The sequence below is a fragment of the Chiloscyllium punctatum genome, chromosome 9, assembly GCF_047496795.1.
Source record: "Chiloscyllium punctatum isolate Juve2018m chromosome 9, sChiPun1.3, whole genome shotgun sequence".
Classification (NCBI taxonomy): Eukaryota; Metazoa; Chordata; class Chondrichthyes; order Orectolobiformes; family Hemiscylliidae; genus Chiloscyllium; species Chiloscyllium punctatum.
In genome coordinates this window covers 126,761,422-126,833,510 of record NC_092747.1, presented here as the reverse complement: position 1 = coordinate 126,833,510, position 72,089 = coordinate 126,761,422, and the positions used below count along the sequence as shown (strand labels likewise).

General features: G+C 42.1%; 2 protein-coding genes across 2 annotated transcripts in view; both read right to left on the bottom strand.

The window, feature by feature from the left end:
• The window catches only part of LOC140481671 (collagenase 3-like), a 7,703-nt gene extending 7,672 nt beyond the window's left edge, over positions 1-31 (bottom strand). The window contains exon 1 of the mRNA XM_072578225.1: positions 1-31. This exon is cut by the window's left edge and continues 169 nt beyond it. The gene's annotated coding sequence lies outside the window, so the exon portion shown is untranslated.
• A 21,552-nt stretch (positions 32-21,583) lies between these two features.
• On the bottom strand, positions 21,584-58,798 carry LOC140481673 (stromelysin-1-like). Its single transcript, XM_072578227.1, has 10 exons — positions 58,688-58,798; positions 49,065-49,219; positions 45,195-45,343; positions 40,727-40,852; positions 39,346-39,501; positions 34,288-34,405; positions 28,833-28,966; positions 26,155-26,311; positions 25,956-26,053; positions 21,584-21,769 (listed from the first exon to the last, which is right to left on the bottom strand). The coding sequence occupies exons 1-10, from the start codon at positions 58,796-58,798 to the stop codon at positions 21,672-21,674; spliced, it is 1,302 nt and encodes a 433-aa protein (XP_072434328.1). The 3' UTR covers positions 21,584-21,671.
• Between the last annotated feature and the right edge of the window lie 13,291 nt (positions 58,799-72,089).

The following is a 72,089-nucleotide window of genomic DNA, read 5'->3' as shown; positions in this document are numbered from 1 at the left end:
TTTTATAGGCAGTTGATCAGGGATCTTGCACAATCCTGGCGTGTCTGACAGGGGGAAAATGACCAACATTTCTCTCAACCGGTTGCAGTGATATCACCAACATGTCGGAGCTGGAGGCGTTACACACGTTCGTTTTGTTGTTTAAATAGTGCGCTTTATATTTAGACAAAGAAATAGCAGAAATATGAAACACGCGAAGGGAGAGTCTCCCACATATTACGTAATAAAACAGAACAGTTTCTTAAAGTTAGGGAAGATGACCTTTGACTATTCGAGCTGAGTGGGAAGTTTGGAAGGAAGATTTGCTTGTTAACGAAGTTGAATTTTAAAAACCACTTCCTCAGAATGATCTATTCCTGTGCCTATTTCTTATAATATTAATGCACAACTATTTTGTTAGAAAAAGCGACCAGCCAAACCTCCTGTTATATTCGCCAAACATCTAGTCATTGGAAGAAATCTTCTTCACTTCCATGGGAGGATCATCTTTGGTGTTTCCTGTAAACTTTGAACCAGATTTTCAGTCAAAGTTTGTCTCTTCCCATTTTTCAGAAAACAGTGCAGTGTCCAAAGGCTGTAAGCTGAAAGGGAAATAGATTTTGAATTATCAAGAAAATAAAAATCTAACTTGGCATAGCAGCACCATGTGTGTTCAGTTCAGCAACTCTGCACGAGCTTTAGTGGGTTGGCAATGAATAAAAGTGTCCATTATTTCATTAGTTTTTTAAAATCAAAATCGAATTCACAATAATCTTTCAGACTATGTAATGGCTCTATTCCCCAATGTGGAGCAGCTTCATCTCTTAACTAAATACAGGAAGTCTATTATTCTCTCTCTGATTATTAATGGCATGGCAAAAAAAAAGGCCCATATATCATCTGGCATGATATTTTTTGCCTGAAACTCTTCAGCCCTGTACTGTATTTATATATTACTAATGTATTGTTAATTTTTTTTCAACTACATTGATCTTCAGTAAACTAATTGGTTAAAAAAAAGGTCCAAATGGTATAGAGCATAGAACATAGAACAGTCCAGCATACAAACATGAGGTATGACTAAAAGTATAGGGCTTAATTCTCTTATTTTTTGCAAAGTGTTTTTTATCAAGATTCATGACACCTGATGCCTACAGCGTCTTCCAAATTAATCTTCCCCTCTTCAGCTCATAAATGTGCAACCAGCCCCTTTGCACGTGGATGAGAAAGGATTGCAGATGCTAGAAACCAGATTCCAGATTAGAGTGGTGCTGGAAAAGCACAGCAGTTCAGGCAGCATCCGAGGAGCAGGAAAATCAACGTTTTGGGCAAAAGTCCTTCTTCAGAAATATTCCTGATGAAGGACTTTTGCCTGAAACATCGATTTTCCTGCTTCTCAGATGCTGCCTGAACTGCTGTGCTCTTCCAGCACCACTCTAATCTGGAACGTGGGTACAAGAGCCAGGACTGCTTGTTGCAGCTGGGGCTTTGCAATGTTCATGTTGCTAGTGGCATAACAAGCTAAGAAATTACCTTCACACTGCGCTGCTGCACCATTATCCCTGAGGTAATGCTTTGATTTGGTTTGATTTAATTTATTATTGCACAAAATTGATGGCATGGTAGACAGTGAAGATGGTTTTCTAACATTACAAAGGGATCTTGATCAAATGGGTCAGCAAGTGGAAAAATGGTAGATGGGGTTCAATCTGGATAGATGTGAGATATTGCATTTTGGTACAGCAAACAAGGGTAGGGCTTATACAATTAATGGTAGGGCCTTGGGTCGTGTTGTAGAACAGAGGGACCTAGGGGTGCAGATAGATATTTCTTTGAAGTTTGTATTATATGTAGACAGGCTGGTTAAGAAGATGTTTAGCACACTTGCCTTCATTGCTCAGACTTCTGAGTATAGGAGTTGGGACACAGGTTGTACTGGTCATTGGTGAAGCCTCTTCTGGAATATTGTGTTTGGTTTTGGTCGCTGAGTTATAGGAAGGATATGATTAAACTGGAGAGGGTTCAGAAGAGATATACGAGGATGCTGCCAGGTATGGAAGGTTTGAGTTATAAAGAAAGGCCGAATAGCCTGGGGCATTTTTCACTGGAGCATAGGAGGTTGAGAGGTCACCTTTTAAGAGTCTATAAGATATAAGTAGAGTTAATCATAGTTGTCTTTTTCCTAGGATGGGGGATTTTAAGACCATGGGGCAATTTTTAAAGGTGAAAGGAGAGAAATTTAAAAACATGAGGGGCAATTATTTTACACAAAGGGTGGTTCATGTTTGGAATGAATCTCCTGAGGATGGAATGAGCATGGTTACAGTTACAATGTTTAAATACATGAATAGGAAAGGTTTGGAGGGATATGAACCAGGAGCAGGCAGGTGGGACTAGATTAGTGTGAGATTATGATTGAAATGGACTGGTTGGACTGAAGGATCTGTTTCTGTGCAGTATGAGTCTTTGACTCGATGTACCTAGATACAGTGAAAAGTTTTGTTTTGTGTGAGCTACAGGAAGATCATTACATACAAAGATCATAGAATGACTAAACAGAGTGAGGAATACAACATTACAGCTGCAAAGTAGTTTTACAAGAAGCAGATCAACATTAGATTTGACATTTTAGAGGTCCATTCAGAAGTGAAAAAGCATAGAACATAGAACAATACAACGCAGAACAGGCCCTTTGGCCCTCCATGTTGTGCCAATTTAGGAACTAATCTAAGCCCATCCCCCTACACTATCCCATCATCATCCAAGTGCTTATTCGAGGATTGTTTAAATCTCCCTAATGTGGCAGGGAGGGCATTCCACACCCTTACCACTCTCTGAGTAAAGAACCTGCCTCTGACATCTGTCTTAAATCTATCGCCCCTCAATTTGTAGTTATGCCCCCTTGTACAAGCTGACATCATTATCCTAGGAAAAAGACTTTCACTGTCTACCCTATCTAATCCTCTGATCATTTTGTATGTCTCTATCAAATCTCCTCTTAGCCTTCTTCTTTCCAATCAGAACAGACCCAAGTCTCTCAGCCTTTCCTCATAAGAGCTTCCCTCCAGACCATGCAACATCCTGGTAAATCTCCTCTGCACCTTTTCCAATGCTTCCACATCCTACCTGTAATGAGTGACCAGAACTGCATACAATAGCATTTTGTATAGTTGCAGCATGACATTACAGCTCTGGAACTCACACACACTGTATACCTTCTTAACAGCACTATCCACCTGGGTGGCAACTTTCAGGGATCTATGTACATGGACTCCAAGATCCCTCTGCACATCCACAATACCAAGAATTTTTCCATTGACCCAGTACTCTGCCTTCCTGTTATTCTTCCCAAAGTGAATCACCTCACGTTTATCTGTATTGAACTCCATTTGCCACCTCTCAGCCCAATTCTGCAGTTTATCCAAGTCCCCTGCAACCTGTAACATTCTTCCACACTGCACCGACTACTCCACCGACTTTAGTGTCATCTGCAAACTTACTAACCCATCCACCTATGACTGCGTCTAAGCCATTTATAAAAATGACAAACAGCAGTGGTCCCAAAACAGATCCTTGTGCCACACCGCTAGTAACTGGACTCCAGGCTGAATATTTTCCATTAAGCACCACTCACTGCCTTCTTTCAGAAAGCCAGTTTCTAATCCAAACTGCTAAATCGCCCTTAATCCCATGCCTCTGCATTTTCTCCAACATCCTACCATGTGGAACCTTATCAAAGGCTTTACTGATAAGGATTATGGGGAAGAAGCTACTATTGAACCTGTTTGTACATGTATTTAAGCTTTTGTGTCTCCTACCTTATGGAAGAGATTGGGAGGGATTACAACTGGGGTGGAAAGGGTCTCTGATAATGTTAGCTGCCTTCCTGAGGCAGTGTCAGTAATACTTGGGTCTGGGCATTTGTAGAATCTTCAGACTTGCAAGTAGGGTTAAGAAAACATTGTTAGTAATTTTAAAAGGCTTAGAATTCAGGTTTATAAGTGCAGAATGATCGTAAGAAATGTGAGAGTAAGATCTGCTTAGAGAGCTGACAATGAGTCACCCTGTGTTAGCACCATTGAATCCAATAGCCCAGAAGGTTTGGTTAGCTCTTCAGTTCACCAACATGGATCAGCTGTACAGGGTGGTGAAAATGAGGACAAAACTGTATTCTGCTGACTGGCAAAGGAGACCAAAGCAATAGATGTAGCCAGCCCAGATCGGTTAGAGGCCCACATCAGCACAGTAAGCTGACTGAAGCACTCAGCACTGCAGGAAGAGGGTTAATGATCTTTCATGCTGTGCAGAGGGCCACTATGTACTCGACCTCTGCCACTGCACATGCCTGTCACCAAGACTTATGCAGCATAACTCTTATTGCATGCATCATGTCCATTCAACTGCCTTTTACCACATCTTCCTCCCAAACTGTTAACTGTTTGTTCTGTCTTCTACATTACTTATTCACTCACTGGGAACACTTCACCATCTCACCTCCCCTGCATTATCATTAATGGCTTTTGTGCCCAAGCAATTACCACTCCATCAGTCCACCCTCTATCCTCAGTAAAGTGATAGAAGGTGTCATCAACAGTGCTATCAAGCAGCACCTGCTCAGCAATAGCCTGATGCCCAGTTTCGGTTCTGCCAAGGCCACCCAACTCCTGACCCCATTACAGCCTTGCTTCAAAAGAGCTGAATTCCAGAAGGAAGGTGCGATTGAATGCTGTCACTCTCAAGGCAATATTCAACTGAGTTGGGCATCATTGAAGCCTTGTAAAAACAGAATCATTAGGAATTAGGGACACACCCTCCCTGATTGGAGTCATACCTGGCACATAATAAAATGGTTATGGTCATTGGAGGTCAGACATCTCAGCCACAAGACATCTCTGTAAGAGTTCCTCAGGGTAGTGTGCTAGGCCAAAACATCTTCAGTTGCTTCATCAATGACCTTCCCTCCATCATAAAGCCAGAAATCAAGCTGTTCACTGATGATTGCACAGTGTTCAGCACCAATTGCAACTCCTCAGATATTGAAGCAGTCCCTGTTCAATTGCAACAAGACATGGAAAATATCCAGGCTTGGGCTGACATGTGGTCAGTAACATTAGTGCCACCAAAATACCAGGAAATTTCCATTTTCAATAAGAGACAATCTAATCACCACCCCTTGACATTCAATGAAAGTACCATTACTGAATTCCTTCACTATCAACATCCTGAGGGCTACTATGGACCAGAAACTCAACTGGACAGAGTATACAAACACAATGGCTATAAAAGCAGGTCAGTGGCTAGGAATACTGCAGCAAGTAACTCATCTCTTGACTCCCCAGAATTGTCTATTAAGCACAAGTCAGGAGTATGATGGAATACTTATCTGGATGGGTGCAGCTCCAACAACACTCAAGAAGTTTGACACCATCCAGGGAAAAGCAGCTGGTGTGGTACTGGAAAAGAACAGCTGGTCAGGCAGTAACCCAGGAGCAAGAGAGTCAATGTTTCGAGCATAAGCTCTTCATCAGGAATGAGGGAGTGGCCCAAGGGGGCTGACAAATAAATGGGAGGGGAGTGGGGCTGGGGGGCAGGGGGAAGATAGCTGGGAATGTGATATCTAGCTACCCAATACCTGGAGGAAGAACGCCTCATCTTCTGTCTTGGGATTCTCCACCCACACAGGATCAATGTGGATTTCACCAGTTTCCTGAACCCCCCCCCCCCGCCACTTTATCTCAGGTCCAACTTTCCAACTTGGCACCACCCTCTCGAACTGTCCTACCTGCCTATCTTCCTTGCCACCTATCTGCTCCACCCTCCTCTCTGACCTATCACCTTCATACCCCCCATCTTCATCTACCTAACACATTCCCAGCTACCTTCCCCCAGCCCCACCCCATCCCATTTATCTCTCAGCCCCCTTCGGCCAACTCTCAAATCCTGATGAAAAACTTATGCTTGAAACATCAATTTTCCTGCTCCTCAGATGTTGCCTGACCTGCTGTGCTTTTCCAGCACCACACTCTCGACTGATCTCCAGCATCTGCAGTCCTCACTTTCTCCACCATTCACAATGCTTACATTCACATTCACATGCATCCACTCCCTCCACCACCAATGCCCAGAAGCAGCAGTCTGTACTATCTACAAGATGCACTGCAGACATTCACCAAAGATTCTGGGAACATTTTAAACCCATGGCCACTTCCATCTGGAAGGACAAGGTCAGCATCTACAAGGGTAGATGGGAACACCAACTTCCCCTCTAAGCCATTCGCCATCTTGACTTGGAAATATATCATTGTTCCTTCATTGTCACTGGGTCAAAATCTTAGGATTCCCTTCCTAACAGCATTGTGAGTCAATCTACTGCATGTGGGCTGCAATGGTTCAGTTCATCGCCACCATTTCAGAGTAACAAGGAACTGGCACTAAATTCTGACCAGCCAGCAATGGCCACATCCAATAACTGAAGAAAAAGAAACTCATTCACATTTAGCAAATGTTTCACTGGCATGGTGAATTAGCCTATTTTGCATTTATATATATCATAACTAGGCCATAATTAAGTAAATATGCCTTTTTCTTGTTGTTATTATTTCTGTTTACAATTATTTTAGCTTCCTTTTACAGGTCATGGAAATCCCAAATGCCCTTTCATAAAGTTTTGATTCTCGGAAATCATGGAATTTATTTCACAACTGCATTCATGCATAAAACTTTAGTTCTTGAGCTATATTGCTGAAATCAGCTTATTTTTCCTTGCGCAAACCTCTGGAAAATATTTATTTTTCCAAGCCTTTTTTCTGAAGTTTCTGAGTCTTCTTTACTATTCACAAACACTATTATGGAGCTGTTTTGGTATAAATTCTATGTGGTCTTAACTTTTGCCATGTAGATGACGTCAAACATTTTTGTGTATGAGTAAGAGTGCTGAACCTGGCATTTCCTCTGACATACAGGTAGTTCTCTTGGTAGTTGCATTCCCATGTGACACTGTGTTATAGAACATTGGGCAATAGGAACAATGAGACCTATGAGTTAGAAATGAACCACCATAAATACCAGGAAAAATTGAAACAAAAATCGTAGTTAGCCAAACACAAATGATAGCTAAGTAAATTTTTAAATAATTTCGCAAATTTAACACTAACATTAAATCACTGACTACAGCACTGTACTTTTCATGAAGCTCTTCAGCAGAAAGCGCGAGCCAACTGACCACATGACACCGACATGGAGTCCAGTCCTCTGCGCTTCGTGACACCTAGTGCTGGGGATGGGAATCATGTAACAGCAAAGGGAGTTTGCCATTAAAAAAGAATAGTCCGCAATTCACAAATCGCATTACAGGCAACTCGCATTTATGAAGTGTGCGTTATCGGAGAACTACCTGTCCTGTCTGTTTGAGGCAGGTTGAGGCATAAACAAAGGAAAATACAATGTTCAAGCATCTCAAACTTATTATTGGAAAAAATTGGATTGAAATTGTTCTCCCTGCATTCACTATTTTTCCTTAAGGCTCATCATCAATCCATTCTGATGCAACAAGCGCTTGGAATTAATTTAGATTCCATTTTGAGATTATGGAATGACTTTCTGAACCTAATGTCAGTTTGTGGGATGGCAGAAATTGCACTGACTAGTTAGAGTCATAGAGTCAGAGATGTACAGCATGGAAACTGACCCTTCAGTCCAACTCGTCCATTCCGACCATATATCCTACACTAATCCTCGGATGCTGCCTGAACTGCTGTGCTCTTCCAGCACCACTAATCCAGAATCTGGTTTCCAGCATCTCCAGTGATTGTTTTTACCTCATATATCCTAACCTAATCTAGTCCCAATTGCCAGCATTTGACCATATCCCTCTAAACTCTTCCTATTCATGTACCTATCCAGATGCCTTTTAAATACTATAATTGTACCAGCCTCCACCACTTCCTCTGGCAGCTCATTCCATACACGTACAACCCTCTGTGACAAAGTTGCCCCATAGATCCCTTTTAAATTTTTCTCTTCTCACCGTAAACCTATGCCCTCCAGTTCTGAACTCCCCCACCTTAGGAAAAATATATTGTCCATTCACCCTATCCATGTCCCTCATGATTTTAGAAATATCTATAAGGGCACCCCATTATCTCTGATACTCGGGGGAAAACAGTCCCAGATTAGAGTGGTGCTGGAAAAGCACAGCAGGTCAGGTGCATTAGTCAGAGGAAAATGGGTCTGGGTGGGTTGCTCTTTGGAGGATTGGTGTGGACTTGTTGGGCTGAAGGGCCTGTTTCCACACTGTAAGTAATCTAATCTAATTACTAGGGTTGTTCCTACCCCCCTTCTTTAACAAGGGAACAACATTCGCTATCCTCCAGTCTTCTAGCATTGTTCCTGTAGACATTGGATGACAGAAAGATCAAAGCCAAAGCCTCTGCAATCTCCTCCCTGGCTTCCCAGAGAATCCTAAAATAAATCCCATCTGGCCCAGGGGACTTCTCCATTTTCACATTTTCCAGAATTGCTAACTCCTCCACCTTGTGAACCTCAATCCTGTCTATTCTAGGAGCCTGTATCTCAGTATTCTCCTCAACAGCATTATCTTTTTCCAGTGTGAATACTGACGAAAAATATTCATTTAGCGCTTCACCTATCTCCTCAGATTCCACGCACAACTTCCCACTACTATCCTTAATTGGCTTTAATCTTGCCCTAGTCATTCTTTTATTCCTGATATACCTATAGAAAGCTTTCGGGTTTTCCTTGATACTATCTGCCAACGACTTCTCATGTCCCCTCCTAGCACTTCCTAGCTCTCTTTTTAGGTCTTTCCTGGCTAACTTGTAACTCTCAAGCCTTCACTTCTCATCCTTACATAAGCTTCTTCTTCTCATAAGAAAAAGTTTCACTTAAGGCTCCCTCAGAAATTTTGAGGAATAATTCCATTCTGGCAGATCTTTTCACAGTTCTTTTGACCTTTTCACACTAATCAGAAAATTGAGTGCCAGGTGGTCCGGCAAAGTCTTCGGCTTAAATGGCAACATGTGAAGGGTAAAAACAATGACTATGAAGGGCTTTTGCCCGAAACGTCGATTTTGCTGCTCATTGGATGCTGCCTGAACTGCTGTGCTCTTCCAGCACCATTAATCCAACATGTGAAGGGTTCCTGGTGTGAAGGAATTGCCCAATGGAACATTTAATTTCTGAAACAATTCCTTCATTTTGCACTACAATGTGGATTCTGCAGCTTCCTCATGCATACCCAGCACTGGGTTAACAAATGTGTCCGATAGAATATCTGTATCATTATTTTAGTTCAGTCCTTACAGTTTGTGCAGCAGGATCCCTATATAAGAGTCTGTGACCTAGGAACAATCTTCCTGTGTGTCCTTTTCATTCCTCTAGGATAAATATGTCATTCAATCATTCCAACCCATGTTCAGAGCCTTGATCTAGAAATGATTTGGAGATGTCGGTGTTGGACTGGGGTGAACAAAGTTAAAAAATCACACAACACCAGGTTATTGTCCAACAGGTTTATTTGGAAGCACTAGCTTTCGGAGCACTGCTCCTTCAACAGGTGGTTGTGGAGTACATGATTGTAAGACACAGAATTTATAGCAAAAGTTTCCAGTGTGATGTCACTGAAATTATACATTGAAAAATACCTTAATTGTTTGTTAAGTCTCTCATCTGTTAGAATGACCATGATAGTTTCACTTCTTTCATATGTAAATCACAAAAGTTTTTTTTAAAATTACATTCTCAGGTTAACTGTAACAATTGGTGTCAGCCCAGATAAGATGTTGAAGGGGTTAGCCCCCTGTGTGCTGTTGTCTGTGCTATAATGTTTAGACTGATTCTAATCTAAAAATGAGTTAACAGACATGAAATCATGCGGTATTTGAGCAAAGTACAATATAACTCTGCAAGTATAAATTCACCCCACAAACGTGTGTGTGTGTGTGTGTGTGCGTGTCAGTATAACCCCCCACACCCACCCCAGACACACACACACACAACCTGAGAATGTAATTTTAAAAAAAACTTTTGTGATTTACATATGAAAGAAGTGAAACTATCATGGTCATTCTAACAGATGAGAGACTTAACAAACAATTAAGGTATTTTTCAATGTATAATTTCAGTGACATCACACTGGAAACTTTTGCTATAAATTCTGTGTCTTACAATCGTGTGCTCCACAACCACCTGTTGAAGGAGCAGTGCTCCGAAAGCTAGTGCTTCCAAATAAACCTGTTGGACAATAACCTGGTGTTGTGTGATTTTTAACTATGATCTAGAAATTCTTTTTTTGACAGACTTGCATTGTCCTCTCATTGTCCTTCTCTGATTAGCAATGTACATGAAAGCAGCAAGTGCTAATGCTATTTCCAAGTTAAAGGACTTTAGCAAAGTCTACTACTGCATTAAATGAGTTCATATCCTTCTAACAGCCTTCCCAATTTGGGCCAGTTGGGATAAAATACCATTATAATAATCTGTTTAATAACTCAGCCAATTCCTTAAAATTTTGCACTCTACAACTTCTCCTGTCTCTGCCTTTAAAAGATCCACATTTACTTTTGCTAATCTTTTCATTTTTATGTTTGATACAAATTTTTGCAATTTACCTGTTATGATTCTTGCTGGATTACTTTCATATATTTTCTCTCACTTTATCAATTCATTTGATACTCCTGGGTTGAATTTGAAAACCAACTGAATCTTCAAGATCACTATTCTTCTCAGTAATGAAATAAGCCTTTTATTTAGATTAGATTAGATTACTTACAGTGTGGAAACAGACCCTTCAGCCCAACAAGTCCACACCGACCCTCCGAAGAGCAACCCACCCAGACCCATTCCCCTACATTTACCCATTCCCCTACACTACGGGCAATTTAACATGGCCAATCCACCTAACCTGCACATTTTTGGATTGTGGGAGGAAACCGGAGCATCCGGAGGAAACCCACGCAGACACAGGGAGAATGTGCAAACTCCACACAGGCTCCTTTTTCTTTTATTCCAATGCTATCTTTCACATTTCCTTTTAGCCACACTTGTACCACTTTCCTGAGTGGTTTACATTCCTTAAGAAAATGCATGTTCAGTACATATTATGAATTAATTCTTTAAATGTCTGCTAATGCTTATTTACAATCATACTTCTCTTCAGGTTTCCAATGTTTAACAACTTCGCCCTTATACCAGTGCAGTTGGCATTTTCTTAGCCATAATACCTTACTTAATCTAAATAATTTTCACATTCAAAAAAAAATTATGATCGAGCAAATTTGTGGGCGGCACGGTGGCACAGTGGTTAGCACTGCTGCCTCACAGCGCCAGAGACCCGGGTTCAATTCCCGCCTCAGGCGACTGACTGTGTGGAGTTTGCACATTCTCCCCGTGTCTGCGTGGGTTTCCTCCGGGTGCTCCGGTTTCCTCCCACAGTCCAAAGATGTGCAGGGCAGGTGAATTGGCCATGCTAAATTGTCCGTAGTGTTAGGTAAGGGGTAGATGTAGGGGTATGGGTGGGTTGCGCTTCGGCGGGGCGGTGTGGACTTGTTGGGCCGAAGGGCCTGTTTCCACACTATAAGTAATCTAATCTAATCTAATCAAATTAGTGCAAATTCTGGAATCTGTCCTAAAGACAAAAAAAATGCTGGGTGGCATGGTGGCTCAGTGGTTAGCACTGCTGCCTCACAGCACCAGGGTCCTGGATTTGATTCCAGCTTCCGGTAACTGTCTGTGTGGAGTTTTCCCACATTCTCCCTGCGTCTGCGTGGGTTTCCTCCTGGTGCTTGGGTTTCCTCCCATGGTCCAAAGATGTGCAGGTCAGGTGAATTGACCATGCTAAATTGTCCATAGTATTCAGGGATATGTGGGTTAGGTGCATTAGTCAGGGATAAATGTAGAATAATAGGGTAGGGGAATGGGTCTGGGTGGGTTACTCTTCAAAGAGTCGATGTTGACTTGTTGAGCCAAATGGCCTGTTTTCCACACTGTAGGGATTTTATGATCACAGTGGTTCTGGCAGCATCCAGGGAGAGAGCAAGTTAACGTTTTGAGTTTAATGCCTCTTTATTAGAGCTCTGTCCTCAACATACTGATCTAGAAAATTAATTTGAATGTATCCCATGAGCTTTTCCTACACATTATTTCTACATATTTGATTTGCTCAGGCTACATAGAGATTGAATTCCTCTCTGGTCATTGCATCATCCTCGCACTTCTAACTGCCTGATTAATGCTTTGTCTGACACTGTGACTACTTTCAGAAATCCTATGTATGACTCCTCAAACAATATTTTGTCTCTGGCTATTGGATCAATCCTATTCATTTTGATCTTTACTCGTAAATGTGTTTAATTTACATTTTCCTCTGACTAACACGACAGGCAATTTAGCATGGCCAATTCACGTAACCTGCACATCTTTGGACTGTGGGAGGAAACTGGTGCACCTGGAGGAAACCCACACAGACACGGGGAGAATGTGCAAACTCCACACAGACAGTTGCCTGACGTGGGAATTGAACCCGGGTCTCTGGTGCCGTGAGGCAGCAGTGCTAACCACTGTGCCACCGTGCCACCCAGAAAGCAATTACCAACTCTGATACAGCACTGCAAACTTCGCAGGCTAGCCCACCACAGCTGTTCATTTGGTCACTGTAGGGATTGTACACCAGGGCTTATAGACCAGTGAGCTTTACTTTGGTTGTGGGTAAAATGTTGAAAAAGGTTATAAGACATATGGTTTATAATCATCTAGAAACGAATATGTTGATTAGGTATAGTCAACACAGTTTTGTGACGGGTAGGTCATGCCTCACAAACCTTACTGAGTTCTTTGAGAGGGTGACCAAACAGGAGGATGAGGGTAAAGTGGTTGATGTAGTGTATATGGATTTCAGTAAGGCGCTTGATAAGTTTCCCCACGGTAGGTTATTGAACAAAATACAGAGGCATGGGATTGAGGATGATTTAGCGGTTTGGATCAGTAATTGGCTTGCTGAAAGAAGACAGAGAGTGGTGGTTGATGGGAAATGTTCATCCTGGAGTTCAGTTACTAGTGGTGTACTGCAAGGATCTGTTTTGGGTCCACTGCTGTTTGTCATTTTTGTAAATGACCTGGATGAGGGCGTAGAAGGATGGGTTAGTAAATTTGTGGATGACAGTAAGGTCAGTTGAATTGTGGATAGTGCCAAAGGATGTTGCAGGTTACAGAGGGACATAGATAAGCTGCAGAGCTGGGCTGAGCGATGGCAAAGGAGTTTCATGCAGGAAAGTGTGAGGTGATTCACTTTGGAAGAAGCAACAGGAATAAAGAGTCCTGGGCTAATAGTAAGTTTCTTGATAGTGTAGATGAGCAAAGAGATCTTGGTGTCCATGTACATAGATCCCAGAAAATTGCCACCCAGGATGACAGGGTTGTTAATGGCATATGGTGTGTTGGCGTTTATTGGTAGAGGATTGAGTTTCGGAGCCACAAGATCATGCTACAGCTGTACAAAACTCTGGTATGGCTGCACTTGGAGTATTGTGTACAGTTCTGGTCATTGCATTATCGGAGGGATGTGGAAGCTTTGGAAAGGGTTCAGAGGAGATTTACTGGGATGTTGCCTGGTATGGAAGGAAGGTCTTATGAGGAAAGGCTGAGGGACTTGAGGCTGTTTTCTTTAGAGAGAAGAAGGTTGAGAGGTAACTTAATTGAGACATATAAGATAATCAGAGGGTCAGATAGGGTGGACAGTGAGAGCCTTTTTCCTTGGATGGTGATGGCTAGCACGAGGGGACATAGCTTTAAATTGAGGGGTCAGATATAGGTCAGATGTCAGAGGTAGTTTCTTTACTCAGAGAGTAATAGGAGCATGGATCGCATTGCCTGCAAAAGTAGTAGACTTGCCAATTTTAAGAGCATTTAAATGGTCATTGGATAAACATATGGACAAGAATGAAATAGTGTGGGTTAGATGGGCTTCAGATTGATTCCACAGGTCGGTACAGCATCGAGGGCTGAAGGGCCTGGACTATGCTGTAATGTTCTGTGTTCTATGTTCTTTTCAGAAATGCAAGGCTCTCTCTTTCATAAAAAAAGAAGGGCTGGAATGGTAACCTGCATGAGATCACCGTTCCTTAGAAAATCCAGCCCAGTATTTCCAAAGGACAGGAAGAAGAGACTGACCTCTCTAACAGTATAAGTGTTCATTTAAGTGGCTGAGGAAGTGGAAATAGCAAATTAGATTTGGATGGAAATCCCAGGGAAGTTTATGGATTTCAGGAGGTCTGGACAGATGTGTGGCATAACACTTCAAAATGCCAAGAATCACAATCTGACTTGCCCTGCACAGCATTGCTATGAGCAGTAGTCCTTGCAGCTCTACACGTTCCATCTCTCAGAGGATCTCCTCACGTCACATTGTGAACAGTTATACATCCTCATCTTTGTGTGATTTCACATCCATGCCTCATACTGTCCAATAATGTGTTCTCTCCTTCCACTTTACACACTGTATTTTTCATTCTCACAACTTTCTACATTTCTCTTCCTGCAGTAAAAGAGATCACAGAACTCCTGGGAAAAATAAAGAACAAGTCTAAGGTGGATGGCCTTCTGGTGACAGGTAAATTGTTGACAAAGCACGTGAGGAGAAGATGGAAAAAAATTACACTGAAGCATCAGCAAGATTAATTTTGAATCAAGAGACCAGAGGAATGTGTTAACATTGTGATGCAATACTGTAGACTACACATTATCGTTGTGGACAAAGATCAGGCAGGAATAACATCCGTTTTTCCACAAAAATTGTCTGATCTTATCAGTGTTATGTCTCAAGTATTGCACAATATTAGCTTGGCTCAGAGGCAGTGCAGATTTCTGATTCACATGCTCGTAGGTGTAAGTTTCAGTTCAGACCATGAGTATGTTGACAAAGCAGTATTTGTTCAACTGCTATGATTCAGTTGACATCCTAATAATAAGTCTTGTCTAAATAAAGTAAGTGATTTGTTGGCATGTTTAGAAATACATGAATGTTCTTACTGTCCCAGTTAATATGTATTTATCAATTAAGCTCAATCAAATAGATTAGCTCGTTATTTAGCTGTTTGCAGTTCATGGAAACCAGTTCTGAGTAAATTAATTTACATATTTACCTAAATCTGAGATACATAAACTTTACTTTTACAGTAAAAGGTAAAGGTGTCATTGTCCTAGAAGATGATAGGGCTGCTCTTTCATTAGCGAGAGAGAGACGACTAATGGTGGTTTAACCTGAGGGTCACCACACGTCAGGTAAGGGGAAAGGTTGAGAAGGAGGGACCATCAAGATAACCTCAGCTAGATGGAACTTGAACCTGTGATGTTGGCATCACTTCGCAAACCTGCCATCTAGCCAACAGAGTTAACCAACCTCCAAATTCTAAAGGGAACCTTTCCCGATCTACTAGCTGTCTGCATATCCTGACCAGAAAATAGGTTTAATGTGGCTTCCATTGCTTTCAGTGTAGAGGGAAGGTAGGAAGCTTGTCATGGTTGGGACTAATGGGATGAATACACTGCATATCCCTCAACCAAATGACCAAATCTAAAAATAATCTTAGCAGGGTCAATTGATTAGATTAGATTACTTACAGTGTGGCAACAGGCCCTTCAGCCCAACAAGTCCACACCAGCCCTCCGAAGAGCAACCCACCCAGACCCATTCTCTTACATTTACCCCTTCACCTAACACTATGGGCAATTTAGCATGGCCAATTCAAGTGGAATCTGTTTTGTATTCAAGCATTGATTAAAATGGACAAGTCATAATGAACATGCACAAATTAAGCAATGCCTTAATAGGATTTATTGTCATCAATGTGATGAATGAAGCTGGTTGCTTGAGGATAGTTGCACAGGACAGAAATTTTTCTCCCTTAAACAATGTGGGAAATGGCAAGATATGTGGGAAAATATGGTGACATTTTAAAATCAGAATCTCCATTTGAAGAAAAAGGAGTCTGATTCACTCCTTAAGCTTGAACAGTGACTTCAGAAACTCAGTAATGAGTGTCGACTCATAGTCATATAGTACAGAAAGAAGCCCTTTGGCCCAACTCATTCATGCCAGCCACGTTTCCGAAACTGAACTCATCCCATTTGCCTGCTTTTGGCCATGTCCCTCTAAATCTTTCCTGTCCATTTATCTAAATAAATTTCTTTTGAATATTGCATTTGTACACGTCTCTGCCAAATCCTCTGGCAGCTTATTTTGTATACGCACCACCCTCTGTGGGAAAACGTTGCTCCTCGGGTCCCATTTAAATCTTTCTCCTCTCACCTTAAACCTAAGCCCTCTAGTTTTGGACGACCCTAGCCTGGGGAAAAGACACCTTTATTTCCATGCATTAATAGATGAACTTGCTTTATTTTTATGCAGTTTCCGATTCTCCTTTCCTTCTCTGAGAAACTAGATGGTGCCAATCCCCAGTGTGCAAGTCAGAGTGGGTACCGGACAGTAACAGCTCATCGCCTGCTTCTCTGTGCCTTAATCCAACTCTGACTTTATCATAATATCTCTGCATGCGTCATGGACACTGCCCTCCTCCACCCTTCATCAGCCTCACCATATCATTATGCCTGCTCTCTGCCCTTTTTCACATCACCTCAGCCCTTCAGGACATTTACCATTCCATGCTTCTGGCAGGTCACTTTCCATACAGGATTATTATATGGCTTTTACCCTCACTTTATCACGTATTCACTTTTTTGGAGGCTGTGAAATTCTCTGGCTTGCATTTCCTTTCAGTGCACAGACTCTTCATTGCTCAGTTACAGGCTGTCAACTTCTGTGGCTTGCAGAGGGAACATAGGAAGCTTGTCATAGTTGGGAGCACTGAACCCGTCAAAGGATGAAAATGGTGCTATATGGCATGGTGCTATGTCAATGTCACGTCAACAGCATGTACCAATAGCTTATGGGGAGAATACACTGCATGTCCCTCAACCAAATGGCCATGTCTGAAAATGATCTTAGCAAGATCAAGTGGGACTACGGTCAGTTTGGAGGTATCTGACAGTCAGTCAAGGAGGTCTGACTGATTTCAGTCAAGGGGGAATGGCCATGTTCAATCCTGCACATAAAATGTAATCAGTCCGGGATTACAGCTACGTCAGTCAAGGGGTTGGTGAGACATTAATCCAGGAGCTGGGTCGATTTTTCCTGCAATGAGACAATGGTTGGGTGTTGAGGTGGGGTAGGACAGGGTGGGCAGAGAGGTGTAGGGCAATTTTATTTGGTGGATGAGAGAGTGGTTAGTGATGATTCAGGGAGGGGAGACATGACAAGGTGACCCCAGTGAGTGAGTATGAAGCACAGAAGACGGGGTGGGTTGGTAGGATGAGGTGGGCAAGAGACTGTTGAGTGGGCATGATATATACAATACTGAGAGTTGCCATCCATGAGTATTGGTGAGAGAAGTGTTCTGAAAGCTAAGACTTCCAAATAAATCTGTTGGAGTATAACCTAGTGTTGTGTGATTTTTAACTATTGGTGAGACGTATGTGCCAATGCAGAGTTAGACTGAGCGGGTGTCCTGTGTGTGTGAGTTACTGGAGAGAAGAGCTTGTCACATACACTTGCAGAGCTCAGAAGATCATTAACCTCCTTCCAGCACAGATGTGTACTGTGCTGCACCTCGGTCACTGTTCTGACATGGGCTGTGAACTCAATCGAGTCTGCTGACATCATCTCCTTAACTGGTTGGCAGGGTAGAGCAATGCCGGCCTCCACTAGCATCGTCACAACGAACTGAGGAACTATCTTGTGTTTTCCCTTTGGGTAATGGTACAGGACCAGTGTGAAGGGCAGGTGTGCAGTTGGGCTTTAAATTGTTAAAGGATGGCGGACAGTTTGTGTTTCCCCTCTGAGGGATAATGCTTATAATTGCTTTATCAATCTATTAAGATGCTACTAAGTGTCAACTTAACACTATCCTGCAACTGTAATTCAGTTATTGTCAGAAATTTATGGAGGCCCAGACTCTTTTATTTCTATTCATGGCATGATGTTTGTCTCAGACATTGAAGACATTTGCACTCAGCATCCTCAATTCTGCTCATTCCGGTGAGAGAATGGAGGATGAATTTTATGAGGGACACTTGGACTCTGAAGTTAGGGGAGAAATGTTGATCCCCAGCCTGAAGTTGCTGGCAGTGGAAACAACTCAGCTGGATTTTCTGAGGCATGACAATCTCATGCAGACTGCCATCCTGCTCCTTTTCTACACCGTGACACAGCTCCGCATTTCTGACTGGAGATTCCAATCAGTACTTCCTCAGAAATGCAGAGCTGTAAGTCCATTCTGGCCATTCCCTCACACTGTGGAACTGTCGAGGAGGACAAAGAGCAGTCTCTTTTCACAGCCGTCAGTTGCTGTCTTCTGAAATGCAAATGTCCAGAATCACAGACAGTCACTTTGATAGCTGCTGTCTAAAGGCAAGTAAATAAGGTAAGTGTGAGATTCAGATGATGGGAAATTGAGGTGGTAGGAGGTAGAGCACCAGGATGAAGGGTGCCATGTTAGCATGGTGCCAGTGTGTAGGGTTCCAGGGAATAAGGCATTCTGGGAAGTGGTGAAATATTTAAGGTAGTTTGTGATGGATAGGAGGTTTCAGGTCTGATCCTCGATGAGGAAGGGTGACATGTCAGGTCCTGGAGTGGGCATGATGGGGGAAAACATTGAGTGCTAGGGGCAGGAAGAGATGGGGGGTAATGAGATCTGGGGCAGGCAGGGGTCAGGTCAAGGGAATGAGGGAGACAAGTTTGAGTCTGGTAATGTTAGGTCCAGAGTGGGGCAAGGGAGGGGTTTGGGTCTGATGATAGAGTATAGATGTTAGGTCCAAAGTAATAAAGTCACATCCATCCATGACAAAACTGCACCATAATTCTGGAGATAAAGCCCCATCTTGTCAGAGAGTGTACTCTCCATTGTGTGGTGTGGTACTATCACTGTGCTAAGGTTTCAAATAGATCCAGCAATGCAAAACTGGGCTTCCAGGAGGTGCTGCAGCAGTTGAATTGTAATCAAATACAATCTGTAACCTCATGGCTTGACATATCCCCATTCTCCCATTACCATCAATTTGAGGAATTAACCTGGTTAATGAAGAGTGTAGGAAAGCATATTTGAAACAGCCCCAGATATATATAAAAATATAGTGTAAACCTGGTGAAATTACAACAGGGAACTACTTGCATGCCAAGCAGCAGAAGTCCCATGCCATAGATAATCATATGTCAATCCACAGCCGACAGATCACATTTAGAGTACACAAGTAGGAGGCTGGAAGAATGCAGCAAGTCAGGCAGCATCAGGAGGTGGAGAAGCCAAGGTTTCGGGTGTAACCTTTCTTCAGGATTCATCTTCTGCCTGGGCAGCCTACAGTCTGGAGGACTCAACATTGAGTTCTCCAATTTCAAATATCCTCCTTTCCCATCCCCTAACTTCATTTCTAGCCCCTCCCCTCTCCCATTTCTCTGACTGACCCTTCCTTCCAGTCAAGGCTGACAGATCATGTTTAAGTTCTGTCACATCCAGTTGTGATCGTGGTGGCCAATTAAAAATCTAACAGGCAGAGAAGACTCCACGAATATCTTCATCCTCAATAACGAGGAGTCCACTCTATTGATTGCAAAGAAACAGGGTTAAAACATTTCCTTCCATCTTCGATCAGAAATGCCTTCAACCAATTCAATTCTCTCCATGTGATATTGAGAATTTGCTGAAGACCCTGAAAACAGCAAAGGTGTTTGGAGCCTGACACCATTTTGGTGATAGTACTTGGTGTGTTTTTGGATTACATCTATGGTAACATGGTAACCATTGTGGTTGAGTTCTCTGGAGCCATTTAAGATATCTTGGGTAGTTTCACTGCCACCAATCCTTCTTCATGATATTAGTCTAAGTTACTGATGCCATTTGGGGAAGGATAAGCACATGTCTTGCAGAAGAGAGATTTGGTCTTCAGGATGTTTTATTATATGGTATTTAATACCTAGTTACATTACAATTGAGTAACACAAGAGTCCTTTGTAAGATTTCAAGCTAGATTTATAAGTAAGTATGCGTTATTGTCAGTTGCATAGACTTACAACTGGAATTGCGACAACTGAACTGGTAACACACACTAGTTAGCATCTCCCAGGAACAGTCCTTTATATTGTTCTCGGAGGTCAATCGTCTCAGTCCCAGGGCATAAATGCAGGAATACCTCTACAGTAGGAATTTTCTAATTCATCTGTTCAGAGATGTTATGACACACCTCAGGAACAAGTAAGACTTGAACCTGGTCCTCCTGGCTCAGCGGGAGGGACACCACCACTGTGTCACAAGACCCCTCAGTTCTTTATGAAACACCCTAAATCTAACCATCTTAAGCTGCTTTATCAATGATCTTCCCTTCACTAAAAGGTTAGGAGAGGAAATGTTCACTGATGATTGTACAATTTTCTTCACCATTCATGAACCCTCAGATACCGAATCAACCTGTATTTCAATAGGTGAAAGATCAGACAACATTCAGGCTTGGGCTGACAAGTGGCAAATTACACTCACACCACAGAACTGTCAGACAATCACTATCTCTAAGAAGAGGCATTCTAATCATCTTTCCTCAACGTATAATGCCATTAACATTTCTCATTATCAGCATCCTGGGAATTACCATTGACAGGAACCTGAACCAGATCAGTTATATAAACGACAGTGGCTACAAGAATGGGTAACTCTTCTCTTACTTTCACAATGCCTGTCCACCATCTACAATGGAGAAAGTGAGGTCTGCAAATGCTGGAGATCAGAGTCGAGTGTGTTGCTGGAAAAGCACAGCAGGTCAGGCAGCATCCGAGGAGCAGGAGAATCGACGTTTCGGGTCAGATGAAGGGCTCCGGCCCGAATCGTCAATTTTCCTCGGATGCTGCCTGACCTGCTGTGCTTTTCCAGCACCACTCTCGACAACGTCTACAATGCACAAGTTAAATGTCTTATGGAATTTTCTCCACCAGCTGAATGGGAGCAGCTCCAATAATACACAAGGAGCTTGAAACAATCCAGGACAAAGCAGTCCACTTGATTAGCACCACGTCCACCATGTTCATTATTCATTGCTTCCACCAGGGATGCATAATGCAGCAGTATCTACCACACATAAGATGCATGATAATAATGCAGCCAGCACCTTAAACAGCAGCTCAGCCATTTAGAAGGACAAGGACAGCAGATAAATGGGAACACCAACACCTGCAAATTCCCCTCCAAATCATTTACCACCCTGATTTGGAAATTTATTGCCGTTGCTTTAATGTCCCTGGATCAAAATCCTGGAACTATTCTAATCTGGTTTCATTGTAATTATGTGAAGATGACACACAAGCATTTGCTGCAAATTGAGGTGACAAAGACGACCATACACGTTGAGATATTTTAATGCTTAATTGTCGTATTGACATTCTCATTACAAGTTTGAACAATTAAATCAGCTGATTAATTAATTTCAAATTAAATGCAACAATTGTATTGTGAAAGAGTTAGTAATTAAGCTTCATTGAGCTAATTTTGCCTTATATCTATAATCATATATCCATCCTCTGTAAGTAACATTCTCCAGTGTTGGAGTGCACTACCCAGCAGTCTGGTAGAAAAGCATGTCAGTTATTCACAGTTTAGCCATGGTTGTGGTTCAAATTGCTCGATCAAGCGCCTTCCCCTGAACATGAACACAGAAGATCCACTTATGAGGTAAAATCTCCCTGTCAAATGGAAAAGAAATGTAAATATTATTTGCTTAAAACATGGGAACTACATTTCATTGTGAGGTTCATCATTGTTGTGTTATAACTCTGGCAGGTGACCAGGAGAACTCCCTTCCTAACAGGTTTATTTGGAAGCATGAGCTTTTGGAGTGCTGCTCCTTCAACAGGTGTTTGTGTGATCTTTAACTTTGTGCACCCCAATCCAACACCGGCACCTCCAAATCATCCCTCCCCAACAGTGTTGTGAATCTACCTACACCAAATGGACTGTAGCAATTCAAGAAATCAGATCCTCACCGTCACCTTCTCAAGGGCAGCTAGAGCTGGGCAATAAATGGTGGCCGAGCCAGTGACACCCACATTCATGAATGAATAAAACAGAGAAAACCTTCAAAATAAACAGATGCCAAATTCCAGCTGATCTGGGAGTTTACATTTGTTCTTGTAATTGGCACAACATCTTTCTGTAATGTTTCATATCATGTAATGATAGTGGAAGAGCTACAGCAGGAGACAGGAACATCAGTGTTGGGAGCTCCTGCATTCCTAGCCCAGAAGAGATTGGAGTAAGCCCTGATACTAATTTTCTAACAGATGACATGCATTCATGAACAAGATGGCGCAAATAGAGCCAATGATCATTGCCAGGCTAGGAAAGTAGTTTAAGACCAGAAGACAAAGTAGCTTGTTTCAAAGTTCTGGACGGGCTTTCTTGAGGACTAAAAATGGGAATCCATTGGTCATTGACCTGCATTCCTTTCCTCAATCCCAGTTGTGGTTAGATTCAGTGTCTTGACAAACTGGGGACAGACAACACTGGCGATGCTCGTGTAGGATGCCACCATGACCCATGTTAGTTTTTACTGTGACCCTGTAAAATACACTAAAGTAAAATACACCAAAGTCAGTGCTAGAGAGCACCAGTGACCACACTCTCACATTAAGGACCAGATTGTGCCAGTAGATATTTGGAGTCATATTTTCTTGAATTTACAAGTTGGACAGATAATATAACTGCTAATCAGCCAAGCTCATAAGCAAAGTAAAAAATATAGAGATTTTTGTCTTGGAACAATATTGTTTTTCGAATTTGAAATGAAAGTACAAGAAGTTACAAAAAAAATACAGTTAAGTATTTGTGTGGGAAGTTACAGCTTTGCCTTGGGCCTAGCACTCTCACTTGTGAATCACATGATTAATGTTTGCATTTCTGTTTCAGAGCACCATTGAGGGAATTCAACTCCCACCATGAATACAATGGGTTGGATTTTGCTGGGGAGAAAGTGGACCTGCCTACTAATTGGAAAACTAAGAACAACTCTGTTTCAGTCAATTGGTTAAACACAACACAATTATGTGGCATTCTAGCTGTTAATAAACTCTGTTTGGGGCTTCTATCCTATTAAGTGATGATATAGCACCTCCAAGAACCACTGGCAAATCAAATGGCTGAAAGTTTCACAGTCTTATGGCTGTGGGGAGGCACTGGCTTCACGATATTATTGTTAGCTATTACTCCAGCAACCCAGGCAATATTCTGGGGACTTGGGTTTGAATCCAACCATGGCAAATAGTGAAGTTTGCATTAACAAAAAAATCTGGAATAAAGAGTTTAATGATGGCCATCAATCCATTGGTGATTGTCAGAAATAGCTGCATGGTTCACTAATGCACTTTAGGGAAGGAAACTGCCATCCTTACCTGGTCTGGCATATCCAAGTTGACTTTTAACTGCCCTCTGGGCAATTAGGGATGGGTAATAAACGTTGGCCTAACGAGTGATGCACACATTCCTTGAGAATAAAAAAAATCAGCAGTGCAACAGTGAGCATTGCTGTGTTGAGGGCTGTACATCAAACACTCACTACATTAGGAGCATTTCAAATAGTAGCATTTGCCACCTTGAGCTAGCTGCTCCATTCAGTAAGATCATGGCCGAATCCACATTCCCATCTATCGCGCTAACATTTGACTCACTTATGTAACAAAAATCTATAAAGGTCTGCACTTAAAATATTGCAAAATCCCCTCCTCCACTATATTGTTGAGCAGAGTTCCAATGTTGCACAATACTCTGAGGGAAAAATAATTCTCCAAATCTCCGTCTTAAATGGGAACTTCTAATTTTAAATCTGTATTCCCAAGTTCTGGACTCACTTCTTTCTGCATTTAACTTGTCAGGACTATTCAATGTCTTACATACCTCAACCAAGATCCCCCACCCCCATAGTTTGAATCTCCAATGGAAACCAGCCCAGTTTGTCCAAACATGTCTTATAAGACAAGACACTCATCACAGATATTAAGCTAGTAAACGTCCTCTAAACCCCCAATACATTGACATCCTTCCTTAAATAAGGAGATTAAAACTGCACACAATATTGCAGACCAACTCAGAGAACACTGGAGAAATTCGGTAGGTTTGGCAACATCCATGGAGAGAGGAACAGAGTTAACATTTCAAATCCATTATGACTCTTCTACAGAGCTCAGTTACTGGTAACTTAGTTCTAAGATACAGTTAAATGGATTTCTCCACTGTGGAGTTCTGATTTGCTTTTTAAAAGAGAGATAGAGAATCATCTGGACCAGCAAGTTAAACCAGCCTTTCCAAGACGATATGTCACTGAAGTTAAATGACTAGCAAGCTACCTGGAGAGAAAGTTAGTGGAGTATTTAATAAATGAAACTTGTTTGACCACTAAAAAGAAGATGACCAGGAACCACAAGAAGATTGAGTTCAGAAGAACAAGACCCATTTCAGCGGTAGGACAGATTTGTTGAGTTTTAAGGAAGATTTTCAGATCATCAATGAGTAAAAGAAGTCTAAGGCTATTTTACCAGCCTCAAAGTGGTCAAAGCCAGTGAGGTGACCTCCTTGTCCATCTTGGAGAGATACAGTAATGGAATGAATACTGTATCCAATTCTCGTTTCCCTGTTATCAAAAGAATATTATTAAGTTGGAGAGGGTTCAGAAGAGGTTTACCAGGATGATGCCAGGAATGGAGGTTTGCACTGGTTACTCCAAAGGGTCTGTTTCCATGCTGTATGTCTCTATGACTATGAGGCTGGAAGTGTATGAGGTTTTCATTGGAGTGTAGGAGGTTGAAAAGTGCCTGGGTAGAGGTTTATAAAATCATCAGGTGTATAGATTAGATGAATATAAGGTGTCTTTTCCCTGGGGTGGGGGATTTCAAGACTAAGGGGTATATTTTTAAGGTGGGAGGAGTAAGATTAAAAAAAACATGTGGGGCAATTTTTTGACACAGACGGTGGTTTGAGTGAGGAATGAAGTTCCAGAGGAAGTGGTGGATGTGGGTACAACTATAACATTTAAAAGACATATAGATTAGTAAATGGATAAGGAATGTTTGAAGGGCTATGGGCCTAGTTAATTTTGGGATTATGGTCAGCATGGACTGGTTGTACTGTAGGGTTGTTTCTCTGCAGTATGACTCTATGTTTCTAATAAAGTTATGTCCTTTTATTAAAGTACATTACATGTTTGATTATGCGTGCTTTGCCTGACAACCAGAGTGACTGGGTTGTAAAAATTCAACGTATAGTCCAACAAACCAGGAGGACATCGTTCTTTACTTGTGTGGAAAGTTTTACTCTGGAATCTGGCTGGTCTTTGTTACCCATCTGTTGGAATTAATGACAATATGAGGTCATTCCCACACTAAAGGCTGCCTGCACAGGGATGGCTGAATAGATTAGCCTCTGAGTTGCTTCTGGAGTACCTGGCTCGAATGCTACAAGGTGCTGGAGTACACTGTATCTTGTACACTGCTGGAGTATGTACCAGTCTACTCAACAGTTTACGGCCCTAACAATATGATTTTGAATAAACCTGTTGGACGATAACCTGGTGTCATGTGACTTCTGACCCTAACAGTGTGAGTAGCGTTGTAAGGTTGACAGCCACACACAAGATTGGGTGTTAGACATCTCCTTCAGATACCTCATGTTCAATTAATATCTGTCACATCATTACACTTACCAATGAAGCACTACTTAAATTACAGGACTGCTGCCTCTCATATTCCGATTCAGCTTCAAAAGAAACTGCATTTTTTATCTCCTCCAATTGTGTTGCCCTACTTGCCCTTTCTAAAAAGTTCCAGGCATGCCCTGATGATTCTGCATTATTTTACTTTGCTCCATCATATGCACACTTACGATTATATAAAAAGGCTGCATTCACAGTAGAAATTTGAGGAAAGACATCATTTATTAATCCTGGCCTTCCTCTTATTTGGTTCATGATGGAATCATACCTAGAGAGAAAAGCATATGATACAATAAGTTATGAACTCCATGGCAAATGTAGAACAAACCATCAGATCAAAAATAAACAAACATTTACAGATACACTTACCTCCAGAATTGATTTCCCACAAAAAATACTATCCACCTCCGTCCAACTTGCATAGCAGCATCTATTTTGCTAACACTACTTGGAAAACCAAACGTAGAGATGGGCTTTGGGAACCCTGAATTCAGAACAGTCCCAGTGAACTGCCAGTATTGATCTCCTGCAAAGTGAATAGTATTTGTTTTTCTAAAATAAAACTCAAAAAAAAAGTTTGGACAAACCTATTACTCAATCAAAAATGAACATTCAATGTGACATATTCAAGCACCTGAATTAATTTTGTTTTAGCACTGGCACACAAATATAAGTTGTGTTAGCAATATTTAGGACAACCAATATAATGACCTATTAGGAGATTAATGTCTTGAGACAAAATATCTGCATGCTGGAATCCAAAATAGACAGGCAGGAGGCTGGAAGAACACAGCAAGCCAGGTAGCATCAGGAGGGGGAGAAGTTGACGTTTTGAGTGTAACCCTTATTCAGGACTGTCTCAGCTAGAACCAGAAAATAAAGCATCAGGATAATCTGTTCCATCTTTGGCTTCAGACTATTTTTAAAGAAATGATCATTTGTCATTGTTATCTGCAGCTTTTGCATTTCGATGTATATGTCAGCAAATGGTCAATCCATGGACCAAAATTTCTAGGAAGATGATGAATCAAATTAGTATTGATTCATACAAGTACAATTAGAGAGATTCCTTTAAGAAAATGACAACTTGGAATGCCTTGATTATATGGACTGTGTTAGTTTAGCATTTCAAGGAGGGAGAAGGTGACTGTGAACGAATGTACAATGAAATTGATTCACAAGTGCCTATGATACCAGCCCACTGAGAGCCAAAGTTGCAAAAATGTTAGTCAGACAATGCCATGCACTTCCACATGTAAACAGATCAAAACAGGTCTCAACTTTGAATTCCTGGTGCGATTCTGAATGGTGCAGGGAATATTTTATTGTACACGTTTGGCTCTGAAGGCACCACAAATCAGCGGGCAGATGCTCCATAACCACACCAGCTATCAATCCTTGACCCAGTTCCTGAGGTATGACCATGATCAGAAGCTCTGCTCAGTGAATGTTAGCTATCCTGACAGCAGCTGCGTCATTTCTATTCTGTAACAGTCAGACACATGCACCATGATTAGGCCACAATGCAAAGGAAGATGAAGAAGAGGCTATCTCCTCTATACGTATTTAATTCAAGAATTTACTTAAATTGAATACTTGACTGCGTGAGGACACTGCACTAAAATATGACTGAAGTGGCAACCAGCAACATCATAGGGCAGACCATTAGACTCCCATAATGGTTCGATTGTCAGGACTACTTGGTGAAACCCTTCAATACTCATTGTTGGCAACTTGGAGATGGCTTGCTACATTCTCGAATTGAAGTAACACTTAGCCATCAGGCTTTCACAGACAAGGCAGGAGCAGCAGAAAGAGGAGGAGCAAGAGGGGAGTTATCTGGCCATCCTCCAGATGAAGCAGGTAAGAAGATTTTGGTTCTGTTAATTACCTTTGCTTTATAAATCCCCACCTTTCAATCTACCCTTTATGGAACACTACAACATCTTTTGGCAAACCAGATGGGCTGTGGCACTTAGAGCCAGAGATGTACAGCACAGAAACAGACTCTTCAGTCCAACTCACTCATGTCAACGAGATATCTTAACCTGATCTAGTCCCATTTGCCAGTACTTTTCATATCCCTCCAAACCCTATTCATATACCCATCCAGATGCATTTTAATTGTTGTAATTGTACCAGCCTCCACCACTTCCTCTGTCAGCTCATTCCATACACGCACCACCCTCTGAGTGAAAACATTGCCCCTTAGGTCTCTTTTATATCTTTCCCCTCTCACCCTAAACCTATGCTCCTCTAGTTCTGGGTTCTCCCACCCCAAGGAAAAGACTTTGTCTATTTATCCGATCCATGGCCCTCATAATTTTGTAAACCTCTATAAGGTCACCCCTCAGCCTCCAATGCTCCAGGGAAAACAGCCCCAGCCTGTTCAGTCTCTCCCTGTAGCTCAAATCCTCCAACCCTGGCAACATCCTTGTAAATCTTTTCTGAATCCTTTCAATAGGAAAGAGACCAGAATTGCATGCAATATTCCAAAACTGGGCTAACCAATGTCCTGTACAGCCACAACAATACCTCCCAACTCCTATACTCAATGCTTGACCAGTAAAACAAAGCATACCAAACGCCTTCTTCACTATCCAATAAATGAAAAACAAAAGAAAAGGTCTGTTTCATGCTATGACTCTTAAGTTACAATTCAAATTATACTTGAATTGGACAGTGAAAGTGGAAGTCTAACTATACACTGCTCGAAGCTTTGACCCATGCGGTGAACTTGATTTCAAAAGAAATACTACAGAACAAATTAAATTAACCACGGATCTTGTATGCGCATTATGTCCCAAGCACATTTTCCCCTCTGGAGAAGTATTGGAAGGTTCAGCAGGTCAGTTGTTAATCTGCTGACCTATATGGTCTGTCCATGGCAAACAAAACCTGGAGCTTCTCATACAGGAGAGTTTCTAGCTCAAAGGCAGGAATGCTACCGATGAGTCACAAGATTTCCTTTTGCATCAGAATCAATACACTATTATTACTTACATGGAAATAGGTTTGGGACTAAAAGTAGGTAGGAAATGTGTAACCTGTAAAGAAGAGAATATTGTTTCTCCTTCGGCGACTCCTGCGGTACTCAACAGCAGCATCAATATTTGATGTGATACTTGGCCAAGTGTTGTTCACTGGAATTATTGTTGAAGACCTTGCAGTCCGATAGAACCTGTACAACAATGAACAAAATTGTATCAGTGGTCATCCTGACTGGATGAGATAATTTTCAACAAATCTGTTGAGAGCTGGAACAATTGGCCATTGGTACAAAATCAGAAATTCCCTCAATGGACTTTCATCCATAATTACAGGGAAGAAATTTGTTGTACTTACCATATAAAGCAAATTTAAGGAAGTTTTAGGAGTTTTCATGGTGTTGTCTTTTTTTTTCAGCATAATTTGCTTAGAGTTGACCAAACAAGTGTAAAACAGCAAGAGATTTTGCATGTAAATTTTATCCAAAGCAAATTTTAATGGTAATTTTAATGAGTTTTAAAACATCAAGCTGGTTTATGTTTCACCCATAAATTAGATTTTGCCACTCAATAGAATTGGCCACAAAGGTGAGTTATTGCTAATTGCCCTGTGGGACTGTTGGACTCAAAGAGGCTCTGAAGAATAAACTTGCTTTTCATGCAAGGACAACAATGAATAAGAAATTTAGAAACAGAGAAAATAGCAAGACTAGCCTTTTGGTTCTTCACGCCTGCTCCTTCATTCAGTATGATCATGGATAATCATCCAACTCAGTACTCTGTTCTGCTTTCATCCCATATCCTTTGATCCCTATTGCCTTAGTTTTTTCTTGAAAACATTCACAATTTTGGCCTCAACTTTTTTGGCAGAGAGTTCCAGGGGCTCTGGGTGAAGACATTTCACTTCATCACAGTCCTAAATGACCTATCCTTTATCTTTATACTGAGACCCTGGGTTCTGCACACCTCAGTCATCAGGAACACCCTTCCTGCATTTATCCTGTCTTGTCCTGTTAGCATTTTAGAAGTTTCTATGAGATGGTGAAGATGAGGTGTTGGGCGCTGGAGAATTGAAGGTTTTGGAGGGTGGGTTGAATTATTTCACCCTCTAACAACCCCTCCTCCGACCTCTGGCAAATTCCATCCACCGCTTCTTCCTCGCCCATTGGCCCAACCAGTCCCCATCTACTGACACACTCATCCGTTTGGCAGAACTGGTCCTCACCTTCAACAATTTCTTCTTTGGTTCCTCCTACTTCCTATACACCAAAGGAGTGGCTTTGGGCACCAGCATGGGCCTGAGCTATGCCTGCCTCTTCATAGGATTCATCCACAACTATACTGGCACCATCCCTCACCTCATTCTCTGCTATATTGATGACTGCATTGGTGTTGCCTTGTGCTTCCGCCAGGAGCTTGAGCAGTTCATCAACTTCACCAACACCTTCCATCGAACCGTCAAATGCACCTGGACCATTTCTGACACCTCCCTCCCCTCCCTGGACCATCTCCATCTCCAGAAATGAACTTACCACTAACATCCATTTCAAACCCAACAACTCCCACAACTACCTCCTCTTGCCCACTGTCCAGCAAAAATGTTATTCCATACTCTCAATTCCTCTGCCTCCACTGCAACTGCTCTCAGGATGAGGCATTCTACCTCACCAAATATCCTCCTACCTTAGGGACTGTAGTTTCTCCTCCTCGGTAATTAAGGATGCCCTCAACTGCATCTCTTCTATCTCCTGCGCATATGTCCTCAAAACCCCTCCCCACTACACCGAGTCTCCTTAGTCCTCATGTACCACCCCACCAACCTCTGATCCATCACATCATCCTCTGACATTTCTGCCACCTTCAATCAGACCCACCACCAGAAAAATATTTCCTTCCCTACCTTGTCCGCTTTCAGCAAGGACTGTTCACTCTGTGACTCCCACGCCAACTCTACATTCCCCACCAACTCTACATTCCTCACCAACTCTACATTCCTCACCAACTCTACATTCCTCACCAACTCTACGCTCCCCACCAACTCTACATTCCTCACCAACTCTACATTCCCCACCAACTCTACATTCCTCACCAACTCTACATTCCTCACCAACTCTACATTCCTCACCAACTCTACATTCCCCACCAACTCTACATTCCCCACCAACTCTACATTCCCCACCAACTCTACATTCCCCACCAACTCTACATTCCTCACCAACTCTACATTCCCCACCAACTCTACATTCCCCACCAACTCTACATTCCTCACCAACTCTACATTCCCCACCAACTCTACATTCCCCACCAACTCTACATTCCTCACCAACTCTACATTCCTCACCAACTCTACATTCCCCACCAACTCTACATTCCCCACCAACTCTACATTCCTCACCAACTCTACATTCCTCACCAACTCTACATTCCCCACCAACTCTACATTCCCCACCAACTCTACATTCCCCACCAACTCTACATTCCCCACCAACTCTACATTCCTCACCAACTCTACATTCCCCACCAACTCTACGCTCCTCACCAACTCTACATTCCTCACCAACTCTACATTCCTCACCAACTCTATGCTCCCCACCAACTCTACATTCCCCACCAACTCTACATTCCCCACCAATTTCTCCATCACAGCCGGTGCCTTTCCCTACAACTGCAAGAAGTGCAACACCTGACCTCTCACCTCTGTGCAAGGCTCCAGACAATTCTTCTAGATCTGACAGAGATTCACCTGCACTTCATCCAACCTGATCTAGTGTATCTGTTGCTCCTGATATGGTCTCCTCTATATTGGGGCGACCAAACGCAGCCTTGGAGACTGGTTCGCAGAGCATCTGAGCACTGCATACATCAACCAACCCAACCTTCCAGTTGCCATCCAATTTAATTCCCCCTCCCACTCCCTTGGCAACATGCCTATCCCTGGCCTCCATCACTATCAGAGTGAAGCCAAACACAAACTGGAGAAAATAACACCTGATATTTCATCTGAGGAGCTTACAGCCCGATGGCCTCAATATTGACTTCACCAGCCTCAAACTCCCTCCACCCCCAGCCTTATCCCACATCCAGCTCCCCTCCTTACCCCCCCATTCGCCTCCCTGACCTGACCTAACCTGTCCATCTTCCCACTCACAAATGCATGACTGCCTGCCACTGACCAATCACAATAACCCACTACCTGCATCCCCCTATCACCATCCCACCTACCCTTCCCCCAGCCCCACCCCACTCTCTCTATTTACTTCTGGGCTCCCTCTTCCTCCTCAGGCCTGATGAAGGGTTTCCTTTGTTGATTTTCCTGCTGCTTGGATGCTGTCTGACCTACTGTGCTTTTCCAGCTTCACATCTATTGAGTACTGGGACCTCAACTGATTACAATTCATTTAAATGACTTGGGCAAAGAGGTGGTATGGTTGTGGATGACATAAAGATAGGTAAGAAAGTAAATTTTGAAGAAAACATAAGGAAATTACAAAAAGATACAGAGCGGTTACACATGTGGGCAAAGATCCGGAAAATGGAGTACATTGTGGGAAAATGTGAAATTGTCTAGTTCAGCAGGAAGAATAAAAAGGAAACATTTCCAAATGGTGAGAAATTGCAAAGTCGAGAGAATGGTGCTGGAAAAGTACAGCGGGTCAGACAGCATCTGATGAGAAGGAAAATCAGGAATTCCTGATGAAGGGCTTATGCCCAAAACATTGATCCTCCTGCTCCTCGGATGCTGCCTGACCTGCTGTGCTTTTCCAGCCCCACACTCTCGACTCTGATCACCAGCATCTGCAGTCCTCACTTTCTTCCAGTACTATTACATGAATCTCAAAAGGATAATGTACAGGTATAGCAAGTAGTCGGGAAAAATAATAGAATGTTATCACTTATTGTGAAGGGAATTGAATACAAAAGTAAAGAGGTCATGCTTCAGTTATGCAGGATACTGTTGAATATTTTAAAAGCAGAGTTGAATAGTTTCTTCTTAAACAAGGGAGCAAAAGGCTATCAGAGGTAGGTGGTAATGTAGATTATCATCTGATCAGTCAGAATCACATGGAGTGGTGGAGCAGATAAGGGACTAAATGACCTACTGTTGCTCCTTATACACATGTTGCAAATTCTTTTATAATGAATTTATGATGCTGTATATAGAAATCTCACCCCATCAATGATTTTGATTAGATTCCCTACAGTGTGGAAACAGTCCCTTCAGCCCAACAAGTCCACACCAACCCAGCTCCCTCTTGACTAATGCACCTAACATTACGGGTAATTTAGCATGGCCAATTCACCTGACCTGCATATCTTTGGACTGTGGGAGGAAACCGGAGCACCCAGAGGAAACCCACGCAGACATGGGGAGATGTGCAAACTCCACATAGACATGTCACCCGAGGCTGGAATCGAACCTGGGACCCTAGTGCTGTGAAGCAGCAGTGCTAACCACTGAGACACTGTGCCACCCACAACATCAACTGTTAAATGTTATTTTAAATGATAGGCAAGTAAACAAATGACAAGTAACTGGCACCAAACGAAACCAAAACCGAATAATATCTGTTCTAGGAGAAAAAAAATGTCAGAATCAATAAATACAATAATCCAGTAGATGCCAACTTTATTGCGAATAAAAACATGATTAAATTCTCAATGACCTAATTCAAAGAAAGCTCGATCACAGAAAAGACAGGGAAAAAAATTAGGAAATGACAGCCTGAGCAAAATATTGAAATTACTGAAAATACACAAATCTGAAATGATTAAAAAAAAACATTCCCGGTTTTCACTCTTCATTAGTTTTAAATAATTCTGGCAACTACTGGATTATTGTATTTATTGATTCTGACAACTTTTTTTTTCCTAGAACAGATATTGTTCGGTTTTGGTTTCATTTGGTGCCAGTTACTTGTCATTGTTTACTTGCCTATCATTTAAAATGGAGGTCAGACATGTTAATAACATTTAACAGTAGAAATTTGGTCCAAAGACTGAAAAGAGAAAGGTAGCAATCCTGGAATCATATCATGTAATTCTCATCAGATTATGGCTCTGATTCCATCCATTGTCTGGTTCTTTACAAGAATGACCAACTCTGATCCTAACCCTGAGCCTAACCCTGACCCTAACTCTGACCTTAACCCTATTTATATGGCCAATAAATAGCAAAATAAACCATGCTATTTATTGTTATACTTTGGAAATTGTAGTTGTTCCACCTGCACTGTTTTAAGGTTTTTGGAGCAGTGAGTCGCCCATGTATCAAGTCTTGAAGGAACCACTAGTGGCAGGAAATACATGAATTAAAAGGAGAAAATACTGAAAATAATCACTTGATGTCAGTTTCTTCCTGGTGGAAAGAAAAAGCAGTTTGGGCCTGTAAATAGCTCAAACATTGTTCATGAGAAGGCAGTTATTGTTCTTAGTCTTGCCATTAATGTCAGCTCATTGATTCTTGTTACCTTTGCTCTATACAGTTTAAATACTGAGAGGCTAACAGGAAGTTTACCCATTCTTGAAGAAAAGAAAATTGCCATTGAATCTGACAGCAGCATCCATGAACACATCTGGATCACAGGGTAACGGTCCTTGTGTTGGATTTGTGCCTGGTGGTGTAACTGGGCGTCCTGAATTTAACAAAAAATATAGATAGTAAGATGAAAATAGGGACCAAGTAACACTCTGTGAATGAGTTCACATGCAGAATGATAGGTGGACTGATGGTTTAACAGGCTTTACATTTAATGTGTCAGGTGCTTTCACCAGCATTCTTGGGAATATCTGATCTCATTGGCATGACAGATCCACAGAAGTGGTGGCATTGTCATTTGGAATGAGGGAGTAACTCTGGGAGACCTTAACATTGACCGTGAATCCAATGAATTGGTGCAGGAAACGGTTCTTCAGACCAATGAGCCTGCTCTACCGGTCAGTAATTACATAGCTGATCTGATGTTTTAATTCCATTTTCCTGCCCATCTCCCAAAACCCTTAGCTCTCCTCTAAATCAAAGGTTTGTCTAACCCAGCCTTCAATATATTAAATGGCTTTGATTTCTGCTGCTCTCTTCAGAAAAGACTGTCAAAACTTAATGCAACTCTGAAAAAGAAATTCTTCCTCATTTATGTCATAAAAGAGGAAGTCCTTATTTTTAAACTGTTCCCCATTTCAAGATTCCACCACAATGGAAACTCCTAGCATTTACCCTGTGAAACCCTCTCAGAAGACATGTTTCAGAAAGATCACTTCTTATTCAGAAGCTGCAACTGGGCTAAATCTCATCAACCTTTACTCATAAGACAAGCTCTTCCTCCAGCCAAATGAACCTTCTCCGAGTTATGTTTAACAGGAGGGGAGGTGTAGTAGCCAATATCACTGGGCTGATAATCCAAAACAACAGAATCATCAGTACAAATTCCATGAAGGCAGATGGTGAAATTTGATTTCAATAAATTTCAATAAAAGATGTATTTTTCACAAATATAAAACTGATTTAATAACAATCATGTACAAACTGCCAATTATTGTTATAAACATATATATCTGGTACAATAATCCTCGATAGGGAAAGAAATCTACCATCCTTAGCAAGTCTGGCCTACATATGACTTCAGACTCACATCAATGCAATTGACTCTTAACTGCCCTGTGAAGTAGGCCAGAGAGCCATTCAGTTCAAGATTAATTTGGATGGGCAACAAATTGCTGAGCAACTAAAGAAATTGAGGATTTCGTTAAGAAAAAGAAAGAAGCATATGTCAGGTATAGACAGGATAGATCGAGTGAATCCTTAGAAGAGTACAAAGGCAGTAGGAGTATATTTAAGAGGTAAATAAGGAAGGCAAAAAGGGGACATGAGATAGCTTTGGCAAATAGAATTAAGGAGAATCCAAAGGGTTTTTACAAATACTTTAAGGACAAAAGGGTAACTAGGGAGAGAATAGGGCACCTTAAAGATCAGCAAGGCGGCCTTTGTGTGGAGCTGCAGAAAAGGGGGGAGATACTAAACAAGTATTTTGCATCAGTATTTACTGTGGAAAAGGATATGGAATATATAGACTATAGGGAAATAGATGGTGACACCTTGCAAAATGTCCACATTACAAAGGAGGAATGCTGGATGTCATGAAACACATAAAGGTGGATAAATCCCCATGACCTGATCAGGTGTACCCTAGAACTCTGTGGGAAGCTAGAGATGTGATTGCTGGGCCTCTTGCTGAGATATTTGAATCATCGATAGTCACAGGTCAGGTGGCGGAAGACTGGAGGTTGGCAAACGTGGTGCCACTGTTTAAGAATGGTGGTAAGGACAAGCCAGGGAACTACAGTCCAGTGAGCCTGATGTCTTAGGTCAAATTGTGGTGGGCAAGTTGTTGGAGGGAATCCTGAGGGACAGGATGTACATGTATTTGGAAAGGCAAGGACTGATTAGGGATAGTCAACATGGCTTTGTGCATGGGAAATCATGTCTCACAAACTTGATTGAGTTTTTTGAAGAAGTAACAAAGAGGATTGTTGAGGGCAGAATGGTAGATGTGATCTATATGGACTTCACTAAGGCGTTCAACAAGGTTCCCCATGGGAGACTGATTAGCAAGGTTAGATCTCATGGTATACTGGGAGAACTAGTCATTTCAATACAGAACTGGCTCAAAGGTAGAAGACAGAGGGTGGTGGTGGAGGGTTGTTTTTCAGACTGGAGGCCTGTGGCCAGTGGAGTGCCACAAGGATTGGTGCTGGGTCCTCTACTTTGTTTCATTTACGTAAATAATTTGGATGCGAGCAGAAGAGGTATAGTTAGTAAGTTTGCAGATGACACCAAAATTGGAGGTGTAGTGGATAGTGAAGAGGGTTACATCAGATCATAACAAGATCTTGACCAGATGGGCAAATGGGCTGAGAAGTGGCGGATGGAGTTTAATTCAGATAAATGCGAGGTGTTGCATTTTGGGAAAACAAATCTTAGCAGGACTTATACACTTAATGGTAAGGTCCTGTGGAGTGTTGCTGAACAAAGAGACCTTGGAGTGCAGGATCATAACTCCTTGAAAGTGGAGTCGCAGGTAGATAGGATAGTGAAGAAGGCGTTTGGTATGCTTTCCTTTATTGGTCAGAGTATTGAGTACAGGAGTTGGGAGGTCATATTGTGGCTGTACAGGACATTGGTTCGGCCACTGTTGGAATATTGCGTGCAATTCTGGTCTCCTTCCTATTGGAAAGATGTGAAACTTGAAAGGGTTCAGAAAAAAATTTACAAGGATGTTGCAAGGATTTGAGCTATAGGGAGAGGCTGAACAGGCTGGGGGCTGTTTTCCCTGGAGCGTCAAAGGCTGAGGCGTGACCTCATAGATGTTTACAAAATTATGAGGGGCATGGATAGGATAAGTAGGAAAAGTCCTTTCCATGGGGTTGGGGAGTCCAGAACTAGAGGGCATAGGTTTAGGGTGAGAGGGGAAAATATAAAAGAGACCTAAGGGGCAACTTTTTCACACAGAGGGTGGTGTGTGTATGGAATGAGCTGCCAGAGGAAGTGGTGGAGGTTGGTACAATTGCAACATTTAAGAGGCATTTGGATGGGTATATGAATAGGAAGGGTTTGGAGGGATATGGGCCAAGTGCTGGCAGGTGGGACTAGATTGGGTTGGGATATCTGGTCGGCATGGACAGGTTGGACCGAAGGGTCTGTTTCCATGCTGTACATCTCTATGACTATATGACTCAATGCCCTTATCCCATGTAAGAATAAAGAAAAATGAAAATGATCCCTCTTTAAGTAAAGAAACCAAGACTATACATTGTACAGGTTAAACATCACACAACACCAGGTTATAGTCCAGGTTGTGTGACTTTTAACTTTGCCCACCCCAGTCCAACATCAGCTCCTCCCCATCACTCTACCAGGTGCTGTCTTAACAATTCTGCTGCAGAATTGTATGAAGGTTTTTATATGTTTGGACTGCCCCTTGAAATGGAACCCAGCATTCGGTTCACCTGCTTTGCAGATGTTTGCTTTATCTGCAGGCTAACGTTTTTGATTCATGCAACAGGACAACAAAATTTCTCTGTGTCACTACGTGCTGCTCTCTGCCTGCGTTCAAATAATACTCTGCTTTTCTATTCTTCCAGTCAGAAGATTAATCTTACATTTTTCCATGTTCAATTCCAATTTTTTGCTTACTCACTTAACCCATCTTTAAATCATTTCCATCTCTATCTCTTTATCCTCACTTGCTTTCCTACATATACACTGTATTTGTATCATAAATAAATTTGGCTCCAATACAGTCTGTCCCTTCAGCCATGATATTGATATAGCTTATAAATAGTTGAACCCCACCAGTGGACACTTCAGCTGCCCACTGATCACAGTTTGGCAACCTGAAAACGGTGAAGATAACTCTATTTCTGCTCAGTTAGCCACTACCCAACCATGTTGAACTATCACCCCATACCATGAGCTCTTATCTTGTGCAATAACCATTTAAGTATTTCCTCATCAAATGCCTGTTGGAAATCAAACACACTACATCTATTGGTTACTTCGATGATGCATTTTAAAGGATTCTACTACATTTCAAGTATGATTCCCTTTTTTACAAAAGGATGTTGACTCTGTCTGATTGCCTTATGGGTTTTTTTTATGTCCTGTTATCACCTCATTAATAAAGGATTTTGGTATTTTTGCGATAACAGATTTTAGACTAACGAGTCTATTTTTTCCCGTTTTCTTTTTATCAGACCAAAATGGGGAAGGAAACAGCCTTATGATTGCTACTGACTTTTCTCTCCCCCAGTTAATTAATCAGTATTTCTTAAATGCAGCAGGTCAGGCAGCATCCAAGGAGCAGGAGAATTCTTCCTGAAGCTTATGCCTGAAACGTCGATTCTCCTTCTCCTTGGATACTGCCTGACCTGCTGCGCTTTTCCAGCAACATATTTTTCAGCTCTGATCTCCAGCATCTGCAGTCCTCACTTTCTCCCAATATTTCTTAAAGTCAAATATCATTTTGGTAAAACCATTGAAGTTAACCAAAGCACAGGATGCACTCTGGATAAGGAAGTTCAATGTCTATCAAGAAAAATAATTCAGCAGCACCATGATTGACTGAATCCTGAAGAACATTTCTACCAGATGAAACAGAATAGCAGGTATTGATAGTCCAGTATGAAGGAAAAACATTGAGAATCCCTGCTTTCGTGGCCTTATACTATTGCCTTCTGTGTCTTCAGCTGCTTAGGCTTTAAGCCAAGGAATTCTCTGTGAAAGCTAATCTGTGTGTTTATCTTTCTTTTCTGATTTTAGACAACACTTAAAGCCTAACCCTTTGTTCATTTGCCTTGATATTTCCTTAACTGATTAGGTTAAAATTTTGATTCGCTTACTTAATCTGCCTCTTTGTACATGGTATCCTGAGGTAGGTTTTGAAACCAGAATATCTAACCCATATGGAGAATTCTACCACACACCTCCAGATGCTAAAGCTAAATTCAGTTTGATTATTCCCTTGTGAAGCTTTTTAAATTTAAGTACACCCTAAATAAATAGAAGTTAATGCTGTATTACCGTATAAAAACTGGATTCCTTTAATATCATCAGGCATAAGCATAAATGGATCCCTAAAAGAGTAGGTGGCAAACATCACAGCGTTTTTATCATTCGAATGACCAAGTCCCAGAGAATGTCCAACTTCATGCGTGACAACTATCTCCAAGTTGATTCCTAGAAAAACAACATTAAAACATTGCATTCAAAGCTGATTATATTAACATTTATCAGAAATAAGTTATTTCATTATTTGTAAGAAAGATATCAGTTCATTTGAATTTCTGTTAGATAAGCACACAGTGAAGATGAGACAAACTCCTGCCTTTCCAATTGGTCACAGATTTATATTGTTTCAAAGTGGTCAATTCAAAAACCACCATATTTTAGCCAAGTACCAATTTTATCAAGTTTCTGGAAAGGTTTATTCCTGAAGCTTGGTGGGATTTCTCTTTGTATTATTCTGAACTTGCCTCATGAGCTACTACCATAGCCCTCATTGTGGTCCCACTGCTGGTCTGATTGTACCATCTTCCCACGGAACTTGCCGCTCACTGGAATTCATGAACGGACCAGAAAGTGAAAATAAGAAGGAACTAGTGTTTGCGTTGTGTACAGGTAGTTTGAGGTTCTGCGAGGTGGGGTGGTGGACAGCAATAAATTTCCTCTTCCCTGAGGATTAGTGGAAGACACCATGTTAGCAGATCCTGTCAGCCTGGACTGAGAATGCCAATCCATTAAGTATGATCTCTACTGTCTGGAGCAATGCTCAGCAATGAAGGAAGAAGGTCAATGACTTTCTCTGCATCTCCAGGATAAGTGCCACCATTCTCTCTCTGCCACCTCACACCCATTCCATCTCTGCTACTGCAACTATCTATTGTCAAGAAAAAAAACTAACAAGGCATCTCAGTAATCTAATGGAGTCAGGTGACCCGTGACCTTTCGGGTTGTAACAGTGTATGGATAAAAACTCCAACGTGGAGTCGGACCTGGCAGTCTGTACACTGCAGAACTGGTACAGGCAGTATTCATGCAGACCTGTTTAGATTTCCAAAGTATTTTGTGTCAAAATTATCCAAGCTTAAAGACTTTATGTTAAACAGCTTGGACCCCCTGTTTGACAATCTAAATATTTTGATCACGAATATGAAAAGAATTCACAGCACAGTTTCCAAGTTATGCAATCTTTGCATGTCAGGACCATTATTGCCAAAGAATAAATCAAAGTTAGGTAGCAATACCTCACTCTTTACTGCATTTATCATTTGATCTCATTCTTCAAAACCTTGCCTATACCAGTACCAACAAACAGCTTCCCTGCTACCTCAGGCTTTATTGTTTGACATCAGCAAGGACTCAAGTTATTTAACTTATTTAGTTAATTTTGAGAACTGTTTACCATCATTTCCTGTTGTCCAAATCTCATCGTCATCAAAATGAGCATCACCTCCAAGGGATGGTCCAGGAGCAAAGGCGTGAGCCAGAACCCCACCTGATCCATCAAAAGGAACTCCATCTCCATGATCTAGCAAAACATATTGAACAGACATATTAATTAATAATCTATAATAAGGAATGAAACATCATAAGTGTTTGTTTGCAAAATGCTGGAAATAGCACAGTTAAACAATCGGCTGCGGTAAATAATAATATTAGGCATGCACTGATAATTAGACCGAAGAACTATTTAATTCATTAGCCTTTGTTCCAAGGACAGATTTTTAAAAATCCTTCAATCATGGGGTGTAGATATCATTTGCAATGCCAGCATTAGCTAATGGTGAATCAGCACCTTGAGTACAATTGAAAGGCTTGCTCAGCCATTTCAGATGGCAGTTAAGAACAGCTCGAGATTTCTGGAGTCATATATAGGTTAGGCATAGGTAAGGCTGGTATATGTGCTTTACCAAAGCTTAAAAATCACACCGTGGGCGGCACGGTGGCACAGTGGTTAGCACTGCTGCCTCGCAGCGCCGGAGACCCGGGTTCAATTCCCGCCTCAGGCGACTGACTGTGTGGAGTTTGCACGTTCTCCCCGTGTCTGCGTGGGTTTCCTCCGGGTGCTCCGGTTTCCTCCCACACTCCAAAGATGTGCAGGCCAGGTGAATTGGCCATGCTAAATTGCCCATAGTGTTAGGTAAGGGGTAAATGTAGATGTAGGGGTATGGGTGGGTTACGCTTCGGCGGGGCGGTGTGGACTTCTTGGGCCGAAGGGCCTGTTTCCACACTGTAAGTAATCTAATCTAAAAAAAAACACCAGGTTATAGTCCAACAGGTTTAATTGGAAGCACACTAGCTTTCGGAGCGATGCTCCTTCATCAGGTGATAGTGGAGGGCTCGATCGTAACACAGAATTTATAGCAAAAATTTACAGTGTGATGTAACTGAAATTATACATTGAAAAATTGATTGTCTATTAAGCCTTTCATCTGTTAGAATACAGTGATAGTTTCACTTCTTTCATGTGCCAATCACAAAACCTTTTTTTTTAAAAGTTGCATTCTCGGGTTAGCTGTTAACAATGGTGATAGCTAGACAATATGTTGAAGGTTCTGGATTAGTGGTGCTGGAAGAGCACAGCAGTTCAGGCAGCATTCGAGGAGCAGTAAAATCGACGTTTCGGACAAAAGCCCTTCATCAGGAATAAAGGCAGAGAGCCTGAAGCATGGAGAGATAAGCTAGAGGAGGATGGGGGTGGGGAGAAAGTAGCATAGAGTACAATGGGTGAGTGGGGGAGGAGATGAAGGTGATAGGTCAGAGAGGAGAGGGTGGAGTGGATAGGTGGAAAAGGAGATAGGCAGGTCGGACAAGTCATGGGGACAGTGCTGAGCTGGAGGTTTGGAACTGGGGTGAGGTGGAGGAAGGGGAAATGAGGAAACTGTTGAAGTCCACATTGATGCCCTGGGGTTGAAGTGTTCCGAGGCAGAAGATGAGGCGTTCTTCCTCCAGGCGTCTGGTGGTGAGGGAGCGGCGGTGAAGGAGGCCCAGGACCTCCATGTCCTCGGCAGAGTGGGAGGGGGAGTTCAAATGTTGGGCCATGGGGCGGTTTGGTTGATTGGTGCGGGTGTCCCGGAGATGTTCCCTAAAGCGCTCTGCTAGGAGGCGTCCAGTCTCCCCAATGTAGAGGAGACCACATCGGGAGCAACGGATACAATAAATGATATTGGTGGATGTGCAGGTAAAACTTTGATGGATGTGGAAGGCTCCTTTAGGGCCTTGGATGGAGGTGAGGGAGGAGGTGTGGGCGCAGGTTTTGCAATTCCTGCAGTGGCAGGGGAAGGTACCAGGATGGGAGGGTGGGTTGTAGGGGGGTGTGGACCTGACCAGGTAGTCACGGAGGGAACGGTCTTTGCGGAAGGCGGAAAGGGGTGGGGAGGGAAATATATCCCTGGTGGTGGGGTCTGTTTGGAGGTGGCAGAAATGTCAGTGGATAATTTGGTTTATGGGAAGGTTGGTAGGGTGGAAGGTGAGCACCAGAGGCGTTCTGTCCTTGTTACGGTTGGAGGAGTGGGGTCTGAGGGCGGAGGTGCGGGATGTGGACGATATGCATTGGAGGGCATCTTTAACCATGTGGGAAGTGAAATTGCAGTCTCTAAAGAAGGAGGCCATCTGGTGTGTTCTGTGGTGGAACTGGTCCGCCTGGGAGCAGATACGGCGGAGGCGGAGGAATTGGGAATATGGGATGACATTTTTGCAGGAGGTAGGGTGGGAAGAGGTGTAATCCAGGTAGCTGTAGGAGTTGGTGGGTTTGTAAAAAATGTCGGTATCACGTTGGTCGTCATTAATGGAGATGGAGAGGTCTAGGAAGGGGAGGGAGGTGTCAGAGATAGTCCAGGTAAATTTAAGGTCAGGGTGGAATGTGTGGGTGAAGTTGATGAATTGCTCAATCTCCTCAAGGGAGCACGAAGTGGCGCCAATGCAGTCATCAATGTAGCGGAGGAAGAGGTGGGGAGTGGTGCCGGTATAATTACGGAAGATCGATTGTTCTATGTAGCCAACAAAGAGACAGGCATAGCTGGGGCCCATACATGTGCCCATGGCTACCCCTTTGGTCTGGAGTAAGTGGGAGAATTCGAAGGAGAAATTGCTAAGGGTGAGCACCAGTTCGGCCAAACGAATGAGAGTGTTGGTGGAAGGGTACTATTGGGGACATCGGGAGAGGAAAAAACGGAGGGCTTGGAGGCCCTGGTCATGGCGGATGGAGGTGTAGAGGGATTGGATATCCATGGTGAAGATGAGGCGTTGGGGGCCCCCCGTGTTCCCTGTCTATGACATGATGTTTAGATTGATTCTAATCTAAAAAGTGAGATAACGGAGTTTTACATGAATGTATGCAGTTTTTGAGCAAAGTACAATGTATCCCTGAAAGTACAAATTCACCCCACAAAATATATGTGTGCATGCAGGTCTTTGTCTGTCTGTGTGTGTGTGTCTGTCTGGGGTGGGAGTTGTGAGTGTGAGAAAGTGTGTGTGTGTAGTGAGTGCAGAGTGTCTTAAGTCTGTGAGGGGGTGCATGTGGGAGTGTGTGTGTCTGTAAGGGTGTGTGGGGGTGTCTGTGTACACGTCTGTGTATATGTGTGTCCGTGTGTATGTGTGTATAGGAGTGCCTGTGTGTGTGTGTGAGTGTGTGTGTGTGTGTGTGTGTAGGAGTATCTGTGTGTGTGTAGTCTGCCATTATATATTACCTCAGGTTAGCCACTAACAGTCCCCATTAACATCTATTCACTCTCCCTGCCAGATCATTATTGACTCCTCTACCGTCCAATGTTTTTCTCTGTCTTTGGGCTGTATCCCCACCTATTGTTTACTTCTTATCCATACCACCCCCCCCCCTCCTCACCTTGTCTTCTGCATATAATCCTAGCTACCATCAGTTCTGAGGAAGGGTCTCTGGAACTGAAACATTAATTCTGATTGCTTTTCACAGATGCTGCCAGATCTGCTAAGCTTTTCCAGCAACTTCTGTTTGAGTGTGTGTGTGTGTGTGTGTGATCGTGGAGTTTGAATACAATAAACAAAAGAAAAACTGGAATTACGTGTCTAATGATGACCATGAAAGCATTGTGTCAATTGAGAAAAAAACCATCTGGGTCACTAATTGTCCTTTAGGGAAGGAAACTGCCATCCTTATCTGGTCTGGCCTACATGTAACTCCAGACACACAGTGATGGGATCAGATTCTGGCCTCACCTTTATCCTGAAAAGTGAATTTAAAAAGTGTGGGGACTGCCTAGGCCTCAGGAAGGAGCCTGGAAAAATAAATCCTGAGGGTTTGGAGCACAGAGCTGAGTGCAGGATAAAGTGGGTGGGATTACAAGTTGGAATGGAATGACATCTTGAGAGGTGCCCCTGTTGAATACATGCTGTCTCTTCTATCCTGCCTTCTTTTCACATAGAACGAGATAAGATGCTGCCAACTGCCACTCACCTGCTTAAATAGCCATAGTTTGTATTGGACAGCATATTATTCAGGTCAGTAAACTTGTCAACAAGTCTATTTGTCCATTTAGTTATTTATTTTCATCTGATGATGCCAGCCCGATTGGTATATTATGATGGGGTCATCTTGGGGTTGGACAGGGTGATGGTCTTGCCACCCAATTATTTTACACTGCCTCCATCCCAACATTGATAACATGACTGGATTGAGCAGTAAAATCCAGTTGCATGGATTTGGATCATTGTCCAGGCTTCCAAATTCTGAATCCAAAAATTATAATCAACATGCTACTATGTTAAATGCAACTGAAAAATCACAACTGTGTTATTTGCTTACAAATGCACACTAACATCCAAATATTTGCAGAATTTTATGTTCTTATTTCAGGTTTCCAGTTTTGATTATTAACTTTATCATTTGAACATACCTCTCCTACCAAAGATAATTTCAATATCTGCCGTCGTAGTATCTGACTTTTGAAACGATAGCGGAGTAACATCACTCCAATGTTTGAAACCTCGTCTCAAAACTTCATCCACGGTGGCCTCTGACAAGTCTCTTGTATATTGCTGTACCCTGTGTTAAACACAAAATCAAATATATTGCAATTGTTTACAAATTTTGAAATGAAGGTGCTGTTTGTATATTTCTGAGATCAATGTCTGGTCTTCTGAAAACACCTCATGTAACCTGCTCCAGTCACTCCTGCTGTGACACACACTCGCATTAGAACATTAGCCGGGCTAAAGGGGAAGACACTGTATAAAAGCCACCGAGTAAGAATGCAAAAGAATTCTGAACTAGTTCCTGATTCAGAGAGTAAGTTGCCAACAATGCAACATGGTACTACCATTACAGGCCAACAAGATGATCCATCTGTGACCGGTGGTGTTTATTGCTTTGATAACTGCAATTGTATTTTCCTTTTAGAAGTGATAGTACCACTTTGTTTTGACCACTTTTTAAAAAGAGTTGTGTTGATAGTTGGCATCATAACATACTAGTGCACCTCCTCATCCCCCAGTTAGTTAGCACTGCTGCCTCACAACGCCAGAGACCCAGGTTCAATTCCTACCTCAGGCAACTGTCTGTGTGGAGTTTGCACATTCTCCCCGTGTCTGCGTGGGTTTCCTCCGGGTGCTCCGGTTTCCTCCCACAGCCGAAAAATATGCAGATTAGGTGAATTGGCCATGCTAAATTGTCTGTGGTGTTAGGTGTAGGGGAATGGGTCTGGGTGGGTTGCGCTTCGGCGGGTCAGTGTGGACTTGTTGGGCCGAAGGGCCTGTTTCCACACTGTAAGTAATCTAAACAGTTATGTGCAAATTGATGCACAGTGTAGTTACAGATAACTTTCTGATTGAATGTAGTTAATGGTATGGAGAGTTTATTGCCATTTAATAGGAGACCTGAAAATTTTGCATTTAACTCATTAAGTATCATCAACATGTCCATTACTCTGCCTTGTGGTAGCATTGGCCACAAATGCAGTCCTCTAATTCCTTCAATCATTAGTGGTTGACCCTAATGACTCATTCCTCGAGGGATCAATCCATACATGTGATCTGGAGGCTCAACAAAAGCACTTTAGAAATTCATTTCCAATGTGTGCCAATCAGCATGCCATATTTTGAGGCATCTATAAATGAAACTACACTGCACTTACTTATTGTTAGATAACTGTCTGATTAAGCTGATGAACGTGACGCAGACCAGTGCCTCCTGCAGCAAACTATCAGAGCCTAGTCTCTAAACTCAGGCAGAACTTACTAGGTGTTTGGAAGTCCAGTGATTTTACTATTTATGAACTCAATGTCGTCTGTTCAGAAATCTTCCATTATAGGTTGTATTATTGACTTCAATTAATCTGATCATTTATTAGTGGGTGGTATGGTGGCTCAGTGGTTAGCACTGCTACCTCGTAGGACCAGGCCGCTAGGTTCGATCCTGGCCTTGGACAACTGTCTGTGTGGAGATTGCACATTCTCTGGTTTCCTCCCACAATCCAAAGATGTGCAGGTCAGGTGAATTGGCCGTGCTAAATTGCTTATAGTGTTAGGTGCAATAATCAGAGGTTGGTGTGGACTGAAAGGCCTGTTTCCACACTGTATGGAATCTAATCTTATGGTCAAATTTAAGGAAATTATAGTCATAAAATTCCAACTGATTTCACTGATGATTCTTTCCCTGACCAAGTAGAGACTTAATGCAGGCATACACTCATCCTAATAATTTTGGAATATTCCTATCCTAGGAACAGGTCAGGATCATTGATTGCATTGACACTGGGAGATGTCTGCCATCTTTCACCATCTTATAAATTCAGCTGTGGAAAGGAAAACCTATAGTTAACCTTCACTATCCCCCACCAATTAATGGCTTAAATAACAATTAACAACCACTTAAATTAACAGTCACGTGATCCTCTCTGGGCTGAATTTTCTTTACATCAGACTGAAGGAGAAAGAGCTGACCTACTTGACTGGGCATGCTGGCAGTTTCGATTGGGGTAAAATCCCTAAATTAGTATTAAAACACCAAGGGATCCTCTTGCTTTCATGGATGGCCTCTGAGAGTTGGCTAGCTGCACTTGATAGCGACACTTCTACTACCCCTCTACCTGTGAACTCCAACTCTAGAAAATCCCAAACAATACTTACCTTCTTCAGTGGTCGTCCTCCACCTGGGCTTCCAGGTGGCAGTGTCCAAGGAGCACTGCTGCTGAGTTCTGGAATTTCTGGCCTCTGATTAACCTACTTACTTCAGACAGTTAGGATGTCCAAGTCTGATTGTGTAACTCCAGTAAAAATGCTGCCAGATATTTATCAGCAGCCGAACTGATTTGGCACACATTCTGAGCAAGAAAGGCTGCTGGTCAGGTTCATGTGGCACAATGGTAGTGTCCCTACCTCTGAGCCGTGATCCCTGGGTTCAAGTCTGATCTGCTTCAGAGGATTGTAATTACCAACTGTATTGATTAGAAAAATATCTAGGCTGTGTGTTTCCCTCTGGTAAACGTTCCCACTTTAGAATTTAGTACAAATTTGCAAAATTTCCAAAACTATGTGTGATTAATAAGATTTGGGTGAGGATGTCCATGAATCACAAAAAGCTAACAAGTCAGTTCGATGGGCAACAGGCAAGGCGAATGGAAGGCTGGCTTTTGTTTTGAAGGAAATGGATAGGAAAAGTAGGAAGGTTTGCTAAAATGAAGCAAGGTACTAGTCAGACCACAGCTGAGATACTGTAGACAGTTTAAAACCCCTTATCAAAGGAAAGATACACTGGCATTGGAGGCAGTCTGGAGAATGTTCACTAGGCTGATACCAGAAATGAAGGGACTGTCTAATCAGAAGATGAAACCTTATTGAAACATACAATATTCTTTGATAGCTTAAAAGGATACATGCAGCAAGTTCTGAGGAAGGGTCACCAGACCTGAAATGTTAACTCTGATTTCTCTTCACAGATGCTGCCAGACCTGCTGAGCTTTTCCAGCAACTTCTGTTTTGGTATTTGTAGAAAGATTGTTCCTCCTCGTGGGATAGTCTAGGACCAGGAAGCATAATCTTAGAACAAGGGGTTGTACTTTTAAGATGCGAATAAGGAGGAATTTCTTCTCTTTGTGGGTTGTGAATATGTGGAATTCTTTACCACATAGAGCTGTCAAGGTGAGGCTATGAGGCATAGTCATGGCTGAGATAGATAGATTTTTAATCAATAAGAGAGTCAAGGGTTGTGGGAAAAGGCAGGGAAGTGGAGTTAAAGATTGTTAGATCAGCCATGATCTCATTGGTTGTGGAGCAAACTCAATGGACCTATTTCTAGTCCAATGTCTTGTGGTTTTATGATGAGGTAAGTCATAACAGCAGCAAAATAATTCAAGGCAAACATCATCTTAACAGTCACCACCAGAACTATCATTGGTCCACAAAGCATTTTGAGGATGTGGATTCATGAACTTGCCCAGTTCTGTCACAGCCTCACTCAAAGATTATTGTCCTATCATACTGGTTTTGACATGTGCAAGGTATTATTATTTTGACTTGCATATTACACATCTGGGACAGTGAGGAAAGGATGGCTAAATCTTGAGCAAACAACATTCTCAATGTGCATGATCTTCCTGATTGGCCTTGCCCTCCTTATATTTAGTAGAGAGAGTGGTTTGCTGTTGAAATATAATGAATTCTGTGGTAGTTCTGGTCATTATGTGTGCATTTGTCTTGCTTAGTGTGAAAATTTTAACAAATTAATGCTACTAAATGAATAGGGCATATCACTTCAACAAGATCGATACCTGTAGGTGAGTTTCTTCTTGTTAAACGTAGGTTTGCCAGGAAAAAAAGAGAACGTCTTGAAGTCAGTTACTCCACAACGAGGGACTCCATTTGATTTCAATGTTCCATTGACAGGCTTCCTGGTTATCTGAAGTTGATATGCAGTCTGTTTTACCTAGATGCAAGAAACAGGTGTATTTTTCAGTGATACTCAATTTTTTATTATTGCATTCGCAACAGAATTTTTAAAAAATGCAATTTTTAAAGTCTATTATTAGCAAACCAATGCTAGGGATTATAAAGTACATGACTTTGAAAAGTGTGATTTTTGAGATGTAATTCTGTTACTGGGTGACTAATTAGTGGTAAACAGACATTCTCCCACATTTTGTTCAAATAATTATTTCATGTTTTCTTAAATGCCTCATTTGAACTTAACTGTACCATCCTTCAGGCAGTGTCTTCCAGACCCGAGTCACTTGTACGATAAAGGATTTTCTCACAACACATTTTCTCCTTTTGCATATCGCACTAAATTTTTGCCCGTTTGTTCTTAATCTTTGTATGAGTTGGAACAGTTTGCCCAATGTAGTCTAACGGACTCCCTTATGATTTTGAAAACTCCAATCACAGCTACTCTTAGCCTTCTCATCTCGAAAGAAACAAGTCCCAACCTCTTCTCATCTCTCCTGGAAGTAGAAGTTCTGTTTGATAGCTATGAGGCACAGGGGCCAGGTCTACAGTGCACAGCTTCAACAGAGTATTGAACTCAGACATTTACTAAATGATGGAATTTCTTGTGTTTTAAAAGTTGATTTTATTAAAACTGTATTGTGTTGCATTTAGCATGAAGTCACTAAGTTTATATTTGATGTTGGGAAACTTCTATAAACAAAATACATAACAAAATTAATATCCTAATGGGACAAATGTGAGTTGATTCAGAAAAGTCAGCATGTATTCTGGAGAGAAATGTTATATTTAATTAAATTACTAGAAAATTTGAAGGCTATGACAAGATTGAAAAGGAAAAAAACTGTTGATATTAGCTGATGACAGAAGGATGAGGGAATGAAGATTTACATTTTTGAGTAGGGATATCTCGAGAACGTTTTGAATGCAGAGAGTGGTTAAGACCTGCTTGGGAAGCAGAAGTACTAAGGTAATTAAATGAAAACTTGGAAAACAGAAATAGATAATAATTATACAGGGATAGAGTAGGGAGATGGTACTGATTGGCTTTTTGTAAGGAGAGTTTGTATAAACATCATGGGCGAATTGGCCTCCTTCTGTGCCATAATGACTTTAAGATTATAACTTTATACATCCAATTTGCAAAACTAGAATTTCTGAGCAGTGGGACAGTTGATCATCCAATCTACCGGAACCTCCCAGAATCCAGTGAGTTTTGGAATATTTCACCCAGTGCTCCATAATATCTTCTGCAACTTCCTTTAAACCCATTGGGTGCCAGCCATCAGAATCTGGTGACTTGTCTTCCTATAGTCCAATTGGTTTGTAAAATACTTTGTCCTGCGTAGTGAAAACTGTTCCAAGATCTTCTCTTCCATTAGTATCTTACTTATCTATTATCTTTGTGTTATGACATGGAGTAAATCCCTCTGCTAATTTAATTCTGGATTCATTTAAGAAAGAAAGAATTGGATAGAGCTCTTAAAGATAGTGGAGTCAAGGGTTATGGAGATAAGGCTGGAACAGGATACTGATTGGGAATGATCAGCCATGATCATATTGAATGGCGGTGCAGGCTCGAAGGGCTGAATGGCCTACTCCTGCATCTATTGTCTATTGTCTATTGTCTATTGTCTAATCCAGCCACACAGAAATATTTCACCTCACGCCATAATCTATTAAATTCGAGCTGAAAAGAACTATCCCAGAGGTCACTATTTAAAGTAAAAATTAACAATTTTATTCTATAAGTCCAATAGAGAATATTAAAACCAACAACTATATACAATCCTTTCTCTTAAATCTATCTTTTACCTCCCACTCCACAATACTGGTCGGATAAAAAAAGTCCTGATTAAGATTTACAAAAAGAAAATCACACTTCAAAAGTCAGTCAGCTTTGTTGATTCTCCTTTGAAGATTTTTCTTTAGGTCAGTTTCGATGTTCTGCCGCGCAAACTTCTGATAGACATGTACCATTCAAAGAGCTCTTCAACTTGCAGCCTCTATTTGTGAATATCCTTGGCACTTCTAACTATTCAAAATGTCCAGTTTTATAGCCCAAAACATCAGATCATTTCATTCATTTTAATATTATCAAAATACTAAATTCAAATTTGATTGAATTTTGGTATCTTGAAGTCCGGATGGGATCCGGACTTGTAGTCCAGCAAGTAAGCTAGCTGTGTGTCAGGATGTCCAAGACTGTAGGGAGGCTGTGGAGAAGGTAGCACTGACAGGGACTACTTACAGACACAAAGATGGGCTCAAGTGCGTATACTTCAATGCAAGGAGTATCAGAAATAAGGTGGGTGAACTTAAGGCATGGATCGGTACCTGGGACTACGATGTTGTAGCCATCACGGAAACATGGATAGATGAGGGACAGGAATGGCTGTTGGAGGTTCCTGGGTACAGATGTTTCAGTAAGATTAGGGAGGGTGGTAAAAAAGGAGGGGGGGTGGCATTGCTAATTAGAAATGGTATAACGGCTGCAGAAAGGAAGTTTGAGGGGGATCTGCCTCTGGAGGTAGTATGGGCTGAAGTCAGAAATAGGAAAGGTGCAGTCACCTTGTTGGGTGTTTATTATAGGCCCCCCAATAGCAGCAGAGATGTGGAGAAACAGATTGGGAAACAGATTTTGGAAAGGTGCAGAAGCCACAGGGTCGTAGTCATGGGCGACTTCAACTTCCCAAATATTGATTGGAAGCTCTTTAGATCAAGTAGATTGGATGGGGCGGTGTTTGTGCAGTGTGTCCAGGAAGCTTTTCTAACTCAGTATGTAGATTGTCCAACCAGAGGGGAGGCCATATTGGATTTGGTACTCGGTAACGAACCGGGACAAGTGGTGGGCTTGTTAGTGGGTGAACATTTTGGTGATGGCGACCACAATTCTGTGACTTTCACCTTGGTTATGGAGAGAGATAGGTGCGCACAACAAGGAAGTTTCTACAATTGGGGGAAGGGAAATTACGATGCTGTAAGACAGGATTTGAGGAGCATACGTTGGGAGCATAGGCTGTCAGGGAAGGATGTGGTGGAAATGTGGGACTTTTTCAAGGAGCAGATACGACGTGTCCTTGATATGTATGTACCGATCAGGCAGGAAAGAAATGGTCGTGTGAGGGAGCCTTGGTTGACGAGGGAGGTTGAATGTCTAGTAAAGAGGAAGAAGGAGGCTTACATAAGGTTGAGGAAACAAGGTTCAGACAGAGCAGTGGAGGGATACAGGATAGCCAGAAGGGACCTGAAGAAAGGGATTAGGAGAGCTAAGAGAGGGCATGAAAAATCCCTGGCGGATAGGATCAAGGATAACCCCAAGGCATTCTATGCGTATGTGAGAAACCTGAGAATGACGAGAACGAGGGTAGGTCCGATCAAGGACAGTGGTGGGAGACTGTGTATTGAGTCGGAAGAGATAGGAGAGGTCTTGAACAAGTACTTCTCTTCAGTATTTACGAACGAGAGGGACTGTATTGTTGAAGAGGAGAGTGTGAAACGGACTGATAAGCTAGAAGAGATATCTGTTAGGAAGGAAGATGTGTTGGACATTTTGAACAACTTGAGGATAGACAAGTCCCCCGGGCCTGACGGGATATATCCTAGGATTATGTGGGAAGCAAGAGAGGAAATTGCAGTACCGTTGGCAATGATCTTCTCGTCTTCACTGGCAACGGGGGTGGTACCAGGGGACTGGAGAGTAGCGAATGTTGTGCCCCTGTTCAAAAAAGGGAATAGGGATAACCCCGGGAATTACAGGCCAGTTAGTCTTACTTCTGTGGTAGGCAAAGTAATGGAAAGGGTACTGAGGGATAGGATTTACGAGTATCTGGAACGGCACTGCTTGATTAGGGACAGCCAGCACGGATTTGTGAAGGGTAGGTCTTGCCTTACAAGTCTTATTGAATTCTTCGAGGAGGTGACCAAGCATGTGGATGAGGGTAGAGCAGTGGATGTAGTGTACATGGATTTTAGTAAGGCATTTGATAAGGTTCCCCATGGTAGGCTTATGCGGAAAGTCAGGAGGCATGGGATAGAGGGAAATTTGGCCAATTGGATAGAAAACTGGCTAACCGGTCGAAGTCAGAGAGTGGTAGTAGATGGTAAATATTCAGCATGGAGTCCAGTTACAAGTGGAGTTCCGCAGGGATCAGTTCTGGGTCCTCTGCTGTTTGTAATTTTTATTAATGACTTAGATGAGGGAGTCGAAGGGTGGGTCAGTAAATTTGCAGATGATACAAAGATAGGTGGAGTTGTGGACAGTGAGGAGGGCTGTTGTCGGCTGCAGAGGGACTTAGATATGATGCAGAGCTGGGCTGAGGAGTGGCAGATGGAGTTCAACCCTGCCAAGTGTGAAGTTGTCCATTTTGGAAGAACAAATAAGAATGCGGAATACAGGGTTAATGGTAGGGTTCTTGGTCAGGTGGAGGAACAGAGGGATCTTGGGGTCTATGTACATAGATCTTTGAAGGTTGCCACTCAGGTGGATAGAGTTTGTAAGAAGGCCTATGGAGTATTATCGTTCATTAGCAGAGGGATTGAATTCAAGAGTCGTGAGGTGATGTTGCAGCTGTACAGGACTTTGGTTAGGCCACATTTGGAGTACTGTGTGCAGTTCTGGTCGCCTCACTTTAGGAAAGATGTGGAAGCTTTGGAGAGGGTGCAGAGAAGATTTACCAGGATGTTGCCTGGAATGGAGAGTAGGTCGTACGAGGATAGGTTGAGAGTTCTCGGCCTTTTCTCGTTGGAACGGCGAAGGATGAGGGGTGACTTGATCGAGGTTTATAAGATGATCAGAGGAATAGATAGAGTAGACAGTCAGAAACTTTTTCCCCGGGTACAACAGAGTGTTACAAGGGGACATAAATTTAAGGTGAAGGGTGGAAGGTATAGGGGAGATGTCAGGGGTGGGTTCTTCACCCAGAGAGTGGTGGGGGCATGGAATGCGCTGCCCGTGGGAGTGGTAGAGTCAGATTCATTGGCGACCTTTAAGCGGCATTTGGATAGGTACATGGATGGGTGCTTAATCTAGGATAGAAGTTCGGCACAACATCGTGGGCCGAAGGGCCTGTTCTGTGCTGTATTGTTCTATGTTCTATGTTCTATGTTCTATAATTTAAATTGTTTGGCCAAATTTGAATTTCTTTTTGTTTCATGGCAACTCATCTGCAGCTATTTGTTTCAACCAAGTGTTGCATTCTTACTTTGTTCAGGACTCTCTGTGCTTTGGAAGTCCTTGCTAGCTTTTCTACTCCCTTAAAGGTACAGTACACCGCTACACCTTCATAACATTTGGGATGTTTATGTTGTCCACCACTGTGGCGAAGTGAAATATTGCTTTGAACTAGCTGTGATTTCTCTGTTCTCAACTTCCTAGTGCATCTTTCAAGAGTTCCATACCTTATTACTCTTCCTGTATACCCATAGAAGCTCTTAATGTGTGATTTTACATTTCTTACTTTCACAATTTACTTTCACAACCAATTTTCTCCTTCTTTATTAACTTAGTCCGCTGCTGGTTATGCAAAACATTCACAATCTCTGGCCTAGTATTAGTTTTTGTCTCTTCCTATGTTTTGGTCTTTCTTCATCTTTGTCAATGATAAGTGGTTTATCCTTCTCATTCAGTCCTTCTATTTGACCAGGACAAATTTTTGCTCAGCATTCTGAAATATCTGTTTAGATGTATGCTATTGCTCAACCAGTTAATTTTCTCCTGATCTATTTTCCCAGCTCACTTTGAGATAACTCCTTCTGAATATTTCTGGAATTGCTCAAAGTTAAGTTGAGGACACTGGCTTAAAAACTTGAGTTGCTCATCCCCAAACTGAATTTGAAATTTTACCATGTTCTGCTCTTTAACAATTCTATCATTTATTAATGCTATCTCATTACACATTATCTAGATCTATGATAGCCTGTTTCAGATAGGTTCAGCAATGTACTACTCTTAAAAAAAATTGCTGGTGCACTCTACAAATTCCTTATTACTCTTGTCTAGTCAGTATGCAAATTAAAGTCACACTTTGTACTGGAGCACACTCTTACATACTTCCATATTTATCCAGATTCAGATTTTGTTCTGAATTGAAGCAATTCTTCACATGCCTATAGGCAATTCCCAGCTAGGACTTCTTTTCTTTGCCTTTCTTTGTTTCCACCCAGACTGATTCCACAACCTGATCTGTTGTATTTATATGATTCACCACCACATTGATACCAACCATTACTAAAAAAGCTAACCAGCCTCCCTTTCCTATTTTGCCAATTTTTCCAGAATGAAAGAGCATGGCTCTGGAAGAGCAGGTGAGGCACCATCCAAGGAGCAGGTGAGTCAAAATTTCAGGCATAAGCCCTTCATCAGGAATGTGGAAGGGGAAGGGAGCTGTGAGATAAATAGTCAGGTGGAGTGGGGCTGGGGCAAGGTAGCTGGTAAGGCAATAGTTGGATGCAGGTGGGGGGTAATTGTGATAGGTCGGTGGAGAGGGTGGAGCAGGTAAGTGGGCATAAAGATGGACAGGAAGGACAGTTCAAGAGCATAGTGCTGAGTTGGAGAGTTGGATCTGGGATGAGATGGGGGGGAGAGACATGATTTCTGAATATTCAGTTCCTGGTTTTAGTCACCCTGTAACCATCTATTCATAATCATTATCAAGCTTGTAATTTATTTCTGTTTGTCTTGTCAATGTGTTTTTCTTGTTACAAACGCTGCATGCATTAAAATAGAGAACTGCAAGCTCTGACTTTTTAACCATATTTCTCTCTCTGGTCTCAATTTCTACCTCACGTTTCTGCATATATTTTCTACTCCTTCCCTTAAGACATTATCACTCAACTTTTCACTATGCTGCAGCTCTGCTCTCTTGTTTCTTTTTGATTTTTCAAGCTTTTCTACAATTGAACTGTTTTCTCCCTTAAAATTAGTTTAAAGCTGCATCTACAATCCTAGTTTTACAATTTGTCAGGACTCTGGTCCCAGCATGGTTAAAATGCATCCTGTTTCCATGGAACAGCTCTCTTTTTCCCCAGTAAAGGTGCTGGTGAGTCATGAATTGGAACCCATTTTTCCCATCCTACTCCTTGAACCATGCATTGATCTCCCTTCTCTTGTTTATCATATGACAGCTCATACATGGCTGAGGTAGTAATCCAATGACTATCACCTTTGTGGTTCTGCCTTTTCATTTATCTCTGAACCGCCGATAATCTCTCAGCAAAATTTCTTTCCTAGACCTACCAATATCGTTGTTACCCTTATGGACTACAACAACTGAATTTTATCTCTCCATTCCAAGTTCCTGTCCAGCCCAGAACAGATGTCTTAAATACTGGCATCAGGTAGGCCACACACTCCCTGTGACTCCCTGGCCTTGCTGCTATTCCCCTAACTACGCTGTCACTTACTACAACTATCACATTCCTTTTTTTAATCCACCTCCACGCCCCCTCAACAGTTATTGCTGTTCCCACTCTCCGTCACATTGTTTTGAAAACATGCTGTCTCCTGCTCTTAATGTAGCTGCTGTAACCACACATTCGCCTGGTTTCAGAAGATGCTGAACACAGTTTCTCTTCAGCTTATTCAGGCTCTCTCCTCCTCTTCACGAAGCTGACTCCTCTGATTTACAATATTTATGCTTTTGGACTAAAATCATTCTCCTAGTTATAGAACATAGAACAGTTCACCACAGTACAGGCCTTTCAGCCCACGATGTGGTTCCGAGCATTTATTTAAATCTAAGATTACCCCATCCTACACACCCCTCAATTTACCGCCATCCATGGGCTTGTCCAGCAGTTGGTTAAATATCCCGAATGTCTCTGACTCTACTATTACCACTGGTAGTGCATTCCACACACCCACCAATCTCTGTGTAAAGTAACTACCTCTGACATTTCCCATATATCTTCCACCAATCATCTTAAAATTATAGCCCCTCACGACAGCCCTGGAGAAAAGTCTCTCGCTATCCACTCTATCTATGCCTCTCATTACCTTATACACCTCTATCAAGTCACCTCTCTTCCTTCTTCTCTCCAGAGTGAAAAGCCCTGGCTCACTCAACCTCTCTTCATAAGACATGCCCTCAATCCAGGCAGCTTCCTGGTAAACATCCTCTGCACCCTCTTTCTAAAGCATCTACATCCTTCCCACATTGAGGCGACCAGAATTGGACACAATATTCCAAGTGTGGTCGAACCAGGGTTTTATAGAGCTGCAGCAAAACCTCACAGCTCTTAAACTCTATCCCCCTGTTAATGAGAGCCAAAACACCATATACCTTCTGAACAACCCTATCAACTTGGGTGGCAACTTTGAGAGATCTATATATGTGGACCCCAAGATTTATTGTTCCTTCACACTGTCAAGAATCCTATCTTTAACCCTGTATTTAGCATTCAAATTCAACCTTCCAACATGAATCACTTCGCATTTATCCAGGTTGAACTCCATCTACCACTTCTCAGCCCAGCTCTGCATCCTGTCAATGACTTATTGTAGCCCTCGACACTATTTACAACACCATTGACCTTTGTCAAAAAGTGTGGTGCTGGAAAAGCACAGCCAGTCAGGTAGCATCCGAGGAGCAGGAGAGTTGACATTTCTCAAAACGTTGATTCTCCTGCTCCTCGGATGCTGTCTGACCTGCTGTGCTTTTCCAGCACCACATTCTCGACTCTGATCCCCAGCATCTGCAGTGCTCCCTTTCTACCACTGTCCTTCCTGTCATCGGCGAATGTACTAACCCACCCTTCCATTTCTTCATCTAAGTCATTTATAAAAACTACAAAGAGCAGAGGCCCAAGAATAGAGCCCTGCAGGACACCACTGGTCACCGACCTCCAGCAAGAATACTTTCCACCCACTGCCAGTCACTGTCTTCTTTTGGCCAGCCAATTCTGTATACAGAGAGCCAAATTTCCCTGGATCCCATACCTCCTAACTTTCTGAATGAAAGTTACGTCAGTTATGTCTGAAGAAAAGTCTTATCAGTCTTGAAACATTAACTCTGCTTTGTTTTCACAAATACTGCCAGATCTGCTGAGTTTCTCCAGGAAAATCAGTTTCTTTTTCAGATTTTGCTTTCTTTATTGATTGATCTCACCTGCTCTGCAGCAAAGGCTCTGATTTGCTTACTATATGCATGTTTTTAAGAGTCTTTAGGCTAACCACTTCTCTCAATCCTCTCAGTGATGCTGACTGACTGCAGTGGCCCTCATCTTGTTCAACTTTAATAATGGACTTAACTCTAGATTTGCCAGCCTTTAGTACTTCATGGAATATTATAATCAGCAATATTTATGTAAAACATGAAAAGAAACAGAAATAGAACAAATTAAGAAGATATTCAGGTTAATCATAATCATCTGCTACACTTACATTTCTGAAAAAAGGATGTCTTTAAATATTCTATCAAACAAGAATATTTAGATTGAGTTATTTCCATACCTTGGGAGTTTTTGTAACAGTCTCGTCTTTAGACAATGGAAGTGCATCTGAAGGTATGGTTTGAAAGCCCAGTTCAAGTGCAATGATGAGACAAAAATACACAGCCTTCATTTTGGTTGTTTACTGTGTTGTAAACAGCCTCAAGATAAAAGGCACAATCCATTATCTATCTTTATATAGAGCCAGAATATTAATCAACACCATGACTCAGATGAGAAATTCATACCTTAGAGTAATCATTGCTGAGGTGTTAGGAAAATATTTTCTGATGTGCGGTTGCATAACATAAATTCAGTAAATTCTTTTCTGTTTAACTGGAAAGCAGGAAGTAAAAAAAAACTAGAACCGAAGTAATATTTTATATTATAAAGAATTAGATAAATAGCAGACAAAATAGAATGCATGTAATGTTCTACAAATCCATATAGCTATGACATTTTTCAGCTCTGGACTCAAATGAAAACTAATATAAACATTAGTTTATATGTTATTTTATGATGTTTGTTGGGTAACTCTCTCTGACATTAAATATAACAACAAATATATACACGAAACAACATTCAGGAACACATCCACCAATAAATCATCAGGAATAGCAACACACATTAATCGAGTACTTTTAACTTATTACATCAGAATGAGGAGCAGGAGTAGGCCGCCTGACCCCTCGAGCCTGCTCCACCATTCAATAGGATCATGGCTGATCTTTTCATGGACTCAGCTCCACTTACCAGCCCTCTCACCGTAACCCTTAATTCCTTTATTGTTCAATATTGTTCCTTAGCTTTAAAAACGTTCAATGAGGAAGCCTCAACTACTTCACTGGGCAGGGAATTCCACAGATTCACAACCCTCTGGGTGAAGATGTTCCTTCTCAATTCAGATCCATGTCTGCTATTTTGAGGCTATGTCGTCTTGTCCTAGTTTCTCCTGTCAGTGGAAACATCCTCTCTATGTCTATCTTACTTATTCCCTTCATAATTTTTTATGTTTCTGTAAAATCCCCCCTCATTCTTTTGAATTACAATGAATATCATCCCAGTCTACTCAGTCTCTCCTCATAAGCCAACCCCCTCAACTCTGGAATTAACCCAGTCAACCCCCTCTGCATCCCCTTCTATTGCCAGGACATCCTTTCTCAAGTAAGTAACACATCCTATGGTTTTTCAAAAGAGTATTATACAAGTCAGGTTTCTAGCCGCATCAGAAAATATAAGGAAAAGGAGCTAAAAGTGTGTTTAAAAGGAGTTGCTGTTTGAGACCATAATCAAAGAGTAGGAGGAAGATACATAGACAGAGAAGATTAGAGAAGAAACTCCAGAGTTCAGGACTTAGGCAGCTGCCAGTGGTGCCAGTATGCTTTTCTGCAGGGGCCAGTGGATCTGCAGGTCATGCACAAGGAAGGTTACCCTTCAATAGCCCTGTCCACCATTAGACCAATCTGTTTGATTTATCTGTCTGATTTTAAACTTCAGACTTGCCACTATTTTGAAATGCCCTCTTGATTTCTGACCTGCCTCTGTCTTGTTCACCTTTCGTTGCTGCAATTACTTAGTCCTTAGACCCCTCTGTTGGGTCAGCAACTTCGAGATTACAAGTGATCTGTGAGGAGGCTGTCTCTTTTATAATCGTTGAGTTAATCCACAGTCAGCAATCAAGACATCTGCTGTGGGGAAAATCACTAGCTTCGGAGTCAGAGTCAGGGTTCAACGACAGAGTTTATTTTACAAGGAAATCCCGGAGCTCCAGGGACAGAGAGACACCAACAGCAGACTGAGCAGCTGTGAGTCTTCTCTCAACCCAGAACGCATGTCAAGATACTTTTATGCATTTTATGATACAATAGGTCAGTGATGAGGTTATTGTCTCTGTAAGATAGTTTGTTTCTTGTAAACATTGCAGAATCATTTATAGTTTCGGTGCAGTCATTGTCAGTTCCAGCGCAGCCTTTATTAATTCAGTCCTGTGTAATCAATGGTGAGCCTGTAGCTCCCATCAGGCTTTATTACTGGCCACATTGGGAAATTGGTTGTACTTGTGGTTGCTGTCAGGATTCCCTGTTTCAATAGTCCTTGCGCTATCTCCACAACTGCTTCGGGTTTTATTGGGTATTGCTGGTGGGATGTATGCTCGGTCCGGGAACCCTTATTGGGTCGATGTTAACTAGATCTGTATCTAACTTTGTTTCTGTCCATGCTCCATAGACGGAGGCGCAGATGGTTCTGAATCTCCCCTTTTCAAAGTTCCAGTCCCGACTGGTGGCTGTAGTCTCTTTAATAGTTTCAAGGTGACTTGTAAATTTCCCAATCTCAGTCTTCCGACCATCCTGTCTGGGCCAAATCAATCTCCCTTTTGTACAATCGATTAGAACATTATATTCTCTCATGAGATCATTGCCCATTATGGTGCCCTCATTATTTTGGCACACATAGAATCTCATGGGGATATATATGTTATTTATTTCTACGAGGGTGGATTTACTTCGGTAAGCTGGTACTTTATCCCCGTCTACCCCAGTTAAGCGAATAATTTTATTTGTGTGGGGTAAGGGTAAGTTTGTGATGGATACGGCCGCTCTTGTGTCTACTAGCATCTCACATTTCCTCCCTCCTATTACTGCGAGTATGTAAATGCTCCCCTCTCCCTCACTCTCACCCGACCTCAGGATCCCCATGGTTCTGTGGTATTCGGGGTGGTGTTTGGGGGTGCCCCATGCTTTTCCCAGCACACTGCTTCTATGCGTCCCATTCTTTGGCAGTGGCTGCAGTATTTTACATTGTTCCCTGCTCATGGGGCCCTGCATTCTCCAGCAATGTGTCCCTGCCAGCTACAGTTGTGGGAGGATCGTTTCATTATACTCTCGCCTCCATTCCAGTCGGCTGTGGTGTCAGGTCTTGCCTTTGTTGCGGGAGCACAGAATAAACCGCTCTTAAAAATACGTTACCATCATACCTTCCACTTTAAAATAAAAGAACCATCAATGGAATATGCCTATAATCTTCACACTAAACCTAAGGATACAACCATTCAATCCCACAGTCCATCTCAGTTCATTTCTTCTGCCACTGAATGCCTTCATCCTCCTTCATCATAATAATAACAATACGTTAGCAATCACATTCTCTCATCCTGCCACGTTTACAATTTTTAAATTGAATGGCTCTAACAATAAACTCCATCTAAGCAGTCTCGTATTTTTATTCTTAAGTTTTTCCAAACATATTAAGGGGATATGATCAGTATAAGATCTCTGTCTCAGATACATTACTGACAACTTAACTGTTGAAATGTTGCAACACCAACACCAAACTCAATGTTTATTTCTTCACGGTGAAATATTTATTTTGATAAATAGTCATCTTTCTGAAAAAAAATCCAGGAAGTCTCTTTATATCTTTGTTGCATTCTTGTAAGAGTACAGCACCAACACTCACATCACACAGGTGGACAAATCCCCAGGACCGGATGGGATCTATCCCAGGCTGCTGAGGGAGGTGAGAGAGGAAATAGCTGGGGCCCTGACAGATATCTTCGTGGCATCCTTAAATACAGGTGAGGTGCCGGAGGACTGGAGGGTTGCTCGTGTTGTCCCCCTGTACAAGAAGGCTAGTCGGGATAATCCGGGTAACTGCAGACCAGTGGTGGGAAAGTTACTGGAGAAGTTGCTGAGGGATAAAATCTATTTATATTTGGAAAATAATGAGCTTATCAATGATAGGCAACATGGTTTTGTGTGGGGGAGATTGTGCCTTACCAGCTTAATAGAGTTCTTTGAGGAAGTGACCAAGTTGATGGATGAAGGAAGGGCTGCTGATGTCACATACATGGACTTTAGTAAGGCGTTTGATAAGATTCCCCATTGGAGACTAATGGAGAAAGTGAAGTCACATGGTGTGCAGGGTGTTCTAGCTAGGTGGATAAAGAACTGGTTGAGCAACAGGAGACAGAGAGTAGTAGTTTGAAGGGAGTTTCTCAAAATGGAGAAAGGTGACCAGTGGTGTTCCACAGGGCTCAGGTTTGGGGCCACTGTTCTTTCTGATATACATAAATGATCTGGAAGAGGGCATTGTTGGTCTGATCAGTAAGTTTGCAGGTGACACGAAGATTGGTAGAGTGGCAGAAAGCATAAGGGACTGTCAAAGAATACAGGAGGATATAGATAGACTGGAGAGTTGGGCGGAAAAGTGGCAGATGGTGTTCAATCCAGGCAAATGTGAGGTGATGCATTTTGGGAAGTCTAATTCTAGAGCAAATTATACAGCAAATGGTAATGAAGAATGCACCAACCACATTTCAAAGGTTAACCTATAAGGTCATTTTGGGATTACCCAATTGTGTGCTGTACGGAGAGTCATAAAGTCATAGAGATGTACAGCACAGAAACAGACCCTTCGGTCCAACCCGTCCATGCCGACCAGATATCCCAACCCAATCTAGTCCCACCTGCCAGCACCCGGCCCATATCCCTCCAAACCCTTCCTATTTATATACCCATCCAAATGCCTCTTAAATGTTGCAATTGCACCAGCCTCCACCACTTCCTCTGGCAGCTCATTCCATACACGTACCACCCTCTGTGTGAAAAAGTTGCCCCTTAGGTCTCTTTTATATCTTTCCCCTATCACCCTAAACCTATGCCCTCTAGTTCTGAACTCCCCGACCCCAGGGCTTTTTGGCTATTCACCATATCCATGCCCCTCATAATTTTGTAAACCTCTATCAGGTCACCCCTCAGCCTCCGACGCTCCAGGGAAAACTACCCCAGCCTGTTCAGCCTCTCCCTGTAGCTCAAATCCTCCAACCCTGCAATATCCTTGTAAATCTTTTCTGAACCCTTTCAAGTTTCACAACATCTTTCGATAGGAAGAAGACCAGAATTACACACAATATTCCAACAGTGGCCTAACCAATGTCCTGTACAACTGTAACGTGACCTCCCAACTCCTGTACTCAGTACTCTGACCAATAAAGGAAAGCATACCAAACGCCTTCTTCACTATCCTATCTACCTGCGACTCCACTTTGAAGGAGCTATGAACCTGCACTCCAAGGTCTCTTTGTTCAGCAACACTCCCTCGGCCCTTACCATTAAGTGTATAAGCCCTGCTAAAATTTGCTTTCCCAAAATGCAGCACCTCGCATTTATCTAAATTAAACTTCATCTGCCACTTCTCAGCCCATTGGCCCATCTGGTCCAGATCCTGTTGTAATCTGAGGTAACCCTCTTTGCTGTCCACTACACCTTCAATTTTGGTGTCATCTGCAAACTTACTAACTGTACCCCTTAAGCTCACATCCAAATCATACAGGATCTGGTGATTTTTAATTACATGCAGAAGCATTTGGAACATCTCATGTATATGTCAATCAACTTCAGGAAGTGGGCTTCATGATAAACGAAGAGTGAGTTTGCAAAAGACCAGACCACTTACCTAAGCCATTGGACATGGATGGATGTCCCAGGGGATGTGAAAACAAAGGTTATTGGGGAGATTTCCAAAGCAACAATGAAGATGAAAGTACTATGATTCCTGGGACTGAGTGTTTTTTATCTAAAATTCAGACCAAATTTTAATCATATGGTTACTCCACTGGCTACCCATTGAGAAGTACAAAAAAGTTAGTAGACAGAGGAATGTCAGAAGGTATTTGACAGTTTGAAAGCTATGGTGACCACTGTGCCAATGTTCGCCACACTTAGTTAAGCAAAGTGATTCAAGGTGGCTATTGAAATGAGTGATGAACAAAGAAGAAAGAAAATTTTCAGCTTAGGTACAGGCCCTTCGGCCCTCCAAGCCTGAGCCGATCCAAATCCACTGTCTAAACCTGTCAGGCAATTCCTAAGCATCTGTATCCCTCTGCTCCCCACCCACTCATGCATCTGTCCAGACGCATCTTAAATGAATCTACCATGCCTGCCTCTACCACCTCTGCTGGCAACGTGTTCCAGATGCCCACCACCCTCTGTGTGAAGTACTTACCACGTGTATCCCCCTTAAACTTTCCACCTCTCACCTTGAACGCGTGACCTCTTGTTATTGAATCCTTCACCCTGGGAGAAAGCTTGTCTCTATCCACTCTGTCTATGCCCTTCATGATTTTGTAGAACTCAATCAGGTCCCCCCTCAATCTCCTTTTTTCTAATGAAAACAATCCTAACCTACTCAACCTCTCTTCATAGCTAGCACCTTCCATACCAAACAACATCCTCAGAGAAGGTAAACCTTCTCTGCACCCTCTCCAAAACGTCCACATGCTTTTGGTAATGTGGCGACCAGAACTGTACACAGTATTCCAAATGCAGCCGAACCAATGTCTTGTACAATTTTAACATTACTTGCCAGCTCTTGTACTCAATACCCCGTCCAATGAAGGCAAGCATACCATATGCCTTATTGACCACTCTATCCACCTGTGCAGCAACCTTCAGGGTACAATGGACTTGAACTCCCAGATCTCTCTGCTCATCAACTTTTCCCAAGGTTCTTCCATTTGCTAGGAGAAAGTGAGGACTCCAGATGCTGGAGATCAGAGCTGAAGAAGGGCTCATGCCCGAAACGTCGATTCTCCTGTTCCTTGGATGCTGCCTGACCTGCTGCGCTTTTCCAGCAACACATTTTCAGCATTCACAGGTGGATAGAGTGGTCAATTGTTGTTTGGTATGGAAGGTGCTAGCTATGAAGAGAGGTTGAGTAGGTTAGGATTGTTTTCATTAGAAAAAAGGAGATTGAGGGGGGACCTGATTGAGTTCTACAAAATCATGAAGGGCATAGACAGAGTGGATAGAGACAAGCTTTCTCCCAGGGTGAAGGATTCAATAACAAGAGGTCACGCGTTCAAGGTGAGAGGTGGAAAGTTTAAGGGGGATACACGTGGCAAGTACTTCACACAGAGGGTGGTGGGTATCTGGAACACGTTGCCAGCAGAGGTGGTAGAGGCAGGCACGGTAGATTCATTTAAGATGCGTCTGGACAGATGCATGAGTAGGTGGGGAGCAGAGGGATACAGATGCTTAGGAATTGGACGACAGGTTTAGACAGTGGATTTGGATCAGCTCAGGCTTGGAGGGCCGAAGGGCCTGTTCCTAAGCTGAAAATTTTCTTTCTTCTTTGTTCATCACTCATTTCAATAGCCACCTTGAATCACTTTGCTTAACTAAGTGTGGCGAACATTGGCACAGTGGTCACCATAGCTTTCAAACTGTCAAATACCTTCTGACATTCCTCTGTCTACTAACTTTTTTGTACTTCTCAATGGGTAGCCAGTGGAGTAACCATATGATTAAAATTTGGTCTGAATTTTAGATAAAAAACACTCAGTCCCAGGAATCATAGTACTTTCATCTTCATTGTTGCTTTGGAAATCTCCCCAATAACCTTTGTTTTCACATCCCCTGGGACATCCATCCATGTCCAATGGCTTAGGTAAGTGGTCTGGTCTTTTGCAAACTCACTCTTCGTTTATCATGAAGCCCACTTCCTGAAGTTGATTGACATATACATGAGATGTTCCAAATGCTTCTGCATGTAATTAAAAATCACCAGATCCTGTATGATTTGGATGTGAGCTTAAGGGGTACAGTTAGTAAGTTTGCAGATGACACCAAAATTGAAGGTGTAGTGGACAGCAAAGAGGGTTACCTCAGATTACAACAGGATCTGGACCAGATGGGCCAATGGGCTGAGAAGTGGCAGATGAAGTTTAATTTAGATAAATGCGAGGTGCTGCATTTTGGGAAAGCAAATTTTAGCAGGGCTTATACACTTATTGGTAAGGTCCGAGGGAGTGTTGCTGAACAAAGAGACCTTGGAGTGCAGGTTCATAGCTCCTTCAAAGTGGAGTCGCAGGTAGATAGGATAGTGAAGAAGGCATTTAGAATGCTTTCCTTTATTGGTCAGAGTACTGAGTACAGGAGTTGGGAGGTCACGTTGCAGTTGTACAGGACATTGGTTAGGCCACTGTTGGAATATTGTGTGTAATTCTGGTCTTCTTCCTATCGAAAGATGTTGTGAAACTTGAAAGGGTTCAGAAAAGATTTACAAGGATATTGCAGGGTTGGAGGATTTGAGCTACAGGGAGAGGCTGAACAGGCTGGGGTAGTTTTCCCTGGAGCGTCGGAGGCTGAGGGGTGACCTGATAGAGGTTTACAAAATTATGAGGGGCATGGATATGGTGAATAGCCAAAAAGCCCTGGGGTCGGGGAGTTCAGAACTAGAGGGCATAGGTTTAGGGTGATAGGGGAAAGATATAAAAGAGACCTAAGGGGCAACTTTTTCACACAGAGGGTGGTACGTGTATGGAATGAGCTGCCAGAGGAAGTGGTGGAGGCTGGTGCAATTGCAACATTTAAGAGGCATTTGGATGGGTATATGAATAGGAAGGGTTTGGAGGGATATGGGCCGGGTGCTGGCAGGTGGGACTAGATTGGGTTGGGATATCTGGTCGGCATGGACGGGTTGGACCGAAAGGTCTGTTTCTGTGCTGTACATCTCTATGACTTTATGACTCTCCGTACAGCACACAATTGGGTAATCCCAAAATGACCTTATAGGTTAACCTTTGAAATGTGGTTGGTGCATTCTTCATTACCAAATGGCATGACTTTAAACTGGTAAATCCATTTGGGGATCACAAAAGCCAAAGTTACCTTCATTCTTGAAGATATTGGCCAGAATTCTCTAAGTCCAGCTTAGAAATATAACTTGTTTGTTCCCATTTTCTCAATTAAATCTTCCAAATATGGAATAGGACACAAATTGGATTTCATAACTGCATTGACGCAGTGATAGTCGCCACATAATCATTGGATACCGTCTGGTTTTGGTACCATCACTGTGGTAAGCTTCATTTGCTACAACTCACCTTGATTATATTTGTCTGTGAGCACACTTCCGATCTTTCTTTGGGAAGTGTGCTAATTTTAGCGGGTTGAGGTGATAAGGATGTTGCTGAACTGGAATAACATTTCCTCATTCCGCATCAGTGTGATTAGTTTTGTACATTCCAGTGTATTCCCACATATCTCTCTGTGTGATTTTAAAAAGTCTTTTAGGTTATTTTGATCTTCCTCTGGAAGGCAACTCCATAAATTATCCCAATTCTTGAGAACTTTCTCATTGTTCCATTTACTTTGAGGAATATCAAATTAGGAATCATCTGGATTTGGTTCTCCATTCTCACATAACCAATGACACATTCCCCTTTAGCTTTCCTTTTATCAAAATAGAGTTGAGCAGAGAGTCATAGTCTCTATGATCCAACTCATTCATGCTGACCAAATTCCCAAACTAAAGTAGTTCCAATTGCCTCTAAGCCTTTCCTATTCATGTATCTATTCCAATGAATAGAGCATATTCATATGACACTCTGAGTTTTGCTTCTATCTGGCATTCTTATTTTGGTGTCATCTACAAACTTATTATTATATCTTCTATATTCAGATCCAAATCATGTATAGAAGTGGGAAAAGCAGTGGCCCACCACAGGTCACAGGCATCTCCAGTCCAAACTCTGTTTCGGAGAATGAAGCATTTAGGAGTGAATGGCTGGAGATTAAAATTCAATGACCTTGGCTGTCACAAAATGGCTAAAGGGAAGCTAGTTGAGGCATGAGTAGTCTCTATATATTCTATAAGCAGCCAAGATGGGGCGTGGTCATTTGATACAGCTTTAGTATAAAAGCTTGAATTTGATATTGGGCAAAGAAAACACATTGACCAGAGTAAGAAATACTCCCCACCTCTTCATATCATTTGTTTAAGTCAACACTCCACTTTGATTTGAACAATGGGTACATGCCTGCAGCAATTAAATTAAAATCTAGTAAAAGCCATTCTCATTTCCAAACTAAATATTCTAGGAGGTAAAGGACAATATCAGCAATGGGAGGAAAGGAGCTGTCTTGTTGAGTATTGAAACATCGAGATGCAATCAGTGAATTTTTATTACATTTTCTTAATTTTCAAACTGAAATTTTAAGTTGGCCATGTTTACCCTCCATTCCACTGTAAAGTTAATTTTCCTGCTGGCCTGGCGTTTCAGTGTGTGTTTGTGTTCGTTAGTGGACAATAGGATATGTTTGCATATCTTAAAATGTGAATTTTTTTTACCTCAATCAGTTTATTTGAATAAAATGAACTTTTTATTGTATTTAATTCAAGAATATCTGTTTGCCTTATGTCTGACAAGTACAATCCATAAAATTTCCAACTAACCTCTTACTTTTAAATTCAAAAGCCTATTGCAGTCAAATGAGGAATGAGAAAAAAGAAAAAGAAGTTATGAACCCTCATATCAAAAGTTTTGTTTAAAAATGTTGTAGTCCAACACCTTTGTCAGTTTCATTATTTATTATTTTCAAGTCTGAATTCTGATATGGTTTAATTATTATTTCTTTAAGCATACTACCTGTGGAATGTGTGTACAATCCCTGTTTTGTTATGGAAGGTATTCCCAGAATATTGAAAGATCTTGTCAGGAAATTATGGACAAAACAGAACTGATGGGAAAGATGAGAGGAGTTGAAAATCTGGCACAATTGTTTGTGTCTAAACCCATTGCCAATGAAACCATTAATATCCAGACACAATTAAAGAACAGTATTTTTAAATTGTTTACCATTTTACACTCCTGCACGATGAGACTTCTGATCAATTTACAAATCAAGCCATGAAATCTTCAATAATAAGTATAAAGTATCATAAAGGTGTTTGAACACTGATAGATATTTAATGACCTTTAAGACCTTGTGAAAATTGCTTAAGTGCTATCCAACCAATACTGTGATTATGAAATAATTTAGCCACAAGTTGAAGCTTGGTGTAGCATGATATTATAATTAGGGCAAATGCTATGGTTCATCGAACATATTGCAATGTTAAGAACTGAACTAGGCTCCTTAAGAAGTCCTCTTAATTTCACCACCATAGCTTGTTATACTTCCTCTTAAAGTTATGTCATCATTAAACTATGATATGCAAAGTGTTCCTATTGTAATTGTGGAAGTTAATAAAGGAAAGCTTGCCTTGTGCTCACTCCACTGTTTCAGATTGTATTCCAGTCAAAGAGGAGTCAAAAAGGTAAAGGTTGTTTTAACATCCTTGCATGAGGAGCAGAAGCAGTGCTCCTGTGGCTTTCATAACAGCAGCACAAACCATTATCCCACCTGGGATGGAATGCTCTCTTCCTTGACTAGATGACATGGCATGTCCGAAAAACAGAAATGACTTCACCTCAGGGTGGGGCAGCTTTTCTCATGCAATTACCTTATTTAAAGCTCATTCCAAGTGTATGCACAGGCAAAACCACCAAACTTTGGGAGCCACATCTGGACACCTCCTGAAACAGAGGACCACTGGATGATTTAAATTTCTGCCCCCCACCCATCTTAGAGATGGCAGAGCAGAAGGTATTTCACAAACATGCCGACCATTCCCTTGAGTTGCTGGTGCAGAGCTGTGTATGAGCACAGAGACATCCAACTCCTCAGGAATAGCATCACTCCTGACAAAGGTGATGTCAGTGGATGTGGTTGAGGCAGTTAGCACACAACACAATCCAGAAGCATGACGAGATGCATTACTGCAAAAGGATGAATTATCTGTTGTTGTCTGCCACAGTGATTATGAAGGCAAAGTGTTTCCAGTGTGACGTGATGGGACACTTACTTGTAGGTTGTTGGAAGGCGTGGGACTTATTGTGGTACACAAGGTCTTTACAGAGAAAGGAATCCTGACTGACAGAACTGACTGAAGCTGTAGTTCTGACTGAGGCTATGACAATAAACATGAACACCGATGTGTGTGCTGAAAAATAAAGAATAAACTTGAGAGTTACAGTGAGTCCTTAGTAGAATAAGAAGGTAAGTGAACCCATGTCATATTTCGAGTCACTCAAACTGTTTTGCTTGGTAAAGGCCAGACTGATCAGAAAACAATATCCAACTAAAACAGGAGCTTTAATCCCCATAATAGTTTTTGAGGAACCATTTAAATAGTCTGTTAGCAGACTGTGTGGACCCCATATTGCAAACAAAAGAAGGACACCAGTATCTCCTTGTTATTATCAGTAAGGCTATTCAATTCGCAGACATACTCATTGAGCATGAGGTTAGCACGGTGGCTCAATGGTTAGCGCCACTGCATCACAGCGCCAGCAACCTGGGTTCGATTCCCACCTCGGACAACTGTCTGTGTGGAGTTTGCACATTCTCCCTGTGTCTGAGTGGGTTTCCTCCAGGTGGTCTGGTTTCCTCCCATAGCCGCAAAGATGTGTGTGCCAGGTGAATTGGCCATGCTAAACTGCCGATAGTGTTAGGTGCATTAAACAGGGGTAGGGGAGTGGGAATGGGTCTGGGTGGGTTACACCTTTCAGAGAATCTAATCTAAACATCGGTCAGGGAGAGGTATCACAGACCTCAGCATTGCTTCCAGGCCAAGACTTAGGCTCATTTGAACAACACCCTACCCGAGCACAGTGCTCTTCATCCTGACCTGAGCTCAGTCCCCTATGCCCTTTCCCTGACCCGAATTCAATATTCCTGTTCCAACCCGAGCAAATGGGACCCCTCCTAAAGCCTTGGGCTGCAGTTATTAGGCCTGAGTTAACCCCTACTCTCAGCACACTCCTTGAGAACAATTACTGCTGAAGTCGTGATAGAGAAGTTTATCAAATTCTTCATTCAATATGGTATATTGATAAAAATCCAGCCAAAGGTTCCAATTCCACGTCTAAAATATTTCAAGCAGTAATGAGCAATCTCGATATGACACTGTTAGTGCCCTTCAGAAAAGCCAAACTCCATGAAGTCTCATGCATAAGGTCAAACATGTCAAAGAAAGTTCCTGCTGATTGCCACTTCCTATTTATCCCACGCTGCTGTGTGTTAAAGATAATGTTTTAGGAAGCACCACAGAATGGACTCTGAATGGGGTACTATCAGAATCCTTGTAAATCTTTTCTGCGCCCTATCACTTTTAGTAACATCTTTCCTCCAGCAGGAAGACCATTGTTAGATGAGATTCCCTACAGTGTGGAAACAGGCCCTTTGGCCCAGCCAGTCCACACCGACCCTCTGAACAGTAACCCACCCAAACCCAATTCGTTTGACTAATGCATTTAACACTATGGGAAATTTAGCATGGCTAATTCACCTGACCAGCACATCTTTGGGCTGTGGGAGGAAACTGGAGCACCCGGAGGAAACCCGCGCAGACACGGGGAGAACGTGCAAACTCCACACAGTCAGTCACCTGAGGCTGGAATCAAACCTGGGTCCCTGGCGCTGTGAGGGAGCAGTGTTAATCACCGAGACACCATAGACCAGTGTGTTTGATCATTTTTAAAAATGGTCCCAATCCAAGAATTAAGCTGGCTCTTGCAATTCAGGATCAATAGTTTGGAA

Bases quoted from the DNA above. Each gene is read 5' to 3' on its own strand.
- LOC140481673 (XM_072578227.1), bottom strand. From the start codon at position 58,798: ATGAAGGCTGTGTATTTTTGTCTCATCATTGCACTTGAACTGGGCTTT. The intron at 28,967-34,287 runs GTAAACTTCCTG...ATTGTTGTACAG, and splicing joins TTTCTTTTCTTCAAGAATGG to GTTCTATCGGACTGCAAGGT. The intron at 21,770-25,955 runs GTAAGTGTGCAT...TCCATTTGACAG, and splicing joins TGCAGCCTTTTTATATAATC to GGAGATTTTACCTCATAAGT.